This window comes from Liolophura sinensis, chromosome 2, assembly GCF_032854445.1.
Source record: "Liolophura sinensis isolate JHLJ2023 chromosome 2, CUHK_Ljap_v2, whole genome shotgun sequence".
Classification (NCBI taxonomy): domain Eukaryota; kingdom Metazoa; phylum Mollusca; class Polyplacophora; order Chitonida; family Chitonidae; genus Liolophura; species Liolophura sinensis.
Genome location: NC_088296.1, coordinates 23985066 through 24057154, shown reverse-complemented (window position 1 = coordinate 24057154; position 72089 = coordinate 23985066). Strand labels below are relative to the sequence as shown.

The following is a 72089-nucleotide window of genomic DNA, read 5'->3' as shown; positions in this document are numbered from 1 at the left end:
AATGTCTTTGTCTTTCACAGTATCAGTGATTGATTGAATCATCACAAAGTCATTGTAAGTTTGTTTGTGTGAAAGGTTACAATGTATATGTGAAAAATTACAATGCATTTTTGAAAGGCTACAGTGTATGTGTAAAAGGCTACAAACAGCCACAGAGTATGTGTGAAAGGTTACAATGTATGTGTGAAAGGTTACAATGTATGTGTGAAAGGTTACAATGTACATGTCAAAGATTACAATGCATCTTTGAAAGGCTATAGTGTATGTGCAAAAGGTTGCAAACAGCTACAGAGTATGTGTGAAAGGTTACAATGTATGTGTGAAAGGTTACACTGTATGTGTGAAAGGTTACAATGTACATGTGAAAGGTTACAATGCATGTTTGAAAGGCTATAGTGTATGTGTAAAAGGCTACAAACAGCCAGTGTATGTGTGAAAGGTTACAATGTATGTGTGAAAGGGTACAATGTATGTGTGAAATGTTACTATATATGTGTAAAAGGCTACAAACAGACACAGTGCATGTGCAAAAGGCTACATTGTATTGTGAAAGGCTACAGTGCATGTGTGAAAGGCTACAGTGCATGTGTGAAAGGCAACAGTGCATGTGTGAAAGGCTACAGTGCATGTGTGAAAGGCTACAGTGCATGTGTGAAAGGCTACAGTACATGTGTGAAAGGCTACAGTACATGTGTGAAAGGCTACAGTGCATGTGTGAAAGGCTACAGTAAATGTTTGAAAGGCAACAATGGACACTTTTCTTTCTTTTATTGCAGCAGTAATACTGAATACAAAATCAATGAAGCTGTAGAAATATACTGCATTATTGCTGATCTAAGTATTTACAGGTCCCTGGGATGAGACAGAAGCCATATGAGAAAAGCCAACACAACAAATCTCCATGCACCATTGTCTAAGGAATCACTAATAGTGGTCTGTGAAAACAAGGACATTAAAATGTCTGAAACTGACATCAGGGAAAAAAATTCTAATCTTTTCTTATGAACTTTTGATCGTCAGTTTCTTGCTACATGTACTGATGTTATTGATCCAGAAGATACAAGTGGTTCACACCACTTCCCCAAAACTATAATGGACATTTTATTTCATGTCCTTTTTTTGACTTTCAGGTCACCAAAAATAAATGACGATAAAGATCGTGCTACTTCAGCACATCTGAAAATTTTTGGAACTTTCAGAATTCAGCTAAGCGGTTAGCCTTCTGAGGAATTACACAAGGTTGAAGCATTACCATTTCTATATTCAGTGTGTTCTCACAGATTTCACATTGACTGTTTGAGAAAGTAATTTGAAGGTTGTGGCATCGTCAGTTTTGTATTCAGAGGGCATTCACATATTCTACATTAATCGCTTGTGAAAGCAGGGCTTGAAATAAACTGCGACCGATCATTCAGGTTACAGGGAGGTTACACGATGACAATTTTCTGAGGACAATTTTTCGTTTGCTTAAGACAAACTGATGAAACTGAAGAAAAATAAAATACTAAATATCCTGAATCAGAAAATCTGCTGAAGGGCTGGATTCGCAATTTTCTTCAAAATCAAGTGTCATAAATCCAAATACTGATGACTGAAAACTGATGAGAACTGAGAAGTTGATGAGAACTGAGAAGTTGATGAGAACTGAGAAGTTGATGAGAACTGAGAAGTTGGTGAGAACTGAGAAGTTGATGAGAACTGAGAAGTTGATGCATTAAGCAACTGTCATGAAGCACTTCAACTGGATTCATGATGCAAAGAAAGGAAGATTAAAAACCACAGTAAAAAATGCTGGTACCGTACCTGCATCTTTCAAGGACGTTCGTCTCGCAATAATTAACTTCCCGCTTTTTTAGTCTTTTTCACAGTAAATGTCTCTTATAACATCCCAAACTACATTATTTTGAAAACTAGAACGTGGTGCATGGAGCCACTGACGTGATGCACTTCTAACGCACAGTCAGTCGACTAGTTTAATGTTGGCTTATTTACTGGCACACTGTGCATCCACTTGGAGTGGATGAAAGTTGTGCACCCACTGTGCCACCGTAATTTCTATTAAATTCTTTAAAACAATAATTTAAATGACAGCTATGTTTAGATATCACTGGAGTTTATTATAATGATGTAATGCCAAGTTTTAATTAAACAACACATATTTTTACATCATCATGACTCCTTAATTGTCTGGCAGGAAATATAACTTCATATTTTATGGTTTCCTGGTACCGGTATAAAACATACAATGAAATACATTATACTTACATCACAAGAAATTAACATTTAAATAAAATTTAAAAAAAAAAAAAGCCAGATAATTTTGATTTAAGAAGAAAATGTAATTACTTGGTGTTTAAATGCAATATCACTGCATAATACATACCAGAAGATAACAGGGTTTCAGGCCGTTTCAATACTGTAACCTACCCTGTAACCTAATGGGTTACAGGTGAACATAATGATTGTAACCTACAAATATCACTGCATAATACATACCCCCAGATAACAGGGTTTCAGGCTGTTCCAATACTGTAACCTACCCTGTAACCTAATGGGTTACAGGTGAACATAATGATTGTAACCTACAAATATCACTGCATAATACATACCCCCAGATAACAGGGTTTCAGGCTGTTCCAATACTGTAACCTACCCTGTAACCTAATGGGTTACAGGTGAACATAATGATTGTAACCTACAAATATCACTGCATAATACATACCCCCAGATAATAGGGTTTCAGGCCGTTCCAATACTGTAACTTACCCTGTAACCTAATGGGTTACAGGTGAACATAATGATTGTAACCTACAAATATCACTGCATAATACATACCCCCAGATAACAGGGTTTCAGGCTGTTCCAATACTGTAACCTACCCTGTAACCTAATGGGTTACAGGTGAACATAATGATTGTAACCTACAAATATCACTGCACAATACATACCCCCAGATAACAGGGTTTCAGGCTGTTCCAATACTGTAACCTACCCTGTAACCTAATGGGTTACAGGTGAACATAATGATTGTAATCTACAAATAGGTTACTGGTGTGAGGTCTTATTTCAAGCTCGTGGCTCAGTTGGTTAGCGCACTAACGCAGCGTAATGACCCAGGAGTCTCTCACCATTACGGTCGCTGGGAGTTCAAGACCAGCTCATGCTGCTTTCCTCTTTGGCTGTGTGTGGGAAGGTCTGGCAGCAACCTGCGGATGGTCGTGGGTTTCCCCTAGGCTCTGCCTGGTTTCCACCCATCTTAATGCTGGCTGCCGTCGTATAAGTGAAATATTCTTGAGTACGGCATAAAACACCAATCAAATAAATAAATAAATAAATATTTCAAGCTCCGAGCAAGTACTCAAGATTATGGCATCGCCAGCTTGTATTCAGTGGGCAGTCACAAGATTTGACATTAACTGTTTGAGAAAGTATTTATGATTGTGGCATCGCCAATTTTCGATCTGGTGACTTCACAAACTGTCCACAAACAATGACAGCAACAGACTCTACAAATTCTCCTCCAAGGCTGGGTTTGAACATGCACCGTCTGTGTCATGGCCACTAAATGGCAAGTACACTCATCACCACTTGGACAGGTCTCAATTCCCACAAATTAATAAGTATAGCTTCTATCATCTGCATGGCCAGGACTTGATGGCCCCACAATAGGGCCTCAAATAGGGTCCGCAAAGTTATATGGCTCTTCCAAGCAAGTGAGTGTATTAGGTACTGTGCTAAGTATCTTTATGTCTATCAGATTTGACATTTCACCCAAGACTAGACTGGAGAAGGAACAGATGACTTAAGGCCATGTGTTATCTCACTGTGATGAAGTTTTTGCTTTGTGGCAAAGAAGTTATCTCCCTTTATCATTATGAGATTTCTTCCAGAACAATGGCATCTGCCAGGGAGAATTATGTCACCACAGACAAAAGGTCAAGCGGTCCTACCTTTATATGTTTGAAGCTGTCAATGTGCAAGCTAACAGTTGTCTGCCTTAGTTTTTATGGCCATTTTCATCACAAGACAGCACTGAGTCTGGAAAGACATCAACAAGGAATTAAAATTGTTTTCATCACAGATTTATGACAGTGCTATCTCTGATGTCACTGACAATCAGGTCGATGAGAAAGCTGATGTTAAAAGCCATCATCCCGGATCCAATGGGAAGCCCAAATACCATTCTTGTAGAACAAAAACCACGCAGCCTAAAATTGTCTCTGACGCGGACATAATGGCAGCTATGTACAACTTCTGTATTAAGAATATCAAACGTATTCGTCCTCTTAAATGTTCTATGCCACCTGCCGTTAGATGTAGGTATGATTTACAGTAAAATTCTAAACTGTCTTCAAATGGGACAAACACACAGACATAATCGCCTTCCCCCAGAATCAATTTATTTATTTATTTATTTATTTGATTGGTGTTTTATGCCGTACTCAAGAATATTTCACTCATACGACGGCGACCAGCATTCTGGTGGGAAAAAACCGGGCAGAGCCCGGGGGGAAACCCACGACCATCTGCAGGTGGCTGTCACACCTTCCCACTTACAGCCGGAGAGGAACCCAGCATGAGCTGGACTTGAACTCACAGCGACCACATTGGTGAGAGGCTCCTTGGTCATTACGCTGCCCTAGCATGCTAACCCACTGAGCCCCCCAGAATCAACCCCGCAAAAATAGAACTGTATTTAACGCATAAAATACTAACACTGATGACAATAAATCAGCTAATGTGGATGTCACTAGCTCATCTTCGGCTTAAATTTATTTCCATGTTTTCTAAACTGAGCATTTTTACAAAAATGCAGCTGTTGATGTAAACAAGGGCGCAAAGTCACCAACACATCCCCTCCGAAGTCTATATATGACCTGAATGAGGAATTGCCACTGTATCTACAGATGACTTGAACAGGGGTAGTTGACTCGCAGGCAGAACCTGCAGAACATGCTGGCCGTGACTGAGGTTTCATCACCAAATAATGCTCTTTTCTGTCCTATACTGCCTAGCCTATTGTATGAAAATGCCTTTGACATTAGGCTATCATGGCTATGTTGAAGATGTGTCAAAATCAACACTTCACTAGGTTGAAAAAATAAAAACAAACAGAATACTTAATGCTGGTTTAAAATACATGTACTTTGAATAGTAGGCTTCATTAGCACAATTCTAGGGCTAACCTCTGAAGTCTAGCTCCACCAACTCACTATGTTCTAACCTGGTGGAAGGTTGAATTCTACGCCCCCCCAACTCCCCCTCCACCCCGACACACACACTCACACAAAATAAGCGAGTGAGTGTAAATGAGAGTAAAATGATGATGAAGGAGTCCTTTAGAGTGTAATGTGTCTACTTGTTGCAGGACGGATTTCCACGGCTCTTTTATCTAGTGTTGCTTCACTCAGACGGCTTACCACAGGCAAGTAAGCTAGCCTGCCTGAGCCATTATACTGATACTGGTCAACCAGTCGTTGCACTATCGCCTTAATACTGAACGCCAAGCGAGGCCGCACAAAATGTCTACTGTTGCTACTTCACCACACTGTTATTTTGATCAGAATTCTAGGGGAAATCATGATGAGCAGAGAAGCCCGCTACAGTAAGTTCTGCTATATATTTTTAACACTTGTTCCAGGGGTAGAATTCGCATTTTCCTAGAGTAGATGCACTGTCAAAGTGAATTCAACCATGACGGTGGAGGAAAATGTTGAGTTTTGATGTTTATCTTCAGGTTTCTTTCTAACAAGGTAAGCCACATGACCAAACAACATGTGAGTTTTATTAAGAATACATGTAAGAACACTCAGAGCATAAGTTTAATACAGCACTTCAGTGCGATCTCACCTTCCATCCGGTAGGGCTACACTTTGTGTTAGGCTTTTTAATGGGGGTATCCCTGGAAATAAATATTAGCCACGTTTTGTTTCATCCTTTACAGTTAAAACATAGCTGGCATGTGATTTTGTGTAACACAGAACACCTAACAATTTATCGTCTATGTGATACTAAATACACAATCCTTGTCAGTTGTAAAGACTTGAGTGACCCTATTGTTAGTCAATGAGCTGCTTCTCAAATGCTCATTGAGAAACGCTGCTTCTTCAATGAACTGACGTCACTTTACCACGTGACATCACCCGAAAGTTTAAAATTCACCTATCCTTAATTCACGAAAGCCTAGATGAGTCTATGTACATATGCGACATATGCACGTCATGCTAACCTGGCCACTGCAACAACAACAACACAAAATATTGATCGTCCTTTGTCATGATACACTCCGAATAATAGCGACTGACATATCAAAGTAATTCTTTTACGACGCTAACAATACTTTGGCGTATTTGCTCTTATAAATTTTCATGTTACGACAGAAATGAAATGTGACATCCATGACTCAAAACATACCTTTGTGCGTCAAAACACAAGCACATGTCAAAATCGCACCTCACCGCTTCTCACATGGTTACGACGATAACAGCCGATTCACTGCTTTCCGGATAATTAGGCGCTAGTTGTCAGAGAACTAAGTAGTGCCATGAAAATTCATGTTTTCAAATATACTTCACAACTGAAAAAAGATTTTCCGCTATTTCTAAGGTGGGGACATTTATGTATACTCCAAAGATAAAAAAACATATATATACTCTCTGTTTTCGGAGTTGTGGTGTTTTTTTTCTTTTGAAGGAGAAATGCATTGACTCGTACTCTGCACGCATGCTAGATAAGGTCATGTCAGAAATGATAGCACTTTTTCTCACTCAACACTTCAAATTCATTTCTTAATTATTCACATTTTATTCAGTTGAGCAATGAATTAACGACAGGAACGTCTGAGACGCGTGATTTTAAATTTAGACAAAAAAAAAAGATAACGAAAAACATTTTTCTTTGCTCTTCGTTCTCTTTGTTATTTTCATTACGGTGTATGGGCCTATAATTTTGTACCGTGATGGTTTGCTGATTATGGTGGTTAACCTATATCAAGGGCGTAGGAAGCAATTTCAGAGTGGAGGGGCCCTGCAAAAAAGGCGAGGTCCAGGGGCCGCCGAGGGTCCAGAGGCCGCCAAGGACCCGAAAGCTCTGAAGGAGCTACATAGCCTTAGAGACGATTTGCTGTATCTTAGATGTGCCAGTTGAGGTGTTATTGACTATTTAAGCCTGCCTGAAAAAATTGAATAGACGTTTAGCTCAATTGTTGACGCATTTGCCTGGAGAATCACGGGTCAACAAAAAAAATTGTAACAATTTACCTAGAATTCAACATTAAATTTATGCATGTCGGTGAAAGGTTGGTGTACATTGACTAATACAAGCATATAACTCGTTGGGAGGAGAATCGGTGGAAAGAAACATCAGTTTTACTGGGCCTTGGTGGTAAACTTGCCGGTCTATGCGCGTTGGCTTGATTTCGATTAAAATCAATGTCATTCACATGTATACACACACTTTTTGATCAGATCTTTGGCTCAGAAAAAAGGCGTGTGTCTGATTGAGGGAAACTGTCAGTAACATGCCAAAACTGTCAGTAATACGCCAAAGTCGGTAGTTACTTATCTTTCCTTCACTGATGAATCTTGCAACCCGTCCTGACTGAAATGATCTTTAATGACGATAAACCATAATGAAATAAATAACCCAACACCGATGGAAAACACGACTGCCTGAGTTCACAACTGTTTTTTTGGTCAGATTTAAGGTATTTCCAATTGGAATTTGATTTTTATCTTTAAACGATAAAAAAGACAAAACTACATGAAGAAATACGAAATATACGAAATAAAAAAAAGACAAATTTCATCCCCGAAGAGTTCTAGCATCCGTAACTCACATTACTCCACGGTGATAAACTATATATATATATATAGCCCGGGGGGAAACCCACGACCATCCGCAGGTTGCTGGTAGACCTTCCCAGGTATAACCGGAGAGGAAGCCAGCTTGATATATAGCTAGAGGCCTTAGTCTCAGAATGACCTGTTTTGGGTGGACATTTGCTATTTAGTACGCGATGGGCACAAGCCGGTTATAAACATGCATTGGAGGGGGGGGGGGTAATAAATTTGTGCGTAAAGACCAAGTATTGAGATAAGGTCGGCTATGGATTTTCGTTATATTGCCAGACGTACAGAATGAACACAGCATAATTTAACTGAAAGCTGATCGAAATGTCACGAAAAATGATGTTCTTGCACTGTAATGTCCACATCAAATCAAATTGGCTGTTTTTGCCATTTTGAAGAGCCAATGAAATATCACAGCTCTCTGGACTCTGGAACTTCATGTTGTTTTTTCACACGTGCGACCAGTGAACCGATCTCCAAAAGTGCACCTATTGGGCGCCTTGTTTCTCATCAAACTGCAGATCTAAAAGACAGTCGTCTGTAAAACGGGTGGTTTAAGATGGTTGTAAATCCAGTATTAAGGATGTAAGGTCGTTAAATAAGTCACCGTTTTGCTCCGTTCTATTTTAATTCGGACAGACAAATAAACGGCGGATTGTATATGTTCTTGTTTATCGCGTTTTTTGGTTATCCCCACAGCGGGGTGGGCGGGGGATAAAATGTGATATAATCGACAATATAGCTTTACGCGATCATTTGTTTAATTTTCTGCAGGGAATTTGCATTCTATTTCCTTGAAATATTCTTGGTATTGTCAGATGTGCCATACTCTAATGTCTGGTTTTTAAACATTAAAAAAACATGTAGGCTAAAATATATGTAAGTGTTACATGTAGTGCGTAGGCACATTGTATTGAGTGAATGAATTAAGATTATGGGTTATCTCCACGTCGAGATGTGTAACTCGGCCACATAGCGGAGAAAACTTACCTGAAAACCTAGAAACAGTATGGTTTTCTATACGGAAATGACTACATCTATAATCAAACGTTTTATAAACTCATCCAACAAAAAACAAATATGACTTTAACGAAAAGTATTTAAACTATAGGTATACTACGTATATAAGACTAATGTATATTAGGACAATATGGCCCATTAAATTAACAACAACATCGACAAAGCGTTGAAATATGCAGTCAACTATAAGTTTGAAACCTTCGTTGAACAGCCACGACATTGTGGTAGTGGTAAACGTATAGTCACACGAAAACAGTGAAATACGGTCAATTATAAGAATGCTGACGTATTCAATAAACGACAGCAAACCTTTTAATTTGATTGTCTTAATGCTGGCTACCCAACACATTATTTACAAAAACAAAAATTCCATCCCATACTGGACTCGAACACTTATTTGCCTCTTCACAATTTCCCGCTCTTTATTCGCAATGTATGAGTCACTCATATTACTACGCAGTGAAAAGGCATTGATCAAACCCGCCATTCGTGCAGCTTCCCTGATTGTTGAACGACAGGACTTCGGGGAAAAACTAAGGCACATGTCCACCGTTGAAGGTTTGATTACATCCAAAAAATTTAAACTCGTTCTGGTGAACTTGTTTGGAGGGATCATTTGGTTTTAAAAGCAAGTTTGTGTGATTTTCTTTGGGATATTCTTGGCCGAAAACATTTTTTTTTTATAGCTGTTACTAAATATAGACGCAGGAGAGCATTATATCGAGACAACCGTTGTTGTTGTGATGTAAAGTTTCGTATGTACTGTTCGGGTGTAGAAAAATGCTCTAGTGCATTTTTAACCGACGAAATTTACCACGAATGCAGCGTGGCTCTATAAGCTCAAGATTTACTTTAAATTCCATCGTTTCAATTTTTCTGTGTAGGCCGCTTTTTGGATTTTGTCATTGACTCATGCGTGTAATATGGATCACGTGACCTCAAGCAGTATGAAGTCCTGCCTATCAGGGGTATTGCGATATGAATGTAAACTAATCTAGAGGTGACACCTGAATTTTGTGTTTTTAACGTCAGAAAGAACATTGCATCCACATTCAGTTTTGTTTTTAGTTATGATGATGAGGTTATATACTATGTACCTGGACCAGTTCTATCTTCCTCAGTTTATCAGGACTCACATTTTCTCCAAGTGAATAAAAGATATATCTTTGAGGTGATTTTATAGTATTAATTAACATTTACCATTTGTAATGATATAAAGAGTGAGAGAGATAAATGACACGTCCGCACCAACTGAGCTAATTTTATTTATTTATTCATTTATTTGATTGGTGTTTTATGCTGAACTCAAGAATGTTTCACTTATATGATGGTGGCCAGCATTAAGGTGGGAGGAAACCGAGCAGGACCTGTGGGAAACTCATGACCATCCACAGGTTGCTGGCAGATCTTCCCACATATGGCCGAAGAGGAAGCCAGCATGAGGTATACTTAAACTCCCAGGGACCACATTGGTGAGAGGCTCCTGGGTCACTGAATTAATTGTTCGTAGACATAGGAGCAAAAGTGAGAATGCCCTCTGCTCAAATTAAACTACCTTGTACATTGTGCACAAGCCCTCGTCACTCAGTCGATTAATCTCTTCAGCAATGAGATCTGAGATTTTGTTTCCAGCTTGTACCCCTTGCCACATCCCTTGGTCCTGTCTGTTGTCAGGTACTTGGTGAGGTGCAGTGGTTGCCTCAATGCTCTGTCTAGCCACAGTGCTGATGTTTTGACATTGAGTCATATCCATTCATTTATTTATTTTTATTCATCAGTTCTATGCTCTGTCTGGTTTCCTCCATACTCTTTTTCTTTTTTTTTTTCCTCTGGGCTCTTCCTGGTTTTGTTTGCTTATAAACAACCATGTAGTCGTACTTTAACTTAAGCATGAATTTAGTGCTGACCTTGCTTCCATGCTGCACAGTTAGCTAAGTAAGCCCTTAACTACCATGATAAATAATATATGTAAATCTTCAGTCTTTTTCGACCTCTAAAGCACTTTATGCATGGAGAATTTGACACATGGAATTTGTGCATACAATTACTATGAACATGATTTCAAAATGATTTGTTTGTGTCATTAAAGACGCTATCTTCATAAAACTGCACGAACTATTTCTCCCCACCTCCAAAGATCTTTCAGAGCATTTCTAAATATTTGTTGCAAAGGCAGTTGAAATTGGTGAATAATTATGTCATGTTGTAGAGATATGAATGGCCTTGAGCTAAGGGTTACTTTAACAGCAACCTACTGGCCAGTGGGTTTGATTTGTATATCTTATGCTAATTGAGGACCATCTTGTCATTGAACTTCATTATTGTGTTAAACACTGATATAACTCATTATTTGTTCTCCACTTACTTGCAGAGAGAGCCTGTGCGTATATGTATGTGATAATTTCTGAGAATGGATTTGGGACCCAATGCAAGCTCCAACATGTTATCCAACATGTCAGGATTAAAACTCACCTTCCCCGACAGTTTCGACGATGAGGTGTCAAAAGAAAGTAACGACTTGACAGTTGATGCTGGGTAAGGTAAAATACACGACAAATTTTAAAGTGCTACTTCAACCCTAAGAGAAACGAGGCTGAAATAGTAAAACGATATGAAGGATACCCTTGGGAACAGAGCTAACACCACGCTTCAAGAATATTTACGATAAATAAAACTATTTCACCACAATAAGTGAAGAGTCCTCTAAAACAAAGTCTTTGGTGGTTTCCGTAAAATTTTCCTGGTGTGACGTGGTAGTATTCCTAATGTGGCAGTGAGGCAGATGAAGCATCGAGTAAGACATTCATGCTGGAATAATGTCGTGAGCATTTGAAAATAAGAGGTCATTTGTCACTATATGTGAGCGATGGGTGGCGCCAGGTGTTCTTGCATGACGTCACACCAGGCAAAATGGAAAGCGACAGGAAACTTTTGTTTCCACATTATCCTCGGAAACTAACAACAGCGGTTTTGAAACAATGCAATTTTTTTACAATTTATGAAAGGAATTCACTTTATTTCGACTGCTATCATTTTACCCTGCTTTTAAGACATACAGGTCTTGACGCTGAATTAGCTCTGTAAGCTATTCAGTTTCTGACATATCCTTGTTTTAGTTCGTTTGGATTGAAAAGCCAGCTATTTTAAAGGTCAACTTCAGTACTCTTCATTTTCTAAGAAATTGTTGGTAACAGTTTTATAATATTGTGGGTTTTTTACTGTAATTTGCTAATATTTAAGAATTTGCATGAACAGTAAGAATACTGTATGTGGTAAGGTCTGTCAGCAAACTGCGGATGGTCATGGGTTTCCAGTGAGCTGTGCCAGGTTTCCTACCACCATAATGCTGTTCACCGTTGTATAAGTGAAAAAAATTCTTGAATACAACGTAAAACACCAGTCAGATAAATAAATAAATAAACAATTAGAATAAAACCGTAACTGAGGTAAACTGAGTATTGGCTAGATTTCACCAATACACTGTGACTGTTAACCAGCCATCACAGTGTTGTCATTGCTGTGGGTTTGCCCTCCATTTCTGTAACACATTTATTATCTAATTTTCAGGTTTGTTGGAGACAATAACTTTATATCTGGGCACACCCAGAAGGGATCAGAAGAATATGTCGACATCTCACAAGGTAATTCAATCGCATTGTTTAGTTTCTGTGTGATTTTCGTCAGTAACGGCCCCTGTGATTTCCATTATCAAAGGGGATCAAAATGTCTTCATGTGTCTTTAAAAAAAAAAAGGCAATTGTTTTGTATTATCAATTTCCATAGGTTCAGAAAGACTACTTCTGAAGAATAGTTTCCATTTTGTTTTTGTGTAGCTTGTTCATCCATGCAGTGTATGTCTTCTATGCACCGTGTGAATCTTTTGACATTCACTTTCACTTTCAGTTCCGCTGTTAGACAACGAAGCCCAGCCGCAGGCTCAGGAAATGACAGATATGCCTGGAGTGATCGTGAGTTTACAGTTGTTATTTCTTTTATTGGTTGAGTGGAGGGTCCAGCGTTGGCGCTGCCCCCTCAGCAATGATGTCACTTACAAAAATTCTTTACTGCAGTGACTGAAGGATGTAGTGTTAGTGCAACTGTTGGCAAGAGTTGTCTCCCCTATCTGCTTAGTTGTGTGAGTTCCATCATGGTTCTCAAGCTACCCAACATCCTAATACAAGGGTTTAAGACACTTAGATATAGCCATGGCTTGTAAAGATATTTCTCATCTCTGAACAACCCTAGTAATTAGCAACAACATTCTGCAGAATTTATTTATTTGATTGGAACATTCTGCAAAAGCCATCATACTTGCTAACCCTGTATGATTTCAGGTCGGAATCATTTTGCTGTCAGGGATTGAATGAAAGTGTTGTGTGCTGCTGCTGTGTAGACATCAATATATCATCAGTGAAACAGGGTATAGATCATACTGAACCGTGTGGCAGAAGTAAACTCAGACTAAAGCTTGTACAAGACAACAACTTATCAAACTTGAATCACAATTAGTAGTTTGTGGCAAAAATAAACTGCTCTTGTAACTTCTGTCGCTGGTGAATTTCCCAATTAAGAGGGTTGCTGAATTTGTTGTGAGTTTTCTTTCCTGTTTTAAACTGTTGCCAGATCGGTGGCTGGCCACTCAGTTACATGTGGAGTTGTATCATGACTGTTATATAAAGTTTTACAAATTTTAGCCATGTATCTTTATAATTTTTAAGCAAAAGCGAAAGGGTGGATGGCCCAAGGGTAAGAAGAGGAAGAAGTCCACCCCTAAGGACATGAACGCCCCAAAACAGCCGCTGACGGGCTACGTGAGGTTCCTGACGGAGCGTAGAGAGAAAATCCGACAAGAAAACCCCAACCTGACGTTCTCAGAACTGACAAAACTGCTGGGAGCAGAATGGTCAAAACTACCTCAGCATGAAAAACAGGTGCATTTGTGTAATGTGTAATGAGAATGGCTTTATTTACTGAGGTTTGTTCAGTCAGATAAATACAACTTTTCACTTCCTCATAGCTGTATTTGTATATGGCATGTGTGGTATTGACTTCTGGCTATGGTTACCTTGGAGATTTCTTTGAATTTTAGGTTTATTTATTTATTTATTTGATTGGTGTTGTATGCCATACTCAGTAATATTTCACTTATGAGACGATGGCCATCATGATGGCGCGAGGAAAACAGGCAGAGCGCGAGTCGGGAATCCCCCGACCATTGCTGACCTTGAATGTTATGATGTGAAAGTGTATGAACTTTGAAATATATGGACCTGTTTTTCCCCGATCTTGGCAGAGGTTTTTGGATGAAGCCGAGAAAGACAAAGAGAGGTATGCACGAGAAGTGGAGGCCTACCAGAAAACTGACGCTTTCAAACTGTTCAAACTTCAACAGGAAAAACGACGCAAAAGTAAGTGTCCTGTGTCTTTCTGTCATGGGATCGCCATTTGTGGAAACAACGTATTTTACCTTAAGTTACTGGAACTGGTTTTCCAGTTTGAACTGGTTGGCCAAAACATACATAGTATTATTTGTATATGACGTAAATTACCGGAGATCATAAACTACAACATGTGATCACTTTTAAACGAAATTGAGGTCTCGTTGGCTGTTCAGATGGCCTCACCGCAACCAACAGACCTTTGACCATTGATGAAGTGTGTTCAAATCCAGCTCTCGCTATTTTGACTACAGCTTGTTTGTTTGTTGTCCGATTGTTTATCATATACCTGGGAAAGCGCAGTGGTTTACTCATTTTTCCTCCACTCCTTAAACCTGACAGCTGTCATATAATTGAGAAATTCTTTAGCAGGCCATCAAACAGGAATTAAATAAATTCAACGAAAGGAGTCTTGAGCAGTGTTGTTTTTTTGCGCTGTGAATCGTTACCCTTTGATGTGAAATGCTTACATTCAGTTTTTCTGGTCTAATTTTTCAGCCGTTATGGAAGACACAGAAAATAACCCCACAGGTCTGAACGGTACAGGAATGGAGGTGAGATACTTCATGGTATTACAGTTTAGAGCCAGCAGATTTGGTATAAATGATAATGACAAACACCTTCCTCTCGCTCTGTTTGTGTGTGTCACACTTTAGGCAGTTTTCCCATATATACTGGACAGAGGTTGATAGTTTACTGTAGGTTAGCTTTACTGTAGGCTCTTTAACTGATAAACCTAAAATGTGTTACATAAGTGAACAAATCTTTAGTACAGTTTTAAACACCAGTTAAATAAATGAATTAAGTTGTGTGTTGTTGTTGTTGTAGCTGATGTGTGACCGCGATGATGAAGAACAAGGGACATTTGACATCCCTATTTTTACAGAGGATTTCCTCGACCACAATAAAGGTAGAGCTTGTTTGTCACATTCCAGAACACTAATTCATAATAGTACATAGATCAGGAGTTGAGGTTTTATGGCTAATGCAGTTCTCTTTGGTGTGTGAATGAAAATGAGGACTTCTGCCTTTAGTTGACCTTGTCACACAAAATTGACCAATCTAAGATTACCAAAATCCAAGGAGAGTCACAGGTGTTTCCAAAGAATGAAATGACCCAACAAATGTGCACAAATAACAGTTGGATAGGTGTGAGATATTATGGTAATCAGCCCAGATAATGATCCAACATATACCCAAATAATGGGCCATTATATGGGCCAAAATAATGACCAAACAGATGTGCACTGATAGAAATTCAACAATATGCCCAAATATTGATTGCACAGGTGTATGCAAATAACCATGCATTGCTTGTGCCCAAATAATGAGTCACTGGATGTACCCAAAAAAACTTTTCATCAGGTGTGCCCAAATAATGATTCACCAGGTGGGCACAAAGCCTGTTCTGTCGTAATTTGATATAGCCATTTTAGGCCACATTTATGAGCCCTGTAGATTAACATTTTAACCACTTCATCGGGTCAAATCTCGGGTCAAATGTGTCAAATTTCACATTCCATTACCGATATCTAAGCATTGTGGTGGGGTTTTAAATTTTGACTTCAAGTGAGAATAGACTTTGTGGAATTGTCCCAGTAGTGTACAGATCAGTTGTACTCGACTTATCATGCAAAACACATCAGTGTAGACATTAACTGATGTGTTCAAATAACCAGCAAAAGCTCCTAAAGAGATGCCCTAGGTACGAGGGTTTTACACAACCAGGGAGTCTAACAGATGTCCAAATAATACCCTAAAGGACAATAAATTTCGTCCATGACTAACAGACTAGCCCATTTTTCCTGATTCTGAGAGCTTTATTGACTTTAGAGTGATGTTTTGAGCCTTGCTTGGAATGTGGGATGATATTCTATGGGAAAATTGTAAGTTTCAGCACTGAAAATCATATTTTGTGACATTTATTTGCCTTTGAAAATGCACTTTTCTGAGCAAATTTTAGGTCATTTAAGGTAATCTAAAAGGCAAGTCCAGAATTCGTGCCTCAGTTTTGAGCCTTTCTCCTTTGTAGTGCGTGAAGGGGAACTGCGACAGTTGCGTAAACAAACGACAGAACTCGAGGAGCAGAATGCCATCCTGAGTAAACACATAGAGAACATGAAACATGCGATACAGAAGCTAGAGGTGGAGGCGTTACAACAGCGCACCACCAACACAGCGCTCCAACAACACCTGGATGCCCTCAGAAGCGCCCTCACCAATAACTTCTCGTCCGTACCATTACCAGGTAAGCTGTCATCAGAATTGTCATTACACCTGTCCTCAGGAGGGGCTAGTGGCCAAGTTTTCAACATGCATTTCTGTCAGGATGAACACGGTTGGGGTTCAATCTCAGCTTTGGACATGGATTTTGTGGATTTCTTCGCTCTCACTGTTCATGGGATTATGGTGACAACTACTAAGCAGTCTACAACACTTGTTTACCGTTTATAAATCTTGACTTCCTCTGGTCAGTTTGGCATAATGGACACCAGGTATTACAAAAAAAAAAAACCCAGGAGAAAATGGTTTTATGTCTGTTATTTGTTTCTGTTCACATTATTTTGGGGAGATCTTCTCTATATGTATCCACAGTCAGTAGAGCGTCCGCTTCGGGAGTGATAGCCAGGGTCAATACTGGCTCAATACTGAGTCACACCTAAGACCTTAAACGAGAAAGTTGTAACTTTCTCGCTTGGCGTTCAGGATGAAGGGGATAGTTCAACGACTGGTTGACTTGCCTTCAGGAAGACACCTCATTGAAGCAGCACTAGATAAAAGAGCGGTGGAAATCCGTCCTGCAACAAAGAGGCACATCACATGCACTCTAAGGATTCCTTCCTCGTCATATGACTGAAAAATTGTTAAGTATGACACTAAACATCAATCACTCACTCGCTCACTCACTCTCTCTATATGTATCTGACAGGTTTTGGCATAAACAAGTTAGTAGAGGGCTTTTAATATGAAATGTGGACACAGTAGCTGTGTAGTGCATGTGACCAGCTGCAAGACAACCAAACTCATGGGAATGGTCTGTATCCAGGTTAAAATTTGGCAAATTTGGTTAGATTTTACGTTCACCTTTCAGGGCATACCTGTGCTCCAGTGGCTGATATTTGGCCCCATTTTTAGTAGGCCGTTTCCCAATTTACATCAACAAATGTCCTAATTGGGGACTGATTGCCCAAACATGCACACCTCTCTTGTATCGTTTGAACAGTTAGGGTAAGGTGTAATATGATAAGTGAAGGTTTGTCTGTTTCATTTTTGTTAATGTAAATATGCATTCACATGTTGCAAGTTTTTCACAGGTATGTGATCTTTGTTTAAGACGTATGAGTTACCTGTAAAGTACACAGTATTGTAAAATCACAGCTCACTGGTCCAATTCTATCCCAAAATATGCAATTTTGCTTTAACATTTTCTCAAGGCGAAATGACTAAAACTCCTTCTCGTCTGTGACAAAGCAATAGAAAACTACGAAGAGTTGTGTTCTCTTCTTTATTACGTGACATTTTGTCCTGTGTGTATGTGTGTGCTCAAAAAATGCCTAGGTAGAACACAAGCATAGCAACGTTACAGAAGAAAACAACATGTTGTACTGCGATTTTGACCTTTGTGTAGCTTTTCCTCAAGTGCCCCAGTATGAGCCCATGCAGGTCATGTCCCAAAATCTGTGGATTATGCCCTGCCTTTGTGATCTTTTAAATAACGGCACTATAAGAGCCTTGATCACAGTTCCCTATTATTGAACAATGTTTTTTCCTGCTCCTCACCCCCAGGTTCTGGAGAAGTGCCTACCCTGGAGACAATAGACAACTACATGGCTAAGCTACACACCACCATCCTGGATTCGCCCCAAGAGAATGACGCCCTCATCGCCACAGTCAGGGAGATTGTGGGAAGGCTTAATATACCCACGTGAGTTCCCATATGTGCAAATACCTAGTTATAATGTCATATGGGAAATTCGCAGAGTCGTTATTTTAAGTGATTTAGTTTTAAGCACTTCAGGTTTAAAAATGATGTCATTTTTTTTTTTCAGGGATAAATTATGACAAACAACTTCTGAGAAGGACCTGGATGAGGAAAGAAAACTGGGGAAGAAGCTTGTGGTGTTGGTGAAACCGTTGAAATGAGTTAATGTTACATTTGTTCTTGGAGTGAATTATTGAGGAGAACTGTGGAAAGGACTTGGAGGTCTGTCCTCCACACAGACTTTCACTTTCACTTTTCATGTATAAACATGCTGGCCAAGGAGTGCATGTATGTGTTGTTTTTGTTCACGTCATAATACACAGATGTATATACAGTCTGTATACAGATTACACACCATAACGCAGCAGAGAAGAAATTCTCCATTCCTGGATACTTAAGAGGAACCACCAGACTCTCTTTAAAACATTTTTGAATTTTGATACATGTAATTCTTCGTTGGATTGTTTGGAGTATAAGTCCCATTACATTATAGAGTGTGTGCTAACACTGTGTGATGGTTTCAACCTTTTGCAGAGAATACTTGGGTACTACATGTACCCCCCCCCCCCCCCCCCCCAATTTTTCACGTATATTCACCGTACATGAGAGTTTAAGACGAGACTCAACCCAGCCTGACTGTTACATTAGATCGTGAGAGCTGGTATGTATGAAGTAACAACGCAACTCAGCTTGAGTTGTATATGCTTATTGTATGCTGGCCAATCCCGAAGTTGTAAGGCCATCAGTGACTGTGACCAACTGTGTACAACCAGATGAATTGAGTCGCATTTTAAGAATATGTATGCTGAGCTCTAGAGGGCTCATTGCTTTTTTTCAGACGGGGCGTTTAGCACCAGTGCTGGGGTACATTGAATGTCACACCACTTTTTTTCTTTGACCTGTGGATTTCAACATTTTCATTTCTTCCCCTCAGTCAACTGAAGCCAATGAGTATTGTCACAGTGGTGTAAGTCAGTTTAATATAAGGTGAAATTGTTTTGTGAATGGTTTGTGAGTGTTATTTTCAGACATTTGAAATGTATACCACTGTTTTATGAATGATATTTCCATGTAAGCACTAGTTAATCAATCAATTGCTGCAAGGTTACCTGTACTGTTAAGGGACATGTAAATGATGTTGGCAGCGTTTTCAATTTTTTTTTACCCAGTGTTGATTTTGGTTGTTGTGATTATTTTTTGTATGCATTTCATTTATATGTAGCTTTTACATGTACGGGAAAACCAATTGAAACTGGTGCAAAACTGTTTGTTTTTGTTCTCAATACTTACACTGTTTGTACTACAAGCAGTCAGAACTAATGGTGAAGTTGTACCACCTGGCTGTTTATTTTGTATTTAGATACCAAAAACTGTAAATTGAAATTAGACCCCTTTTTGTCAGAGTGGTAAAAAGTGCCTCACTTGGGAGACGTGCTAGCGTTTTGATTCATCTGGTGTTATTCAAGGCTAAGTCTCCTTCATACTCCTCACAGCACATGCACCTCTGTCTGTGCTCACATGACATCTGTGCCACAAGTGGACAAATTTAATCTTTGGAACTACAAAGTGCTAGTGCTACACAAGTGGACTTCTTCAGAATTTGCTTAACCACTATTATATAGACATCCTCTGCACAGACTTGTGATCAGCATTTTCCAACAAAGTTGCTTTAGGTGTCTGTTGGTTTCAGGTTGCACCTTGTTCAGGTAAACACGGTGTCGTTCATAATGTCCCCAGCATAACATGCATGTTGTACAGGTATCTGTGTGCATATCTTGTGTGGAAGCTAAATGCATAATTAGCGTTTCATCCTGTTTGATTTAAAACAAATACTTTTGTGCAGACTTACATGATTAATCCATATTAACACACAGACTTTTATTGAAAGGGGTTAAAACTATTACACATTCGGCATGTGTACCATTTCCTGACTGCTTTTCAAAAAAGGCACCTCTCACATAATGCATATTGTCTGTATCAAATTTATTTAAAGAGACTATACTAAAGATTTTTAACATGAAATGAGTGAACACAAATCAAATCCAATTTTCTGTTATTTTGTCATAGCCCTAATTATTACCTGTGACGAAATATTATCTTCATCTGCATGTGTTACATTTATAAAACCCCGAGTAAAGTTCCTGATATTTTATGGAACAGGTTTTGTATCATTTTACCACTATAAATTGTATAGATACAAGTTTTTTATTTAATGAAAGGAAATAATTCGAGCTATTTTTGGTAAATACAGAAAATTTGATTTAATAATAAAAAGGGATTTTTTTTTTCCAACAACCATGAGTGCTAGCTCTGGATTTCTGACTTCAGTTAGCCTTGAGGCTGATTTCACTAAGTCATATTTTTGATGTTAATAAACCAAAATCCAATATGTATGTTTTGTAGTTTACTGCAAAATAGATTCAACTTTTGGAGTACCTGTTTCAAGATTGAAAATCCAGCATCATAACACTGTTTAGTTGTTCCCAAGTTAAACTCCCAGGTATAAGTATAAACATTTAAATCAAATTAGGATCGTCCACCTACCCATGCACCGCTCACACTCCCTCCATCCTCTCCATCCCCTCCTCCTGACGATTTCAATGTCTTTCATCTTTTCACACAGATAACTGTCACCTACAGTTAAGCATTTTTTCACCTGACACATTTTGCTGAATTCTGAGTCATTTAGATGAACTGCAGTATTACAGGTAAATTTTCCCAACTTCCTCAACTGGGCTTGAGAGTGACGGATTTACCCATATACTGTCTTGTACAGTTTACTAACACTACTGATTGTTTTATTAAAGAACTTAACTTTCTAATGCTTACAATCATTGGTATTTTGTGTTCCTTGAGTTCTGTTGATAATGATTGATTTTATCAGTTATAGTGGTCGGTAAGTCATTTTAGTGAAGCAGCACTAGACAAAAGAGTGGTGGAAGTCCGTCCTGCAACAAGAGGCACATTACACGCACCCTAAAGGACTCCTTCGCCGTCATATGACTGAAAAATTGTTAAGTACACCGTTAAAACCCAAGCACTCGCTCACTCACTCACTGCTGCTGGTATTCTTTTATACACATTTCAAACATACATTTGTTGAGGCGTATGTTGCGTTCACCTGAACTCCTATTTAATCATGGCCTGATTCATTGGAAATGCGACCATTTTGTATCATGCAGATGAAGAGTGTTGTCAGACAACGCTAAAATTTTACTGTAAAAACCCCATAATTTGACCAGTATTTTAGGAACAAAGTATTGTGCTTCACACTAATGGTGCTCTAGTTTACACACCCACGTAGAAGAAAACCTTACGGAGATGGTAGAGCTCACCACGACTCTAGAACTGAAACTGCTTCGGTAAATCGGTGACAATTTTCACCATCTCAGAAATGCCCCCAAACTGGTATTTGTTGCCGCCTGGCTTTGCCCTCAGCACTGACATATTAGAACAATAAAACTTGACTGGTTGGCCGGAGTCAGTATATTGTGACTGGGTAGAGTGTTGTGTATGGTGCCTTTGGCATGATACTTCAGGGGCGGCATGGACTCGCCCTGAAACAAGAAGGCACAGTAATATGTACACACACCTAATGACTCCTCATGGTTATGTGATTGTCCAAATTTATTTATTGGAGTTTTAGGCCATACTCAAGAAAATTTCACTTGTACGACAACAACCATTTGTTTATTTGATTGGTGTTTTACGCCGTACTCAAGAATATTTCACTTATACGACGACAGCCAGCATTATGGTGCGTGGAAACCGGGCAGAGCCTGGGGGAAACCTACGACCATCTGCATGTTGCTAGAAGACCTTCCCACATAAGGCCAGAGAGGAAGACAGTATGAGCTGGACTTGAACTCGCAGTGACTACATTGGTGAGAGACTCCTGGGTCATTACGCTGCATTAGCGCGCAAACCAACTGAGCCACGGAGCCCCCCCTCAACATTTAATTTTACGGGTGGAAAACCGAAATCTTAATTCTAAACCATTGTCTTGCTCCATGTACCTGACAAATCTCCTCACTTAAAGCCACGGTGTAATGAGGAATGTCTGGATTCGGTCCTCTGACCTCACTGGTTCAATCAGCTGAGACAAGAGCACCATGCACTACTGCTGAAGGGGCCAGTGAGGGGCTCCCGCCAGTTTATGCAACACAAATTTTATTTTGTGTTTTCCAGGTGAACACTAAAAAAACCAAATATGGAATAAAAATGAAACTGATTAATTCACTTTTTACTGCTTTTGAATTTCCTGGTTTTTTTTTTTTTTAGTTTTTCAAGGCTTTTTGATCACATAATAATGTCATCAGGAAAGTTTTACATTCTTTTGACAGTGAAACGTGATGTACCTGGCCCATCCAGCAATAATCTGGTTGTCATGGTAACCAGATAGCTACCAATTTTAATTGTCATACTTGGGACAATTTTAATTGGTAGCCTAAAGAAACAAAAAATTCACAAAGTATGTTTTAATACGTCGGATGAGTAAAGGCATTTGCCTTCCTCGCTCCATTTATTTCATACAGTGTATTGTCCATTGTGGTAATTTAATCCCTATCTACCGTAAGACAACATGATGCATTTTTTTTTTTTTTTTTTTAACTCTTGGAAAGTTCTCCTGCATTCCAATAAGGTATTTTGTATTTTCTGTAAGTTTGTCAATCCAAACCCTTAAATAATTGATCTCTTAAAAGGAAACCAATCAGGCTTCTGTTGTGGATTAAGGAAATTTGTCTCTTTCTTGCCAAGTGTGCAGTGGGTAGGTGCGTGCTTGGGGTTTAACATCATACTAAACAATGTTTCAGTCATATGACGACGAAGGAGTCCCTAGAGTACATGTAATGTGCCTCCTCTTTTCTTACTAAGATATTCCAGGAGCACTTCTACATGCGTATATGCAAGAATGATCTATAAACTCACATTTTTCACAAATTTGGTACAAAAGGCCCATTAGATGTTAAAAAAAATACCCTGAAATTATAACTGTTCAGGAAATCTTGTTACATCCCCTTGGATCATTCTAAACTCTTCCATTTCTGCTTTACACGTTTCAAAACAACTTTACATGAACAATGTACGATTCACAACCTTTCACCGAAGCAGTTCATTTATATGCAAAGCAAACATTCTGAACAAATGGCGTGCGGGGGGTGGGGGTGGGGGGTGTAAGACCCCCCTACAGCAGGACCTTTGCGTTATTTTATTGACCTCGAATATTCCATTCCCAGCTCATCACGATGATGTCATACGAGAGACAGCCTGACGTCACAGCAGAAACTGACATGCTACAATCGACGACAGCCTGACGTCACAGCAGAAACTGACGTGCTACAATCGACGACAGCCTGACGTCACAGCAGAAACTGACGTGCTACAATCGACGACAGCCTGACGTCACAGCAGAAACTGACGTGCTACAATCGACGACAGCCTGACGTCACAGCAGAAACTGACGTGCTACAATCGACGACAGCCTGACGTCACAGCAGAAACTGACGTGCTACAATCGACGACAGCCTGACGTCACAGCAGAAACTGACGTGCTACAATCGACGACAGCATGACGTCACAGCAGAAACTGACGTGCTACAATCGACGACAGCCTGACGTCACAGCAGAAACTGACGTGCTACAATCGACGACAGCCTGACGTCACAGCAGAAACTGACGTGCTACAATCGACAACAGCCTGACGTCACAGCAGAAACTGACGTGCTACAATCGACGGCTCAAGGTCTCGCTTCATAATACTGTCACCTTGTAGGATTTCAAAATATACCGATGTTAATATCCCATTAAAACCATTCTGTAAAATTATCAATTCTATAAAACTGTTGTCAATTCTGACAAAGAGCCTGTGATATACTCATACATGTACATTTTTTTTGTCTTCTTACAAACTTTCATATTAATATTTTATACTTTATAAGCACTGGTACTGTAATTCTTCAACATTTTAGCGTGTTGGCAAGGTGTTTACTCAGACATATTCTGCAGGCAATATTGGTTGTAGATGAATGAAATTACACTTTTTTTGAAGCCCTGAAATTGCTAATCCAATCAACCTGGGTGGGGGGGGGGGGGGGTTTGTCCCCAAAATCAAATAAAAAAATGTGCGTAAATTGCACTGGAAGTTACTCTTTCCATACGAGCAGGTTGAAAAATTAGGGTAAGTCCCCACACAAAATTATACTATACATACACAAATATATTCGAGATATCTGAAATTGGGTAATGCAGCGAGTTTAAAGTACAAAACAGTACTTCTCCTGTACATACTGGAATTCTTCAGGCTTGCTTGTTCTCAGATAAAAGGCTAAGGAAAACAAAGGGAAGCATAAATTCTAACATTTATATATACAGTTGATGTCAATCTTGTTAAGTATTTGATTAAAATGGACAAAAAACAATTGAATAAAACAACAACAACCAGTGTTAAGATAAAAAAAACCCGGGCACTTCATTGTATTGAAATTCTTAAAAGCTTTTGGATTCTGATAAGAGTTATCTTTTCTTGGTTAGACACTCCATTGCTTCACTTAATAGTTGCGAGATTAATTTGCATGACACAAAGTCTACTTTTTTTCTGATTTTCATTGCATGAGCACTGCGTGAACACACCAAAAAAAAAAAATACGTTTAGCTATAATAAAAGGCAGACAAAATTTTACCAAGAACTGACATGTTTGTGTTCGAGAAGGTTGAAGGTTTACATCACTTTCATCTCCTTACTTAATTTACTTCATAATTATGGTGCATGACCAACCTAGAAACCACCAAGACTTAAGTCCCTTTTAGCATGGATTGAAAGAGAAAGTTATATTTTGGGGTTAGCCTTAAAGTGTAGAAATACACATATCGTGAAAATCCCAGTGCCGTTTGATTTTGAAAAGCCTTGTAATAAGTCACAAAAACTTATGTATGTTCAAGGCAAAAGTACTCTACCCGATCAAAACATCACTGTGATCGGATTTTTGTGAAGAATAAATTGATCTTGTGACAACAACAACAACTGATTGACCAAGCCAAACTGGACAAACAATCTGAAAAGTTCCTGTCTTATGAACGCGGACTTTCATCAGGTGTTTGGAATCTGTAGCCATTTTTTGCTTAGATTGCAATATATAGACAACCTTACACATGTTGTATAATCAGCACAAAATACTAATTACGGATTTTCTTGAGATAATAGGGCCCAGGATAGATACAAATTCTCAGGAGTTCCGCGTGGGGGTGCTCAAGCATGTATCAGAAGTTGGAGTTAGTAAACGCTCCATTCGCCCAACCCTCATGTGCGAAAGCTGTGTACCACCAAGGTCATAACCCCAACTTCCTGTATATGCACGAGCGCCCCCCCCCCCCCCCCCCCTGGAACTCCAGAGCACTATCGATGACAGGCCCGGTCTACAGACTACAATGAAAGTACTAGCGTACAAAAATAACAGATGTATATGCGTAATATCAAAGGTATACATATAATATAAATAAAGTTAAAACAACTTATTTTGTATTTACTGAGACGCATAATAATGCTGTTTTTTGTCTCCAAAGTTAACAATACGGCTACAATAAGTTAATTATAAGTATTTCAGTTAAAAGCATTTCGTAAGTTATATTCTCAAAAAAAAACACCGCATGAAATTGATATGTACTACAGAAATTATAATGTACATTTGTGTGAAAAAAAGCAAGCAAAACAATGTGCAACTTTCACCAGATCTGCGCATCAAGAGACAATCCATGAAACGGTCACACTTGTAAACAGTTATCCACTGATTTGACAACTACTGATTTGAATTTAAGTTTTGTCAACAAATTTTAAGAGATTTCAAATGTCAATGTTGGTCACCAATCTCACTGAGATCAAAAGCAATCCATGTTTAAAAGCTTATTTGTAGGCCTTGTGCTTTGTGCATTTTAATGAGAATGACATTTATTCGATGGCAAAGGTTAAACTTTCCAGATCCAAATTCATGAAAAAACATGGGGCTGAAGAGAAGGGAAGAAAACAGCAGAGGAATTAAATGCTGTCTCGCTGTATTAAGAAAAAGACACAAAACCTCTCTTGCTCCTAAGGGCGTGAAGATTTCCCAAGCGAAGTCTCTCAACAGTCTGGATCAAGCTTTTTGTTTAATTTTCACGTTTCCCGATTAGATTCAAGGCATTGTACGTGGAAACATCAGGGCTGAGTAGGCGTGTACTTAGCGACAAAATCCACATCATTGGTTGTTTTGCCATTCTGAACGTTTTTATTCCCGCTTTTGAACGACGAAGAAATTTCCTCGAACGACTTGTTCATGGTTTCAGGAAGGGTCTTGTACAAGAATGCCACAAACAGGAAGAGAAGACCCGTAAATGGCAGGAAAGAATAGTCCCCGAGCCCAAGCTACAACAAGAAACAAATAAATAAAGACAGTTGAACATTTGTTGTGTATGTGTATGTGTATGTATAAACAAATCAGATTAGAAAAAGGATATCAAACTTAACGTATACAGGATATCTGTATTAGTTATCTACAGGATAACTTAACATTTTTACAGGATAACTAATGGAAATTGTCTCCATTTTGATACCTTGGTTTTGGTAGCAGGATAGACAGAAACATAGTCAGACAATCTGGACTTCTTGCCATATTTAAAAGCTTGCTTGTAGCAGACACATGGATGTAAAACTTCGGCTCATACCATGAAGGAATTTACCTTTACATGAATTCTAATACATAACAGATGTTAAGGTCATCAGTTTTGTAATTTATGGTGCCCTAATTAACACAATGCATGGCGTCAATGGTGGAACATCCCCCTCATATTGTGCTTTACTTTATTTATTTGGTTGGTGTTTTACGCCCTAGTAAAAAAATATTTTATTTTTACAACTGCAGCCAACACTATGGTGGAAGGACATCAGACAGAGCCCGCGGGGAACTCATCCCCAGGTTGCTGGCAGACCTTCTCACATATGGCTGGAAGGAAGCCAGCATGACATATAGTACTTTACAAGTATATGTATACAAAACCTGAGCTGAGTAAATGTGGTACGTTTTAGGATATATATACCACCCTTAATGTCCACCTATACCACCCTTAATGTCTACCACTCTTAATGTCTACCTATACCACCATTAATGTCTACCTATACCATCCTTAATGTCTACCCAGACCATCCTTAATGTCTACCTATACCACCCTTAATGTCTACCTATACCTATACCACCCTTAATGTCTACCTATACCACCCTTAATGTCTACCTATACCACCATTAATGTCTACCTATACCTATACCACCCTTAATGTCTACCTATACCACCATTAATGTCTACATATACCACCCTTTATGTCTACCTATACCTATACCACCCTTAATGTCTACCTATACCACCCTAATGTCTACATATACCACCCTTAATGTCTACCTATACCACCCTTAATGTCTACCTCAACACTGATTCCAGTATACGAGAGAGTGGGTCATGAATTTTACCCCTGGCGCTACTAAATATGTACACAGAGTACCAATGATGGAACAACTGTGACAATATTTATTTATTTATTTGATTATAGTTTTACACCGTGCTCAGGAATATTTTACTTATACAACGGTGACTACATCATGGCGGGAGGTTGCTGGTAGAGCAGGCTGCTGGGAGACTTTCCCACATACAACTGGAGAGGAAGCCAGCATAAGCTGGGTTTGAACTCACATCGATCGCATTGGTGAGAGGTTCCTAGGTCACTGCGCCCTGATACAACAATGTATCATGATTGTTGTGCTTAGCATGTAGGTAAAACATGAGCTCCATGATGTAGGCATTAGGTTTTAACATACCAGCCCTAATATTTACCTTGACACTGCTATCACCATTACTAGATGCAAATGCCCATACCCTTGGTATGACACAGGCTATACATGTACTTTGTACAGGTGAGCAAAAAAAAATTATCTTTTTTTCTTATGGCATTATAATCTACTTGTGATGTACAAAATGAAATGAAGAGATAGAGCGTTTATGAAGTTTAATGGGAGTTGCTGGAGGTACAGGAGCCACTTTCACAAAGCTTTGTACATCGATTTTTTAATAAATTTTCTTGTAAATGACATCGCCTTATGGCACTATAACCTAGACATCTTTCATGAAAAAAAAGTTACGAGAAATATGACCTATGAAGTCTTGTGAAAGCAGTCCAAGAATTGGACCCCAGACACACTATAAACCCATTGAAATCATTCCATCTTTTCACTAATTTTCATACAAAACTTTGCCTGTAATCAACATAAATCTGTTCAGTTTCGTGTCATCGAACACAAAGGATACAGACACTGACCTGCATGTACTGGTATAGAAATCCCACTGCAAAGTTGGCAACCCAGTTGACAAGAACAGAAACACTGATGGCTGCAGTGCGTGGGCCTTGCGAAAACAGTTCTGCGACAATCAGCCATGGTATGGAACCTGAAAGAAAAAATTTTGCCTATTTAACGAGATACACTACTTTTCACAACTCGTACAACTTTGTAAACTCCTAAGATTTAGCAAAGAACTCATGAACTTTCCCACACCAGTATGTGGTATACAGATATGTAAATCACACTGGTTGGGAGACAAGTGGTCTTCAAGGGACCAGTACATAACTTCACTTACCCTAACTCTTCGACCTTTTCAACTGTCCTTTCAGCCAACATTTTGAAACATTATGAGAGAAGTATGAAGCATAGACAAATACTCTGCATAGTTTGATGTTTGCATCTTAAATGACACAAACAAATCATTTTTAGCATCATTTTCCTAACAATTGTATGCATAACTTCCACTGAAAAAAAAAAAGCTTTAGTTGTTGAAAAGAATGGAGATTTACGGCACATGAAGACCCCACAGACAATACTACAGTGGGATTTGGAACAGGAATTTGAGCTCTAGTGGACAGGACTTTTGGGTAATTATTGTTAGTTTCTTTCACAAATAAAACTTATTCCTTGTTTTTAAAACAAGTTATTGAAAACATTTTTTTTTTCAACAACACTATACTTAATAAATCACTGTAAAAAGGATCAAACTTGAGGAGGAAAAGTGTGACATCTAACCAGATTTTTATGGTACTTATCCACAAAGTTCCACATATCAATTCCATTTCGCCATTAATCTTGTTCTAAAATTTACCCTGCAATTTATATCATAGTGGCCATAATTATGATGAAAATGTCCGTCAGCAGTAAAGGCCAAAGGGAGATAACTCACCTGGACCAAGCGCGAATGATGCTACATACAGGAGTGACATGACGATACTGGCGATGTTGAACCAGGCGACCTTGTGCTGAAAAACAAACAGGAATATTCTGTGTGAGTGCTTGCCAATAGTGACCTGAAACTGTCTTCAAATTCCTTAACAGGCTCATGCTGTATTTGACCTTGAATGTCATCCCAGATTATGTCTCTGATCTCACCAGACGCAGAGAGATGTATTTTATTTAGGGAGGTATTTTGAGGTTTTCTTGTAAGTTAGGATAATATCCAGTTGGAAAATATGCAAAAATCTCAGCACCAAAATTAATGTATCATAAACTTGGTTTGCCCCTGAAAATGCAAATATCATTCACAACTAATTCACACATTTCGCTGATTCTCTGGGTTCTATTTGCCTCGTCACATGACTGAAAAATTGTTAAGTACGACTTTAAACCCCAAACACTCACTCACTGACTCTATCTGCCTATAAAAATCTTACAGACTCAATTTCAGGCCAACTACAGGAGTATTTCACCTATAGTCTGGTGTGTAAGAATCAACCCTTGATTGAGAAGCACCTAAAGATACTTTTTAAACCAACAAGTAAATTTTCCTGATAATAAATTTATCAAACTTCTCACAAAATTAATCAGTTGTCGAATATAGCAGATGAATCAATCAGAATCAAGCAGAATGTGCCACTTGAAAATTACCGAAATTTAAGCACATATAGCAAATCCCACGCTACTGCTTTTATTGTATAGTTACTTACTCTCAAAGCCAAAGTGATGGTGATGAGAAGGCTGAAGATGAACATGCTGGCTAAACCCGAGAGGTGGAGAGTACGCCTTCCCACGCGGTCCATCAGCGGGATGGTGATGAACGTCATGACAACCATGACCGCCCCCACACCGCTGGTGGCGTATGAAGCCGTGCTAGATGATAGTCCCGCACTCTCGAACAAACCCACAGAGTAATAAAACACCTGGAATGAAAAATGTAAGTCTCATATTGTAAACTTCTTTAAATACTTCTTTCTTAACTGTGAAAGAACTTATAGTTGGTAGCCAGGCTATGAAAGAGAATGCCAGTAGGAGACATAAGAATGCAAAACGTCAGTACTGCCAAGTAATAAAGTTGTAATATGTACCTAGAGCATCAGCAATGGAACACCCCCCCTCCCCCTCCCCCCAATGACATTTTACTACGTATGTATGTACACTGTATGTAAAATCTCAGCTCAATACATACAGTACCTAACATCTACCTGAGCACCGATTCTAGTTCATAATACACACAGTCATGAATTTTGTTATTTACGGTACTGTAGTTAATAATCAAACAGCACATCAGCATTGGAACACCCTCTCGTTTTTGCTCTACATGTAAAAAAAAAAAACCTTAGCTTAATACATGCAGTAGTTTGTAATAGACTCTCCTAACATTTCACATCCTGTTTCTGACACTCACGGTACAGCATAAGCTATGTGTATCCATAAGATTAATGGATGCTATTTTGGTAGCTTATTTACCTGTCCAACTATAGCATAATGAAATGTACTATTTACATGCAACATTGAGAAATCAAGTACATGTACTTGTACCTTGGTATCACCCAAAGCTGATGAATCCTTAAAGAAGTTTCAAAGACTTGAAATTCAACCTTTCAACAGATTTCAATGAATTTCGAAAGTTTGAAGGAGAAATGAGCACTCTTTTCCTATACAACTAGGAGGGGGTGTGTTCTTTATATATTTGATTGGTGTTTTATGCTGTACTCAAGAATATTTCAAAGAAATGGGTAACTCTGCGAAAAACCCACAACTACCCGCAGGTTGCTGCAAGACCTTCCCACCAGAGAGGAACCAGTATGACTTGAACTTCAACTCCCAGCAACTGTGTAAGTGACAACTCCTGAGTCAATGTGCACCAGCCCCACAGCCACAGAGACTCCATAGGAGTGGGTTAAGATGCTTGTCTATTAATTGCTCGGACACAAAAGGTAAAGATTCAATCCCATCTGCTGACAAGGAGTTTTCCAGATTCATTTCACGCCACCGTTCTTGTGGTCGTTATGACAATAAGGGGTATAAAACACTCTTTTGGCCACTGGGGAAATCACCCAATATGGCACACGGGTTAAAAAAAACAAGACAACACATAACATAAGCTGAGTTCTTTGGGATTAGGGGTGTAAACCTGCCTAAATTGCCACAGCTAAACTTTCTGAAGTGCTTGATAATTAAATAAATCAATTTTTTTTCTGGGATTCAAGGATGCACAATGTTAAAGCAACCAGAAAAGGTGAACAAGGGCTTGGGTGAAGAAAGCAGAAACAGCTGTGTTCTAGGTTATAGATACCTCATGTCTGATTGATCGAAATTGATAACAACTGTCCGTTTCCTCAAAGGGTGTGATTTTGCTTACTTCAAACTGCGATACCTCAGTTATGCAACATCACAAAGACAAAAAGTTACGTTCTTTAATCTTCGTGTGGGTTGCCTTATCGATGCAGTTTTGGCAAAACTACAGTCATAATTTGAGAAGTTATTCCAGAGTTGGTTAGTGTTTTACGCCGTACTCAGGAATATTTCACTTATCCAATTGAGGCCAGCATTATGGTGGGAGGGAACAATGCTGGGAAATAGTCCAGAGTTAATTCTGGTTTTCAATCTGTGTGTTAATTGATTGAAAGGCAAACATCTGCAACTATCACACAGCCATGACAAAATTAAGCTCCCCGCCACCCCTCCCCGCCCGCACCAAACACACACACCTCCCCCCACTTTCTGTCCCCTTCTCACCGCTACCCCCCTCCCCCCATCCCCCCACTTTCTGTCCCCTTCTCACCGCTACCCCCCCTTCCCCCCACTTTCTTTCCCCTTCTCACCGCTACGATCCCGGAAAACTGCTGAGACAAATGCATCACGATGCTGATGAGCAGCGGCCATCTCAGATTACTCGCCTTGAACAAACCTACAATGGACACCTAGAGAAAAAAAAACATAGAAAGAAAGAAAAACATGATAATTTCAAGGCAAACCTATTTTTGTCTACCTGCAGAACACTACTATGTGTGTATTCCTGTGTCAGTGTGCTTTGGTTACTGTAAATTTTGAATCTTTTCAACCGCTACAGCACTTTTTGGAGTGGAAGTTATACATACAATTATTAAGAAAACGACGCTAACAATTATTTCTTTGTGACTCTGAAGATGCAAGGTTCATAACACTATGGGAATTATTTCTCTGACCCCTACAGTCCTCTCAGAATGTTTAAAAATATTGGTTGCAGACGTGGTTGAAAACGTTGAAGAATTAGGGTACTTAGTTATTGGGGTTTAACAGTGCTTTAAAGCAACAATTTTGTAAAAGGAAACTGACAACAGACATTACACACCACCCAGTCACAATATACAGACATCAGACATTACACACCACCCAGTCACAATATACAGACATCAGACATTACGCACCACCCAGTTACAATATACAGACATCAGACATTACACACCACACAGTCACAATATACAGACATCAGGAATTACACACCACCCAAACACAATATACAGACATCAGGAAATACACACCACCCAGTCACAGTATACAGATATCAGGCATTACATACCACCCAGTCACAATACAGACATCAGACATTACATACCACCCAGTATATGGAGGGACCTGGCCTAATAATACTTGAACTACCTCCTCTAGCAAAGCTTGGGCCTCCGAGGCCGAGGTGCATGCCAGCACTTACACAATGGAGCCTCTCCCCAATACAGTCACTGAGAGATCAGGTCCAGCTCATGCTGGCTTTCTGGCTGAACGTGGGAAGATCTGCCAGCAACCTGTGGATAGCTGTGGGTTTTTCCCCCGGGCTCTGCCTGGTTTCCTCCCACAATAATGCTGGCCAATGTCTTATAAGTGAAATATTCTTGAGTATGGCGTAAAACACCAATCAAATAAATAAATAAATATAGCAAAGTCCAACTTATAAACAATTCTGTCAAAGTTGGCATAGAAATATAGAACACATGCAGAGTAGTGAACAGTTCCAAACCTTGGCTTCCTGATGCTGAGCCTTGTCCTCATTCTTGATTTCATCCAAGTCAGCTGTCACATCCGCTTCACCACGTAGAGCTCGCAAGGCTATCAAAATGAAAGTGAAAGTAAGCTATTGAAAAAAAAAGCTGTCAAGGCTATCATTAATATGAAAGCGAAAGGAACTAGGGTTTTAAGCTTTCAGTTTTGTCTGTTAGGACTATTATTATTATTCACGTCAATAAACGTATCGTGTTTTTCTGGTCAGGCAGAAATTCACGAAACTCAAGTATGTATCAGTGAAGGGTTTGAAAGTGTGCCCCATAACTTCTGGAGTGATTCAGTCACATGACTTGGCAGCCATGTTGTATTTTAATGAACAGCCTATAAGAAGATACCAGTACTTCTCCAAAACAGCTGAATCTATGGACATCAAAAGATTACATATCACACATGTACCTCTAGTTTATCATCTACGATCACCTGCAGGTTGCTACCTGGTTACATCGAGGCCAACAATAATGACACATTAAGTTTGACGGAGCCATCACAGAGTCACAGTGGAGCAGTCAGCGATGGACTGTGCCAAGGGGAGACAACTCACCCTTTGTTGCTGCCTCCTCTCGTCGTTTGGTGATGAGTAAATAGCGGGGACTGTCTGGGCAGAATGGCATGGTCAAGACCTGTACGGCGCACGGAATGATGGCGAGCCCTGGAGGGGGAGAACAAAAAGGCAAGGGGAACAGAGTAAAAGCATACTCTTCACAGAACTCCAAATTATCACTGGCTTGCACAGTTGGTCAAGCCAGTAGGGTGACGTATCAGAATTTAACTCAGTTACCAGAGAGCATACGTACAATGACAATCTACAAGCAACAATATGGTACATATGGATCTATGCTTTAAGTTATGCGACTCTTAAGACGCACGCTCTAACAATCAGGCCACCGAAGTGGTCAGTCTAAAATTATGGCTTCAAGATGCTATCATCTAGATGAAAAGATATGAAATGAAATATAAGACAGAAAAACAAGCAGCTTTCTGCTCAAGTAAATAAAATGGTTGATTTCATGTCAAATAAGAGTTTTACTGTTTTTCAGTCGTTTAACTGAGCCTTCCTGTTGATGTCCAAAAGTTGTCTCCCCTCACCTAATAAGATATGCCATCCACTTTCACTCCCAAGTACTTCTGGGAAACCGACAATCTGCGAGCCGAGGATTCCCACTGTAACACCAAGCTGATTGAGCGTGCCCAGTGCACCTCTGATGTTAGCCTGGGCTATTTCTGACAGGTAAATGGGGGTAAGTCCTGTGTACAAGCCTGCAAATAGAAGACAAGTCAGCTGGAATAAAATCACTGTTCTGCACTCATGGAGGGTCCTTTCTGGCTAAGTGATCTAATGTGTCATCCTTCCTACAGAGGACTAAGGTAAGATGCTTGAATCCGATTCCTACTGGTTCATGTATGGCCATTATTGAAGATTCATGCAATGTGAAGTTCAAGTTTTCAACCTTCATCATAGAGTACAAGATTAAGGCTTTCAAGGGTAAGGCCACACCAATTAAAACTCCTGTTTTATGGACAGAATAAAAATCATTTTTTTATGTCATAGGAGGGTATAAAAAATAAAAATAAAACTTGAAATTCATCTAATTTGCAGAAAATATGGACTGTCCCAGCAATTCTTTCTGTTCAAGATATATTTACATGATCCGAAAGCCTTAAAAAACAGCAAATTCATAAAAACCTAAGGATCAGAGAAAATAAAAAGTGAATTGTCAGTTTTATTTTTATTGCATTATGGGGATTTCTAGTGTAGGCTTGCCCGTAAAAAACTAAAACTGTGTCGCCTAAAAAAAACATACTGACGAAAAATATGCATGACTGGTCATTGTGATTACAAGATGGCAAATATGCAAACCGAATTTGAAAACTGTGTTGTTTTTTTTTTTTCATTGGTTCGAAAACTGTACATTTCCACAATCACCATTTTATAGCTATGTTTCATGAAGACTTTAATCGCTTTAGAGCGAATGTCTATGGTATTCATTTACTTATTTGATTGGTGTTTTACGCCGTTCCTGAGAATATTTCACTTATACGATGGTGGCCAGCATTATGGTGGGTGGATACCAGGCAGAGCCCGGGGGAAACCCACTACCATTCACAGGTTGCTGGCAGACCTTCTCCGAATGTATGTTATTTAAATAACTCTAATCCAATACATGAATGAATGAAAGCCCAGCTTCACAAAGCAGCCTACAACAATTTTTTTATTGTACATTTGTTGTAAGATATTTTGTTCGTCGCAATTACCGTACCATTGTCGTTTATGTGGGATTATCTTTGCGAAACTGTGCTCTGTTCTTCAGCTCCAACCAAAAGTGACAGTAACATGTGACAGTAATAAGTGTCAGCATGTCTTCATACTAGTACAGCAAGCCCATATAAACTACATGTACTCACGTTCTCAACCTCTCTCACACTTATGTGGGAAATATCGTTAGAAACTTGCCAAATGTTGATTGTTTACCCTGATCACCAATGTTTCCTGACAATGCATAATACTGATGGCCACTATATATGTAAGTGAGAAATTGTCGTCTATGGTGTTACACAACAACCAAATATATGAAAACATATTTTCCTACTGCTGGATTTATTTATGATTAGTATTTGCTGTATCTTTCAATGATTCACTTCAATATTTGTGCAAGCCCATGAGATTCTCACCACACGTCCATGAACGGCCACCACAGGTTCACGAAATGTCCACAACAAGCCCACAAAATGCCCACCACAGGCCCACGAAATGCCCACCACAGGTCCACCAAAGGCAAACTACAGGTCTAACTCAGGCAAACCACAGATCCAACACAGGCAAACCACAGGTCCACCACAAACAAACCACAGGTCCATCAAAGGCAAACCATAGGTCCACCACAGGCAAACCACAGGTCCACCACAGGCAAACCACAAGCCCACCAAAGGCAAACCATAGGTCCACCACAGGCAAACCACAGGCCCACCTCAGAAAAACCACAGGTCTACCACAGGCAAACAACAGGTCTAACTGGCAAATCACAGGTCCATCACAGCCAAACTATACATCCACCAAAGGCAAACCAATGTCCCCCACAGGCAAACCACAGATCCACCACAAGCAAACCACAGGTCCACCACAGGTCCACCAAAGGTAAACCATTGGTCCACCACACGCCGCGCACAGGCCCACCACAAGTCCACCACAAACTAACCAGAGACATTCTCTCAGCAGGCTACAGACAAGCAACATGGATACCCTTAGAAAACATCTCCTCCAGCTTGGGACCTTATTACTCTCACTGTAGATGTCAGACTTACCGCAGTTGATGCCAATGAGTAGTCGTCCAATAATAATCATCTCGTAGGAGTCGGCATAGCGACTCGTCAACATCAGAATCCCCGCGCCTAGACCAATCACACAATTTAACAGGAAGCCATTTTTTCTGGAAATTTGAAATGTCGAGAGAGGAAAAAAAAAGATATGCTTGTTATTAATTTATTTTCAATAAGCCAATGTCATTAATGGCAGATCAAATCTGTTGGACGTCCCTGAAAGTAAATTAGAACAAACTTTGCCATTCATGAATTTAACACGAGGATATTTTTATTTATCTTAAATCAGAATCGTTTCTTTTGGTTTACTTTTCAACCATTTCAACCAGTTTCAAAATTTCAGAACTACACAAAAGCAGTTACTGGACATAAGTATACTTAATCAACAGTAAAGCTCTAGCAGTAAAGTGTAAGTCTTTCAAATTAACGTTTTCACGAGACTAAAGAGAAGCTTATTCAATCGGCAAATCTTCATTAATTTGGAAAGTCCATAATCCTCATTCAATCTGCACCCAGTTAAATCTGATTGAAACCGATTCAATGTTGTGTGTCTACAATGTAAGATTTTGATTTCCAAAGACTGATAGCAGTTTCTCGCCACAAAATCTGAAAAAATTTCAAACTAATTTACAGTGGTTTATTAACCAAATTAATGTACTAGAAATTGCGCACCACCAAAAGTCCACTGCCCATTAGTAAATGGACTTCACACAAAAACTGGAAGCCTATTGCCCATTAGTAAAAGGACTTCACACAAAAATTGGAAGCCTATTGCCCATTAGTTAATGGACTTCTCAGAACATTAGTTAGAGGCCTTTTGACATTTTAAAGGTGAATAAAAGTCTCAAATTATTACTTTTGCTGTTGAAACTTAAATTTGTCCAGATACAGATATCTCCCCCCCTTTCAAACAAACTTCAAAACAACTTTCTAACATAGATAGAACTCTTAAAATCCACGAAATTGGCTGATTTGGTCACTGACGAATTTTTATGTCGAACACAATATGTCAGCAATCTTCTGTTGAATTTTCTTTTCAAAAATGATTCAATATTTTCACATTTTAGCCCAATGTGGCAAAACTGACAGAGGACTACAGATATTCCAAATTAATTTTCTCACACCAAAGGAATTAGAACTGACACATTAGTAGCGACACACAATTAGAAGAGTTGGGACATGTTCAATCACGCAAGAATATTGCAGGAATTCTCAGATAGAACGATAGAAATCACACACAAGCTTTAAGGTTAAATCCCTATAATTCATAACGACCTTAAATACCTGTCCGAAAGAAAATATGACAAGTCTGATTGTGGCACCAAACTCAAGTCGGAGAAACCAGTAAACTTATAACAGTCATTACCATTTTTTTCTGATATGTCTTTTTTTTTAAATTATGAATGGCTTGGAGAATAAATTACAGATTACTGTCTAGGACAAATAATGATAAGCACCAAATATATCTGCCATATCTGGTGGGAGCCCCCTGAAATTTGAAACAACTCTCTGAAAATATTTCTGCCATATTTAACAGAGAGCATATTAACACTACTCTGCTAAAATCCACATATTTTGGCCACATTTAATCAATCTTTCTTTAAACACTGTTACAAAATATTCAAAGAGCGAAATACATTGACCTAGCATTAAAAAAGCTTTCTGCCTTTATCAAGGTAAAATAACACATGATTTATTTATTTATTTGATTAGGGTTTAAGGCCTGACTAAAGGATATTAATAAATAGTAAATCGTATTATTGTAAACTTTTCTTTCTGAAAGATAAATATCCACAAAAAATCGTAAATATGGCCAAAATATGTGGATCACAACTTCAACCTCAATTAATTTTTTTTTTCTACCATTCCTTCAGATTTTCTGTGACAAATTTTCACGTCTCCCACAAATACTTCAGCCGTACTTGAAAAAGGAGATATGTGTGAACAGTTGCCAGTCACCAAATAATTCTGCCATATTTGGTATCTTGCCTGAAATTAAATATCTAAATAACGGCACAGTGAATGATGTGAAAAAAAAAAAAATACATCACCAAACACTTCAGCCATGCTTGGTGAGGCCCCTGAAAGTGAAAACGCATCCCCAAATATCTCTGCCATATTTGGGAAGCTTGACCTTTGCCATTTTTGTCTCCCTGAGCTGTGATTGGTTAAAAGAAATACAAATCACTACGGGTTGAAAATGAACCAAACGCTTCTGCCGCATTCGATCCACAAGTCTGATGCCACCGAAAACGTGATCCCGTCTTCGATAAAATCCTAATTCTGAAATCTGAACATGAAAAACGGGGAAATTAATTTGCTTTTAATTTGTTAGTTGGGAATTTGTCTTAACAATGACAACAAAAAAAACAGTACAAATCCATAGGTGATGAATAGATGACCGCCTGATTTAATTACCCACGATGCATCAGGAAGGCTTCTTGAAGGTATCACACCCATTGATCAAAATGGGGTGGCCATTCCTCTGACCCCTTAATTCAGAGAATGGGTTCTTCCATCACTGGGTTGCTTCACTTTCACCAGCTGTAGATAAAAACCATGGCGATATCATGGCAACAGAAAATGACAACCGCAAAAGTAAACTTTAGCTTTTGCATCTCACAAAGTTCATGTAACACACAATTACCAATATTCAAGAATTAGGTTAACAGAGAGAAAATATTACATAGTCAAAGTGATGCTTTTGTTAAGAAATTAAAGAGAAGAAAAAGAAAATGCAGTGAATGTATAGAAAGCTGTTCACCCCCTAGAATTAAATGAACTAATCCACTCAGACATGCATTAGTCAAACTGGTTGATACTTCTTAATCTTTCCACATTTACGTTGACATAATATATGTATTCATTTACAGCTGAACAAATGTAGAATTTATGTAAACATTTTACACAAGGTTAATACGTTTCAATTCACTTTCCATTCGTTCATTAGCATGTGATGTATCACACCCAAGAACTGAACTTATACGCTGACAAAAGCACATAAAGAGAGAAAAATATGCCACGTTCTCTTTTCTTTTCCACGATTCCACATCTATACATACATAAAACTACTGTAATGTGCTAGGAGATTGGATATGGCTGGCGTATTGCTACAGTGGCCTTATTAAGCGATAATCCGTCCTGCAAACTGTTGCACTCAATCAGCATTTGCTGTATCTTAGCAAAGACTTCAATTCACTTTTATGACGGCAGGAGTACATAAATTCAGAAAAGTATGCCACATTCACTTTTATCACGATTCCATATCTGCACATACATAATAAATGCACTGCAATGCCCATGAGGACTGGATATGGCCGCCATACTGCTGAAGTGACACGGAGTGACATTCATTCATCCTGATTGGTGGACTTAATCACAGAAACAGCCAATCAAAATCTCACTTGGCTTCTTCCAGAGGCATTTAGGAATTGGGATGGTGTAGATTGACAGAGGCATTACCTATGGATAACAACTCCTGGATTTGTGTTGGTGACGTCTCGATGTAGGTTCTTACATCGTTATCATCGTTACACGGTTTGATAACGATGTAAGAACCTAAAAAAAAAAACGTCACCATCACAATTAAATCCAGGAGTTGTTATCCATAAGTAATGCCTCTGTCAATCTATAAAATCTCACTTGACTATTACTAATTTATTATGATGATTTCTGGTGGGAAATTGAACAGAAATATGGCTGAATGTGGTAGTGAAAGTGTTGTATGGATCCGCCTGATCCAGAAAATCAACATGGTTTTGAAGTCACAGAAACAATATCAAATGGAATTCAAACATCAAATTTAACATAAAACACAAAAATATTCATGGTTTGAAATTTCAGGTGCATGGATATTCATATAGTCAGGGGTCAAATGTTTAGTGACCCCCTTGTTTTAAAGAGCTCAAAATAGAAATGCTTATAATCCGTTCTACGTAACATCGCTTCAAGTAGCCTGTCAAACTGCAGGGAGTGCACACGTGGACAAACTACAGGAAGTGCACACATGGACAAACTACAGGAAGTGCACACATGGACAAACTACAGGGAGTGCACACATGGACAAACTACAGGAAGTGCACACGTGGACAAACTACAGGGAGTGCACACGTGGACAAACTACAGGGAGTGCACACATGGACAAACTACAGGGAGTGCACACATGGACAAACTGCAGGGAGTGCACACATGGACAAACTGCAGGGAGTGCACACATGGACAAACTACAGGGAGTGTACACGTGGACAAACTACAGGGAGTGCACACGTGGACAAACTACAGGAAGTGCACACGTGGACAAACTACAGGAAGTGCACACATGGACAAACTACAGGAAGTGCACACATGGACAAACTACAGGGAGTGCACACATTGACAAACTGCAGGGAGTGCACACATGGACAAACTACAGGGAGTGCACACATGGACAAACTACAGGGAGTGCACACATGGACAAACTACAGGGAGTGCACACATGGACAAACTGCTGGGAGTGCACACATGGATAAACTACAGGGAGTGCACACATGGACAAACTACAGGGAGTGCACACATGGACAAACTGCAGGGAGTGCACACATGGACAAACTACAGGGAGTGCACACATGGACAAACTGCAGGGAGTGCACACATGGACAAACTACAGGGAGTGCACACATGGACAAACTACAGGGAGTACACACATGGACAAACTACAGGGAGTGCACACATGGACAAACTACAGGGAGTGCACACATGGACAAACTGCTGGGAGTGCACACATGGATAAACTACAGGGAGTGCACACATGGACAAACTACAGGGAGTGCACACATGGACAAACTGCTGGGAGTGCACACATGGACAAACTACAGGGAGTGCACACATGGACAAACTGCAGGGAGTGCACACATGGACAAACTGCTGGGAGTGCACACATGGATAAACTACAGGGAGTGCACACATGGATAAACTTCAGGGAGTGCACACATGGACAAACTACAGGGAGTGCACACATGGAAAACTGTAACATAAAGCCATGGGGTACTTCTCTCTCTGTACGCATATTGCTGCTGATGATGACAGTGATGCAGTTCAGGAGTGGAGGTTAAACGACCTTGTCAAGTACGGGACAACATCAACATTCTGACTTTCTAACCACAGCCAAGCCAGCTGCAACCACATTTGAGAAGGTTCATAAAAGGCCAGTAGAAACTACAGAGGGAATTGTGTGGTTTGGTGCCATATAGCACAATGGTTATTACAGTCTTCTCTATTTCCTTTCCCCTGTTCATCGTTCAGTTTATCAGAAGAAACTACAAATGGTCGGTTCCCTTCATCGCTCTTCCCTCTTCAGAATTTTGCGGTTATCGAGTGGAGCTGTACATAAAGCCATTCTCCATCTTTGTTCATCGAGAAGAGTTTACAGTGATCAGTATGTAGCCGGTATCAGTCTTCGTTCTTCTGCAGCACAGTAAGTTTTGCGGTCACTGGTACATAGTGGTTCTTTGTCTTCGTTCACGGGTTTACTTCTCAATCCTTTTCCACAGGTGTGTCAAACGTTATGAATTATCAGTCTTGGTTTTTCATTCATCAGTCTTGTATCATGGTGAGAAAACAGATGAGATGTCTGACATAACGTGTATCGGCTCCGTTATCAGGGGAATAAGAACACATTTTCAGTCATCAGTCAATGCTCCTCATCCCTCACGGAATAACCAGTCATCAGTCACTGCTCCTCATCCCTCACGGAATAACCAGTCATCAGTCACTGCTCCTCATCCCTCACGGAATAACCAGTCATCAGTCACTGCTCCTCATCCCTCACGGAATAACCAGTCATCAGTCAATGCTCCTCATCCCTCACGGAATAACCAGTCATCAGTAACTGCTCCTCATCCCTCACGGAATAACCAGTCATCAGTCAATGCTCCTCATCCCTCACGGAATAACCAGTCATCAGTCAATGCTCCTCATCCCTCACGGAATAACCAGTCATCAGTCAATGCTCCTCATCCCGCAAGGAATAACCAGTCATCAGTCACTGCTCCTCATCCCTCACGGAATAACCAGTCATCAGTCAATGCGATCAGGAACAAGCGCAGTTATCAGTCTTTGTTTATGATTCATCGGTTTACATTTTGTGGTCATAAAGACATTCATTCATTGCTCAAAACATTCACGATTTAGGTTCTACTGAGTGATCGACAAACAGGAATGCCAAAAAGGCAGGGTTTGTTACACACAATTCCCTCTGTATCACAGCCTTAGCCAGGTGGGGATGGGGGAGCCAGGTGGTGAGTGAGTGAGTGCTTGGGGTTTAATGGCGTACTTAACAATTTTTCAGTCCTATGACGATGAAGGAATCCTTAGAGTGCATGTAATGTGCCTCCTTTTTGCAGGACGGATTTCCACTGCTCTTTTATCTAGTGCTGATCACTGAAGAAGGCAAGTAGGCCTCCCCGCCCCGAGCCATTATACTGATACGGGTCAACCAGTCGTTGCTCTATCCCCTTCATGCTGAACGCCCACTGAGAAGTTACAATTTCCTCTTTTATGGTCTTAAAAAGACTCGGGGATGGGGGAAGAGTGTCTCTTATTCTAGCAAAATTAACGCTGGACACAGTGTGAAAAACGGGAGGAAAATTGGAAATGAGACACTTTGATTTCAGTTTTAAATATATCTACGCTCTGTACTAGTGCCATTTATAGCCATAGCAAGGCCCTGTTAATTATATTGTAAGCCATTTTAGATGACAAAAATATCATATAACAGGGAACAAAGTTAATCTAGTCCACCTTTTTTTGTTAATATGCTTTATGCTGACATTCACACAATTTTCAAATTCATTCACAGAGTTCGTGAGAAAAACCAAATAATTGGTCACAATATGATAGCAATAATTTAGCATAGTGGGAAAACTAAAAATCACCTGAGTCTTAGTTAAGGTGGAAATAGTTGAGGTCTAAAGAAATGTGATACAACAACACACACCAAAACATTCAATGCTGAAAAAAAAAAATTCATATTTGTTGACGAAAAAATTACATGAAAATTTACCTGCCAAAAAAATCCGCCCACCATCCTCCGAGCAGACCACCAATCATACCTCCGATGGCGAAGATGGACACAATGATTGACCAATAGAGAGTCAGTCCATCCTCGTCAAACATTTCTTGCCCGCGAGAAATCGCAGACTCATTCAGGAATTGTTTGATCACCTGTAGGACAAAGTTGAAAGGTCAAAGGTCAGTCACTAACTATCATGTTGCTTTATTTAATTCCACGATAACCTCTCTTATGTAAACTATTTAAGTCGGAAAATAATTTTGCTATTTTCTGTAACTCCAGCTCCAAAATACTGCGAGTTTAATACAGGCCAGGCACTGCCATACGCCTCTCTTTGGAATAATGGAAGTGGTAAGGGTTGTATAGATGTTGGAAAGACAAATTCTCTTACCAATGTCTTTCTGCACAGAAGAGATCTGAAAGATTCTACAAACCATTCCAACTACTGTGCTTGTGTTGTGGGAATGTTCCTACCTGTAGCCATATTCACAGCATTGTCTTACTTGCTTACAATAATGTGCTGTCACATCTGCTTTATTTCACTGGTTTAAATGCGTTCTCATCTGTTTATGTGTGTTATCTCACCTGTTTTGCAGTTATCTCACCTGTTTCAAAGTGTAATGTCACCTGTTCATGTGTTATCTCACCTGTCTTGGAATGGTAGCTCAGCTGTTTGTGTGATCTCACCTGTTTGTGTGCATGTTGTCCTATGGTTTGTGTTATCTCACTGTTATTTCAGCTGTTTACATGTGATCTCACCTGTTTCTGCATGTTATCTCACCTGTGTACATGCATGCATTACCTCACCCGTTTGTGTTCTCACCCATTTTGGAGTGTAATCTCAACTGTCATCTCACATATTTGTTATCTCACCTGTTTGTTATCTCACTTGATTATGCATCTCACCTGATTATGTGCTCTCACCTGCTTGTCTTATCTCAGTTTACCTCACCCATTTGTGTTATCTCACTGGTTTGTATCATCTCACCTGTTTGTGTTATCTCACCTGTTTGTGTTATCTCACCTGATTGTGTGCTACTTCACCTGTTTCTTACCTCATCTGATTGTTATCTCACCTGTTTATGTGAGTTATTTCCCCTGTTTGTATGTATTATCTCACCTGTTTATGTGGAAGTTATCTCCCTTTTTTGGAGTATAATCACCTGTTTTGTGTAGTTATCTCGCCTGTTTGAGAGCATTATCTCACCTGTTTAGGAGCATTAATCACACCAGTGTTGTAGCCAAACTGTAGTGATCCCATCACAGCTGAAAACGTAGCCATTATCAGTCTCAGGGTGATTCTCTAGAAAAACAAATCGGCAAAACAAGATGTGATGCAATGGACTACATTGACATACCATAAGGTATTGCTGTAGATTGACAGGTGACAAAACATATCTGAAGCAAGCCACTAGCTCACAACACTGCCACCTGTATTCTACAGTAAGCTTATATCACTCCAAAACAGTTCCCCTTACCTGAGCCTGCTCTAGATATGTAGATTTGATTGTCCGTTTATAAATCCATGTCCTCATTCAGTCCATGTAATCTATGGCTTATCAATTCTATACAGTTATATTATTGCATAAGTCTTCCTTATGTTTACATCAATTATCTTTGAGTAAAAACTAGACTTAGAATAAAAGACAATTTGGATCATGTTTGCTATACATGGAAGAGAATCTTTTCCAACAAAATCAGCTGAAATTTCTTCTACTACCGAGCTCAAACCATTAGTAAAACAATTAGTTTTTTGGTCAATGGTTAGAAACTTTGAAAATCCTGATTTCCCTTAAAAACAGCTAAAACCATTATCCCTGCGATTTTACTGATTAGAACTTGCCATTTGTTCATTTGGGTAGGTCCTTCCCCTAGGGCCACACTAGGGCCACTTTCACAAAGCTTTTTAAGTCATATTTCTCATAATTTTTTCGTAAATCTAGGCCAAAAGGCAACGTCATCTATGAGAAAAGGTGCGAAAAACCGATTTACAAAGTTCTGTGAAAGACGGCTCAGGATTAAATTCACTGAGTAGATTAGTAATGTAATTCAGAACTCATTGAAAAGTGTGTTGTGTGCTGTGTTACCTGGTTATATAAAGCATTTATATATGCAATATATGCCACAACAAGAAAAGTAATCTTTGTACATGATATTACAGGTAATATGCATTAAACCATACTGTTAATTAAGCCGTCAAGGTAATATTTAAAGATCATGCCATGTAACAGCCATATATGGTCACATTGCAACTTAAGATCGTACGAAACTTGAAAGCACACACCAGGTCAGTTGTACATGTACCCACAAATTCACCTGCATGATCTAAAATACCGGTGCATGTACATCAGGGGGTGCATGTACATCAGGAATGCATGTACATCAGAGGTGCATGTACATCAGGGGTGCATGTACATCAGGGGTGCATGTACATCAGAGGTGCATGTACATCAGAGGTGCAATGTACATCAGAGGTGCATGTACATCAGGGGTGGATGTACATCAAGGGTGCATGTACATCAGAGGTGCATGTACATCAGAGGTGCATGTACATCAGGGGTGCATGTACATCAGAGGTGCATGTACATCAGGGGTGCATGTACATCAGAGGTGCATGTACATCAGAAGTGCATGTACAATACATAAAGCTGACTTTTTGCTGGAAATGAATGATCACTATTCTCAATTTTGTACAGTTGTTGTTTTCTTTTTTTAATAATTACATATGTAAGTAAACCTTGCAGTTATTTTTCTTTTCAAACACACTTTTGTTTTTGGCACACCTATGATAAACCAACATTCTGTAAGACAGTATTGCGAAAGCAAAGACAGAAATGGCCGTATTTTGGTTCAAATTGGACAAATCACATGTAGGGGTCCAAAACTCGAACTTGATCTGTAACTTTGATATGATTAACAATTTTCAAAACATGTCCAGAAAACTCTCCAAATTCTTTTCATTTTTGGAACACCTGGGTCTGCTCTTTGTAGCCAATATACATGTAATTGTAGCAGAAAGGTTTAGTTCATTTTCGTTTTCACATATAGCCTACAGCCCATCACAGAATAACCCCCCCCCCCACCCCGCCACCCCTCCGTAACTGATCAATAACCATAAAGCTAAGGTAGCTAGTCACACGCTTTCCTTCACCGTAATGGTTTTATTACATGCAAATAAGCAACAACTAAAATGTGAACAAAATGTAGCATCTTTATGAACATGTAATTGAAACAAAACACCTATCAATAAGTTATTAAAGTTGTTGAATGAACCAGTTCTTAGTTGTTAATTGTTGCTACAAATTGTAACTACTTACACAAAATTAATAGACAAAAAAGAAACATGTAAAAGATTGTTTTGAAATATTGTTATTATTGGTAAGCAAAAAAAAAAAAAAAATCCAGAAATATTAGGTTGCTAGGAAAAGAAACATTCAGTAACAAAAGGCCTTTATTATCATTAATTTTGCTAATTAACACATGCCAATCTGCCCTATTACACTCACACATACAGTAATAAAAATTAATGATTAATCTAAACATCTAGCTACATTATCATTACCGTAAATATCCAGCTAATACATGTATATATCTACTGTTGCATTAGCTGAACACATGTAGATATTAGTCAAATGCAACTCATAGAAGCATGTTATTTTTAGCCTCTCCCCCGCCCCCCCCCCTCCCCAAATGAAAATATATCCTTGTAAGAAAGTTGAGAATTTTACTGCAGACAATAAATATTGTACTCATGGATTGAAACATGACAAATCAAACAGATTTTAAATGATAATTGAACTTATTTAAATAAATAAAAGTAGCTTTAATGACTATGTCCAATAGAGTCTAACGAAAGCATTCAGAAAGTGAGGCATAATACAAAAAAATAATTATTAATTGATCACGTATTGATGACAAGTTTAACAGGTAACAGATAATGAACAGTTTAACAAAGAACTCCACTACGTACGAAACATACAGCACACAGTTGGGTGAACAAGAGTTGCTTCCCCTGACACAGTTAACCTCATCTACTGTTGGTACATTGCATCTCGCATAATGCATGTTGCATTTATTCACACATGATTCATCTATCTAACCATCACCTGCGGTTGTAACACACTACCAATAATTAAGATCTCTGTCTACTTATATGAAAATATCAACTCAAATTCTTTAAAAAAATTTTTAAAAAGCATTGATCACTGGGTATATTATCAAAAAGCCTGCACAAAATGCAGCAGACTTGGTCATAAAAAGAAAGCATTTTACACTATTTCTTTGATGTTAATTCAAAGTATCTTCCATGAGCAATTTAAATGAAAGCAAAAGTCAAAACCAAACTATAAGAAATACTACACAAAATTTACTATACTTCTTCCAGTTAGCAAGTTTTGGTGCCGAAGAAAACGTATTTATAGTTAACCATGAAGAATATATAAGCTACCACAACTCAATACCCAAATCCATGAAGACCCAGAGACACAAAAGACACAGACAAAACCTTAGTCACTCCACTTAACGATCCTCCCAAAAGGCCACAAAAACATTTCAAAAATCACGAAAAATAATCAACCACAAAGTGGTAAAACTTTTCAAAACCCTAGTACAGCTTGAGGCCAAGACTGTCTATTGTTCAGATACAGTTGTGAAATCATTGTCAAGAAGATCACGCGCCCTAAACTTACAGAGATTTTACTTTCTGAGGATGGAGCCACTGTCAGGAAGTTCACGCACCCTAAACTTACAGAGATTTTACATTCTGAGGATGAAGCCATAGTCAGGAAGTTCACGCGCCCTAAACATACAGAGATTTTAAATTCTGAGGATGAAAGTGCTTTCAGCAAACACAACTACATGTATGAGAGGTTGTGCAAGAGGTTGTGCATGCTACAAGCACCACTGGTTGGAATTAACACAAATGCAATCATCAACAACAACAGCAGCAATGTGTACAATAGTGATTCCTGACCCGTGTAATTTTTTTTTTAATTTTTTTGCCCGAATGCTTATTGTATACATCTCTATTGTGAATTGCTGGTAAGCTACGATTTTATAAAAGGTGACAGCTGGGCCAGTTTGCATTGTTTAGACAATCTGATAGTTCGGTTGACAATATCAGTAAATACTGTGATGAATGAAGACATTATGTCTTCTTTCTTCATTAAAAATGTGTCTGACAGCTTGCCATCACCAAATTCACCTGAAGATGTACAGTTGAATTCAAATAGATACCAGTGATATATCCTGATAATATCAACACCCATGGGTTTATTAAGCCTGGGGCAGCTTTTTGGGGCAGCTTTTTGGGGCACCTAGTTGTTTTCATTAGTTTTGTGACATGTTTTTATGTCAGTACATTTTAATAATAAAATTGAAACCAATTTGGGAGGACCTTTAAACAACTAAAACAAAACTCTATTACCCAGAAACCATTAACCTGGACCAAAACAACACAAACTGTAACACATCACATCTGTTACCATGGTTACCCACAATGCATTACAACACTCCATATATTATCATAACACAAACTGTTACACATCACATCTGTTACCATGGTTACCAACAACACATTACACAATCCCAAATATTACCAAAACAACTTGCAGCCAAGTATGAGTAAAGCAACATATGTGTTACGGTATGGCAAACTGAAATATTGACAACACCAGATATGCATGTGTACTGAACAAAATTAATTATATTACCTCAGATGGGTGACTCTGGAGTGATTTGAAACTAGATATTTGGCTACAGTCCCTGTAGTTTCAGTTACCCCTAATGCCTCATCCAGACAAAAGGAGACATAATTACATTGGTTGGATTGGCCAATTTCAGGGCTTTACAAAAGTATAACTTTACATGTATCAGTCTACACAGAATAATGACTTCTGAATATGCTTGAATAAACACCATGCAAACATGCAAAAAGGTTGAAAAATTATATTAAGGATGTATTTTATTTTGCCTTTTGGTTTCATTCATGGACTTAAAACCTATCAAAGAGCAGCATTTTGAGTTGCAATTATAAACTTTTTGGTGCATAGTCACCGCCTCAAGTTTGGGATCTGAGCCTTGCGTTGTAATCCAGATATTGCACGGCCCGATACAGGCTTCTAAATTTTATTTCAGGTATTAATTTGCACATCTTCAGAAAACAAAGGCAGATGATAATTCAAGGCTCTCCCACCTCTTACATCAGGTTTCAACATTCCACCCTTATCAGCTGTTGGTCAATTTTGCGAAACAATTTCAACGGTCACCCCTATGCGGAATTGGAGTGGAGTTGTCCGAGTGGACAAGAAACTTATCAGGCCTGAGGCAGTTGGAGCTCCCAAATTTAGGTACTTTACCATACAGTGCTATGGGGGGCCAAACATTAACATGTAAGTAAGTGGGAAATTAATTGTGGAATGTGGTTTTTCAACCACCCTAAACAAAAAGTGGAACCCCTCAAAAAAAAAAACAAAAAAAACACACACACACACACAATATTGGACAGGCCTCATTATAATACCAATACCTTGCATCAGGATGCCCCCACATTTATAATAGATAGCACATACATGTACCTCCTCAGTTTAGTGGACAGCAAAACAAAGCACCATAAAGGGAAAACACGCCAAGCATCCATTACCATGCCAACCAGAAAACTTACCCGAGATGGAAGCCTGACTAGTTTGGTCGTCAAGCCATCTTCGTCTGTGAGTGTTCCGCCATTTTTCACGCCTGTAAGAGGCGTGGTTTCCTCCTGAAGGGGGAAGTTGTTGGGAGGGAGAATTTTAATTATAAAATCTGGAGATATGAACTTTTTGTGATCTAGGATTATTCAGAAAGCAAATTAAAAACAAATCTGTTGGCAATGAAGTCCCTGGTCACACTTAAAGGTCATACAAGACGCCTTAAAAACTTACAGTTCTAACCTTTTTTTTACTCATGGACATGTATACTTAGCCAGCTTGAAACTGCATGTAGTCAATGAAAACTGAAGACACTGAAAAAAAGAACCGCCCCAGCACCCCCCATCCCCCACCGCCCTCCTCTCCCCTTTCTCCAACCCCAATCTACCCTCATCTTGCTATAATTAAGCCACAGGATATCCAAATGTATGACCCATTTTTTTTTTTTTTTTCACTTAACAGCTCAGCATCTTGCTGAAAAGCTTGATATTGTGATCTGGAATACGTCTGTGTACACCCAGTGATAAGTTGATGTGCCTTGATGTCTGCAAATTTCCAGGCCTTTTCCAGTCCCAAATTAACGACTTCCAGGCTACTGGTTACAACAGCTTCGAGCAATGAATAATGATCTTATTAAAGAAAGCTGCATGTGCATCAAGAAAATTCAATGATGATGGAAAGCCAATGCCTCCATGAGAAAGTCAGCAAGTGCATACAGTCTAAGATCAAGCTGGTTCTTTACTGGCTTGTTCAGCCCACAGTACATGTGTCAAGCTGGTTCTTTACTAGCTTGTTCAGCCCACAGTACATGTGTCAAGCTGGTTCTTCACCGGCTTGTTCAGCCCACAGTACATGTGTGTCAAGCTGGTCCTTTACTGGGTTGCTCAGCCCACAGTGCATGTGTCAAGCTGGCTCTTTACTGGCTTGTTCAGCCCACAGTACATGTGTCAAGCTGGTTCTTTACTGGCTTGCTCAGCCCTCAGTACATGTGTCAAGCTGGTTCTTTACTGGCTTGCTCAGCCCTCAGTACATGTGTCGAGCTGGTTCTTTACTGGTTTGTTCAGCCCACAGTACATGTGTCGAGCTGGTTCTTTACTGGCTTGTTCTGCTCACAGTACATGTGTCAAGCTGGCTCTTTACTGGCTTGTTCAGCCCACAGTACATGTGTCAAGCTGGTTCTTTACTGGCTTGCTCAGCCCACAGTACATGTGTCAAGCTGGTTCTTTACTGGCTTGCTCAGCCCACAGTACATGTGTCAAGCTGGCTCTTTACTGGCTTGTTCAGCCCACAGTACATGTGTCAAGCTGGTTCTTTACTGGCTTGTTCAGCCCACAGTACATGTGTCAAGCTGGTTTTTTAATGGCTTGTTCAGCCCACAGTACATGTGTCAAGCTGGCTCTCAACTTTCAAGGCTTTTTCAGGTCCAACCACAAAAAACCCTGATTTTCCTGGTATTTCAAGGCCAGGAAAATTTACCTTTACCTATAATTATCAACACTTCAACATTTATCACATCCGCATAAATTATAACACTGATGCCTAACTCAAAATTAATCTAGCGAGCTTATCAATGTCAGCATTCTAGACGGAGTGTACACAGACCTACCATCTTCACCTACCGTTCCCTGAACACAAAGACAGCTAGGTTACACTTAGGGCAATACTGGAATATTGACTAGCGGTCAACTATAGCCAGATGTTACACTCAACCCATCCCCTGCTTGCCAACTTATATGAATCCCTTTATTGCACTCATTACATAGGCCCATATCAGGGACAGCCCAATTAAGCCTAAAAGCTCAACTTTTTACATGGATCTTGTAATGATACAGGTAATTATCCTGACATTTTCCACATCTTTATGTTTTAACTGCTACATGTCCATTTCAAAACAACCAAACTTAAACTCTGTTTTGTAATAAAACAGCAAAGTTCTGACCCTACAGTATATGCAACTGGTATCTACTGGTTTTGCATCTTACTTCATGTCTATATTTAGTCTACATTTTGTTATCTGAGCAATAATACAAGAAACTACATATGTGAATGGCTATCAAATATTTTTACCAGGATGTCTTCAAAATAATTCTTAAATTATTAATTACCGATACCTTACTTCATAATATCTGAAGCGAGTATTTGATTTATTTATTTGATTCGTGTTTTATGCCGTACACAAGAATATTTCACTTATACAACGGCAGCCAGCATAATGGAGGGAGGAAACCAGGCACAGCCCGGGGAGAACCCACGACCATCCACAGGTGGCTGAGAGACCTTCCAACGTATGGCCAGAGAGGAAGCCAGCATGAGCTGGACTTGAACTCACAGAGACCACATTGGTGAGAGGTTCCTGGGTTATTACACTGGGCTAGCGTGCTAACCAACTGAGCCGCTGAGGCCCCCTTGAAGTGAGCAAGACTTGAATTCCTCCACTCAGGCCTTGCAAGCCTCATAATTATAGGTCGATACACGTACGTTTGTCTCATATTTTTTCACAGTTTAGTCCTGTTAAATAAGAAGAGCTTTGACTCTGGTTGTTAGAATGTCAGCTGGTCTAATACTGTAGACATGAATTAAGAGCCTCATCAGCTTAATCACAAAATGGCATTAATGATTTCAAGTAAACCTATGGTACATGTATGAAAACAATTTACTGCCTGTGGTTTAACAGTCCCTCAAACATCGCCCCTCCCCACCCCCCACCCACTCAATCAACTGCCTCCCCATTTATACTAGACCTGACAACAGCCAAAGAACCCAGTAACATGGTGTACTCAACAAAAACATACAGTATGTCTACTGTGTACATGTCTATCGACATGTTACAACAACAACAACCCATGATACCATGTACAAGTAGGCCTACAATAAGTCAAAACAGCATACAGACTTATTAGAGTTATTTTCAAAACAAATTTGGTTTAGAGAGTATGCAGTAACAACAGAGAATATAGTGGTATACAACCTGGCGGTGACAACACTCTCTGACACATGCCTCCATTGTTGAGGTCACTGCACTAACCAGCCACAACACAATGTGGACTTCTACCGTAAACATGGCAAAAAAAAGGAGGGAAGTGTTCAACATAATCAAAAATTATAAAAATAGTCTGAAAAAACTTTGAATGGCTAATATATAACTTGATCTTTAACAAGTGGCAAGTAGAATAAGAAGAAAATGTTTCAGTTATGAGATTTTAAAAAGAAAATTACAAAATTAAGGATGGACCAGACCTGTTTTTATGGTCTAATTTTGTGAATAACAGAAAATAGGAATTTAAGATAAAACTGACATCTAGCTTAAAAATACTCACCTTCAGGTGCAACTTCTGACAGTTTTTACATAAACAATACATGTCTGCTAAGAGGTAAAACCATGCTTTAAAAATGTATGTTTTTAATACCAATTCTTTACACTGAAAAATTTTGCAGTATTTATAAAACAATAAAATTACATATTTGTCTTAGGATCACAATTTTGAGGCACCAGTAGTCAAAATTTTAATTTGTAAGGTGCCCAAATGAGGTCCAAAATCTTATATTAAAATTTAGACTTACAACTGCAGGTACAATATAATTGTCAGAAATGGCTTCAGGTGAATGATTTCTCAGTATTTTCTGTCCAAGATGTTTCTGTATAGGGGAGTTGGGTCATCTACATGTTTAACTGTTGACATTTACAATTAAACTCTTGTATCATTTTACAGATTTCCCAACTTCCTGTCTGCGAAAATGTCTTCAGGGCATTTGTACCGAAGCAAGTATATTGTACCTTCCATGTGTAAGCGCACACACAACATACATTTTCTTAATTGCATGGAAGTCAAGTAACCTTCCCACAAAATAACCTGCGTTGTGACCTTGATCAGATTCAAGGTCAGGATCATTTGTCTGATACTAACAGACTTACTATCCTGTAGCATATTGACCCATTACATTGGAAATCAATGTTCAGCATGTTGAGCTAAGTAGGAACAGGTGGCAGTGACAACCTTTAGAGGAAGTTTTAACAACAATACAGGCTGTCATCACTACTGTACTTTCTTAATATCTAGCCCATTGTTAAAATTTTACAGCAACACCAGCATAAAGTTATTCCCCTTCTTTTGTGAATTTATGCCTGCAATACGGAAGTGCTGAGTTCCAACTCTTTTGTCTCTGAAGGTAAAAACAGTCCTCCTTTATTGTGCGATCTAAAAATGTTAGGCAACCCCTGTAGACATTACTTTACCCACCACATATTGTCTCACTCTGTTCCAGAGGCACAGATGGCACATCGTTACTTTAGAAACTTCTCAAGTTCACAAACGCTCAGCTTCTCAGTTTACTCCATTGTTTGTCTATCGCCTATGTGAAATAACTTTTTGTGCAACTTTTTTCAGACTCCCATGGTATAGTAAACTGCAAACATTTCTGACAGGTCACATGATACAGTATGTCTTTTTTGACCTTTAGCAATAAAAGAGTTTGACGTCAGAACTCCCATATTCATTTACCTCTGTATTCATGTATACATGTGTATTAACCTATTTACTTTGTCCGATCATAATATTTTTTGGTGATTTTCATGGTTGTTTTCAGTCTTTCCGATCACTCAAATACCACATTAACCTGAACAACTGCTGGGACAGACCCCATTTACACGCAAATTATCTGATTTTCAGATTTAAGTTTTAATTTTTATACTATCCTCTAACACTGAGAGAAGATTTACTCTGCTCGAAAAACAAAAAATTTATCTGGTGTAGCCTTAACCCGTTAACCAGTTAAAAAGTGGATGGATTCAAGCTTTCAATCCCTTTTATATAAGAACATTTGTTTGTCTGACTCAGCAGACTTTTAACAAAATTTGATGACTACTGATTATCGATGAGGTCACATATGTTGATGCTCACAGCATTAGCTGCAGTTTCAGGTCAGGAGATATCACTCACAGGAGGCTGTGGTTTCCTCACAGCTCTGTCTGGTTTCCTGCACCATTAAAACTACACCATTTTTATGTCACCGATCTAATACCAACTACAGTACGAACAACAATCAAAACAACTACTAAAATTTGTTTATCTGTTTATCTCATTGATTGGTTTTTTTTACGCCGTACTCAAGAATATTTCACTTATACGACAGCGGCACTACTAAAATTCAAATAATAGTAAATAACAAAAATTTACACATACCCGTGTTGTTTTAGTTCCCGGAAGACCTCCTTCGCTATTTTCTGCTATCGGTCGGCCATTTCCATTTACCTTCTTCTCATCCATTTTGATTGGTCAGTTGCTTGAACCTTGGAACCAATCGTAGTAATTCCTTCGTGCCTTAATGTGGTACTAGAGCCTCTTAGTCGATATTTTGAGACTTTATTCAGTTATTTAAGTTCTGAAATAAAAATGAAAGGAACTGAACCATTGGTGATAATCATCACTATATTTCATAATTAGAAGTCACATGCAAATTGCAGGAATTCTACTTCATGGATTTCTGTTGTAAAAAATTACACGTGTACATGTTTATACCCCTAATGTAACTCTTCAACCTTGTCGCATGGTTGAACGGTTTATTCAGGCATATTCTGAGGGTATTATTCTGTGTATGCTGACAAAATTGACCAGTGAAATTGGCTAATCCAACCGATGTAGTTTTTGTTTCCGAAAGCAACTCAAAAATCTACATAAATTGCAATGAAAGTTGGTCTTTAACATGGGAAAAGTTTGAGGAAATAGGGTAGTACTGACTAACTTTTCACATGACCACTCTTTGGTACATGTTTATGTGTACTATTTTTGCCTAATCTTAGTCTTTTAAAAAAAAATCAAACACTTTTTATTTTGTTTTTAGGAACACTGGAACAACTATACCACAACGAGAGTGAAAAAGAGAAAATAAGATAAAAAAAAAAAAAAAAAAATTCTATCGCTCAAATAAAAATGGTAAATAATACAAAGCCATCAAAAGAAATCGCAATGTTTGAAATTGATCAGTAAATAAATGAATGTGTAAATAATCATAAAAGAACACAAACAATTAAGGCCAAATTATTAACACTGCAAAAACCAATTTGTGATAAACCCAGCAAATACACTTTTAAAAATGCTAAAAATGGTTTGTTTCTTTAGAACAAGAAAACAGTTAAATGTCTAAACATGTTTTGTATTCCCACAGTGCCTACAGCACTTTCTGTCAATCTTCAACCTTTTGAACCACTAAAGCACTTTTTCCAATAAAATTTATGAATACATTTATTATGAAAATGACGCTAAAAACGTGTTGTTTGTGTCATTAAACGTGCACGCTTCAGAGAACTGTGCAGATTATTCCCCCCACCCCCAAGTTCTCTCAGAACGTTTCAAAAAATATTAGTTGCAGACACAGTTGGAAATGCTGAGGAATTAGGGTGCGTGTATGTCCGTCTCTAGTTTTGAAGAGCTCAAAATAACAACATGACGTCAAACTGAGTTCCGTACGTGGGAGGGTTTCCAGCAACCTGCGGATGGTCATAGGTTTCCTCCAGCCTCTGCCCGGTTTCCTCCCACCATAATGCTGGTCGCCATTGTATAAGTGAAATATGATAATGTCTTAAAAGGGAGCTCTTATTATGTAACAGGAATAGTACTGGGTACTGGACCATTTATCATGTGACAAGAGGACAGTGACAGCTGTCTTTTGGTTTGTAGTTTAATGAGCATATTCAAAGGTCTTTTTATTAGTTTGTGGAATAATTTATTTCACTTAAACAGTATTTATTTATTTCATTGATGTTTTACGCTGTACTCAAAAGTATTTCACTTAAAAGACGGTGAGAGGAAACCAGGCAGGGCCCAGTGGAAACCCACGACCATCCACAGATTGCTAGCAGACCTTCCCACTTACGGCCGGAGAGGCAGGCAGCCAGCATGAGCTGGACTTGAACTCACAGCGACTGCATTGTTGAGAGACTTCTGGGTCATTATGCTGCGTTAGCACACTAACCAACTGAGCCATGGAGGCCCCAGTTAGACCACAGGAAGGACAGCTTGATGTAATTGAACTGAACTGAACTGAACTGAGCAGGCCTATAGTAACACAGCGGACATTGCGCTAGGTTATCCACAACCCACCACATCTGGGTATAAAGGAATCTCTGTAGGCCTAAATACATTCGTCAAAACACGGACTCAAATTCTTTTGTTAACGGTAACCATAAACACACATGCATAAGCCCGTGTCTTCCCTGCTGTCAACACACAATACATCGGCCGCTTACACCGGTGTAATTTGAAGACGGTCCGTAAGCCGGGCCTGTGGCCCCAGTTTCTTTATTAACTGAATGCGTCGCGGGGGAAGTTACGTAAACATGACGGTTTGTTTTCGGTTTTACATCCGCTTGTAATGGTTACCAGAAAATTCAGACGATTTGTCCAAAATTTGGTTCAAGTTTACACCTATGGTCTAGCGATAAGACTCTGTTATATGTGACGGACATAATAAATTAGCTTGGGCCGTCACTGTCTTTAGATTTCGACGCCCACGTGTGGTAGCCCACAAGCCTCACTTCCCGCTCAAAAAAAAGCAATGACAGCCGGCTAAAATAAGACATACATCAAACCCACAGCTTTAAATCGTACACTGATACAAAAATCGGCTTAAAATCTGTACCAGTTACTCACGAAAAACGACGATAGAGCAGCGGTCCTGAATGACAGATCCAAAGTGAACGACGACGGCTTCGCTTATCCTGCTGCGTCTCGTTCCGCTTTGCTTTCTATCGATGAAGGAGAGGAAGGTCACGTGATATAATTGGCACATTTCACGTGCTTTGCCGATGTCATGATACATATATGGGCCTATACTGGGTAATGTAACCTTGGTCAGATATCTCAATTGGATATCTGATCAACCTGCTGTTTTCTGTATTTATAAAATAAACTTGATTTTGCTATCTGTTTATCTCTATACAGGCATGTATGACACATTGAGTTTTTCGACATAATTCGAGCATGTACTCAAAATATTGATCTGTCAATTTCAATAGAAAATCTGTTATATGAGTGATGCTGGAATGCATGTATTCTGTTATTATAATACAATATTCTGTCGTATCCAACAGAACGCTTTGTTAGTCTTACAGAATATCTGTGTTGAATTAATAGAATATGTGCGCTATATTTAACATATTAATTTGCTGCACTAGCAGAATACGTTCCACCATCACAACAGATTTTCTGTTAAATTTAACAGACTGTTTTTTTTTGTTGAGAGTGGACTTCTCTGTAAAGCTCCTTATCAGACGGGATTTTTATTTTTTTTTTGATTGACTGATTGACTGATTGATTGATTGATCGATTTATTTATTTATTTATTTATTTATTTATTTCATACAGCCATTATTTAAGTAATTAATGGACTACATCCACAAAAGACAGTGGAAGTATATCAGATCAGTATATGCATGCACATGTATATATTTTTTCTGTAAAAAAAATTAAATAAATAGAACATTTTTCCAATGTGCGGGTAAAACCCGGCTGCCTACACGTGGACCTAAAAAAGCCCTGGCACACAAAAAACGTAGCTTGAATCCATTTAGACTGACAAGCAACTTGTAGACCTGCGTGTGGAAGACTCTCTTGCTACCAGCATAGTGTTTAGGGTACCGTACACGCTTTAATAATTGCACCCTTTCTTATAGTCCTATAAAACAGTCTGTACTTCAGAAATGTACATCTCTTAGTTCTAAGTCATTCAGTACATAAAAGTGAATTATTATGGCTTAACGTATACTCAGTTCAAGTAAGTAGATTCGATGAATAAATGACTGCATTAATTGTGAGACTGTACCGCTGGGTATATATTGGCCTACCTAATTAACTGGCCCTTGAGTGAGTGAGTGGATGCTCAGGGTGTAACGGTGAACTGAACAATTTTCATCATCACGACAAAGGAATACTCGGAATGCATGTAATGTACCTCCTTGTTACAGGACGGATTTCTAGTGCTGCTTCACTGAGACGCCTTACCGAAAGTAAGCCGTAAGGAAAGTAAGCCATTAAACTTATACGGGTCAACCAGCCAATGCATTATCCCCATTCATACTTAACCTCAAGCGAGTAAAAACTCCCTCTTTTTAGATCTTAGGTGTGACCCGGCCCAGGATTGACCCTGGATCTACCGCCTCCCGAGGAGGACGCTCTACCAACTGTGCTATCGGGCCCGGTAATTGACCTTTGACTCACACGTGACCCCATGCAGTCATATGTTTATATATCAGTAAGTGTTTGGACAGTATTGTTGAATCGAATATTGCATAGTCATGCTTGAATACGATATACAAGTATTTGTAAATACGGCCATTGCGCATGTCCAATATAAGCAAAAGCCTGCATGTGCCTGGGACAACAAATGTTATATATATATATAACGGCTTAGTTACCAGTTTTCCTCATTCGTACGTGTACATGTATATATATAGATCTACAGACCTATATATACATGAGGTTTTTAACGACGTGACCCTTTTAAAATAAACAAACAGATCTGGCTGACAATTTTGGGATTTCATAGGTCGAACATGATGAATATTTTCAGCCTGTATAGGGTGCATGAGGAATTAAACACACCTTGATTTTGGTTAATTTAGACCTATTTAGTCCTGTTATATATATATATATATATATATATATATATATATTTATATATATATATATATATTATATATATATATATATATATATAAATGTCCTATCTACAGTTGAATAGGTGTGGTATTTTTGCATTCATGTAATCGTCCTTTCCTAACATGTCTTGAGACGCGATACATCAAAAGCACTCACGATCTTCTATCATGTTTGGAACGTGTCAGTGTTAGCTAGGTCTGTATACACGAACAACACCACTACACAACACAACAACTTCATCGTGTTACATTCTGGTCTCTGTGCGGTTAATTGCGAGATGGTGACACATTTGGTGTGCGTGGCAATGTGTAAACATTTATTTATTTATTTATTTGACAGGTGTTTTACGCCGTACTCAAGAATATTTCACTTATACGCCGGGGGGCCAGCATTATGGTATAGCCTGGGGAAACCCACGACCATCCGCAGGTGGCTAGCAGACCTTCCCACTAACGGCCGGAGAGGAAGCCAACATGAGCTGGATTTTAACTCACAGCGACCGCACTGTTGAGAGACTCCAGGGCGTTTACGTTGCGCTAGCGCGCTAACCAACTGAGTCACGGAGGCCCAATGCTGTGAACATGATTTGTCTTCATTTTCCATGTATGTAGGCCTATACCATCACCAATTATTATGTCTCAGCTCTATATAGCTTTATTTATATAGCCACTTGCTCAACGACAAATGTTTCTTAACTAACTTAAAAAAAAAAAAGACTGCGTACAGATTTACACATCAAAACAATATATAGGCGTTCCCTGAATGGCTCGCTGCGACTGACTGATGCCAGACCACTGAGGTCCTGGGTTCGAATCAAGCTCTTGCTGTTTCGGGTGCGACTTTTTGTCACGATGATTACCAGCTATATATTTGGCAAATGGGAAAAGCACAGTCGGTATGGTCAGAGTCATGTAAGTGAAACAAATATATAAAAACGATGATAAGTAAGATACACTAGCGCATGCACGTGTGTCATCGTGCACGTCAGCTCGTATCCCATTCATTATAATAATTATATATATATATATATATATATATATATATATATATATATATATATATATATATATATATATATATATATATATATATATATATATATATATATATATATAAAACAATGTAACGTGGTGGAATATAAAATTACGGATAATTATAAAATGTAGTCTTGTCACTCAGTATCGTGTGTGTTACTCGTGACAATACTGGTATACAAACACAACCAGAATTCAGATGTTAATCTTATGATGTGATCAAGCACGTGTAATCACTGTAATACCATCCGTACATTCGTCGCAATCATGATGGTCAATCGCCGCCGATTTACTCTCAAAAAATAATCAGTTAAATTTAACAGATAGTGTGTGGTTTAACTGAGTGATGCTAGAATATATTCTGTTATTGCAGCAGCTCATTCCATTCAATATAACAACGTACTACAAAAAATTAACATAAATATCCTATATTACGTTGAATATGACAGAATATTGTGTTGTAAGAACAGAATATACATTCTAGCGTCACTCAGACAACAGACTTTCTGTTAAAATTAACAGATTAACTTTCTGAGTGCACCCCGGCTGAAACCCGAGAAATTGTTTGCAGTATCACCAAAACTGACCCATCGGCACATGTAGGATTCAGATATTATCCGCGGTGTAGTCACGTGATTGCATGATGCCAATAGTTTCACACAGTTCGTGAAGATCGTTTGCCATTCTTTTACGTACCTCGTATGCAAAGCCCTAAGCCTATGTGGATTAAGATTAGTCAAAATTCATGTTCAGCTCATCGTCTTGTATGCGATCGCTGACAATATCTTCGTATTCTTCAAGATGCGCTAAGACCACCCATAAGACTTATCACACGACCAATTCCAGAATGAAGATTGATTTTTCACTGGTAGGATATCTTAACTAGAGTCGCAAATCTGTATGTCTCTCAAGCTTTATAGGCGACGGAAGCGGTCATACAAGCGTCGTTGAACGATGACTGTCACCAGTTCGGCATAAATAAGTGAGAGCATGAGATGACCAGGCGGTATACGCTGAGGTAAGCTGACATGGTGGTCAGCGTGTGACGTCACGTGGTATTTTGTTGACAGTCATCGGATATCTTTACTAGACGGGAGATAGCATGCGCTAACGTGTCCTATATTATATCCCTATTAAGTACATCTAACAAAACAAGACATATATTGTGGCCTGGAATTTCGGATCAACGCACAACGTTGTAAGCTTATATCTGCATCGTTATTTATTTATATATTTATTTTCATTGATATTTTGCGCCGTCCTCAAGAATATTTCACTTACACGACGGCGGCCAGCATTGTGGTGGGAGGAAATCGCGGGTTGCTGGCAGACCTTCCCACGTACATCTGCATCGTAAGCAACCTATATACTTTAGCTACTGTTAAATTACAATTTCATCGGTAACATTTTATACTTATTAATTATCTTTATTTATATACAATAACAGAATTTCCAACTTTTCAAGATTTTTGGCAAACAAATTAAAATTCAAGTTGCGATGCCATCATAGGCACATATACCGTTCATTTAAGTGCAAAAATTATACGACAAGGAATAAAATCTGAAAATATTGGGAACACAGTCTTGCCTTGTATAAATATAGCCGGACTTGTATATAGGGTTACGTATCCATAGCATACAGTCTGAGGGCTGTATATATGTACACAAACACAGTTAACAGATATAGTCATGAGACTTTAACTCGGCAAGCCTACACGCCCAATATCATATATCAAACATGGAACTATACGATCAACGAAAAGGACCATATTAGCAACACTACATTATTTATTTCCATCTGGTGATAAAAAGCCGTATTTCTTTGATAGTTTTGTGTTAAATGTCATTTTGGGAATTGGCCTTATTGACCTAAGACGCCCTTATTGGTTGACGGCTGGTATACAAATGTCTGTTATAGATTTGATATATACCTGGTACATATGTTTCGAAGTGTATACCGAACTATTTCTCAAGTCAAAGCTGTCTGTGCATATATATCTCTCTTCACTTATAAGCCATGATCGCTGTGCGACATTTTAAGTAAAATAAATGTTACATATTTAGGGTCTAAATTGTTGAATATTCGGGTCTAAATTGTTATGTATTCGAGGCCAAAATTGTTACATACTCGGCCTCTAAATTGTAACACATTCGGCATGTAAATTGTTACATATTGGATTTATTTATTTATTTGTTTGGTGTTTTACGCCGCACTCAAGAATATTTCACTTATACGACGGCGGCCAGCATTATGGTGGGAGGAAACCGGGGGAAAACCACGACCATCCGCAGGTTGCTGGCAGACTTTCCCAGGTACGGCCGGAGAGGAAGCCAGCATGAGCTGGACTTGAGCTCACAGCGACCGCATTGGTAAGAGGCTCCTGGGTCAATTATTACGTATTCGGTCTAAATTGTTACTTTTTCGGCCTCTAAATTGTAACACGTTAGGCACCTAAATTGTTACATGGTCGGCGTTTACTGGCAAACCGAATATTCCGGCCGTCTCAGCCCGAAACTAGTGCATTATACATACACCCTTACGTTCTGGATATGTCTGTGGAATGATTAAATATTTTGGAATGACTTCACATAGTTACGTGAATACTTTTGTAGGATAATGGGACGTTAAAACATCACTGATGCCTTTTTTCTTTATATCTTTAGGGGTTTTTGTGATCTGTAAGATATTCTTCTGTCGAGAAAGCTATATAGCGTCTACTAATACAAAAAGCTAGATAAATTTTGAAAGTATTTTTGAAATCAGAAGTGTTTTAACTTTTAGAATATATAATACATATGATTACTCAATAAATTATTTGGGCCTGCACAAGGCAAAATGCAGAGTTTGCTTAAGACGAGTTCTAGTACCCTTACAAGCAGGTTTATGATACATGGTGTTACGCAAGCCCCATCACTGCATGAAAACAATGGCCTGCATTGTGTGCGGATGAATGCGCCGTAGTCAGGAACTGGTTTAATAATATCTCAGTATTTATAAATGTATGCAAATCAGCTTCAAAAGCTTCTCTGCTTTGTTTACACGCCGACAGACAGAGCGTATTTCAAAAGGTTAACATCTGACAGAAGCAGAACCGTTCTATACTCGCAATATCAGCGGCGTATACACAACCTAAGAGAATAAAGTGAACAGGCGAATATATGTTTACAATAGTCATAATGCGTTAGGAAATCTGATGACTGCCCCTGTCACACAGGCTACCATATGTTTATTACGTGCGTGCTTAGGCCAATAAAGGTATAAGTCCATACTTTACATATTCACCTGGCTTTTGGATTCAAGCAAAAGTGTTTGTGATTATCTATTTATAACAGCCTTTTGACGAGGTATATTTATTTTGACGAGGTATTCCAGTGTACAATTACACGGTGTGTTGGATAACCAGCATACACGATTCCTTATCAGAAAAAATAATTAACGTTGCAAGTTCACGTCTCGTGCAAGTACCAATAACCAACAGTTCTGAACTGCATATGGTTGGCTTCCCGACCCCATGGCTGTCGTGAACAAAGAAGGGACAGGGACCGAGTTAAAATTACAAAAATATACTGCAGCTTCACGTAAATATTATTTCACAGTCACTATTTAGACATGATTAAAGGATGCAAGTTCATATATTACACAATAGATGTAGCAATGAACATAGCAAGTAATTTACATGTGAATATACAAAAGGTTTCATCAATACATGCTGTAAATTAGATACAGTGTAGCTCTACAAGGTGGATCCATAGGCCTACATACGTTATCTGATCCCTATACTGTAGGTATGTTGTTTCTAAATCATGAATTACGCGCATGTGCTTCAACTGTTCTGTCGCCATGGAAAAACACGGAAAGGAACTTTTGAGCTGGTAAGGCCTTATGGTGATATGACTGTATAAGGTGTCATGCCCCGTGTCTACTGTAGGTCTCAGGGTAATGTGACATGGCGTTATGCCCCGTGTCTACTGTAGGTGTCAGGATAATGTGATATTGTGTCATGCCCCGTGTCTACTGTAGGTGTCAGGGTAATTTGACATGGTGTCATGTCCCGTGTCTACTGTAGGTTTCAGGGTAATGTGACATGGCGTTATGCCCCGTGTCTACTGTAGGTTTCAGGTTTATGTGACATGGTGTTATGCCCCGTGTCTACTATAGGTGTCAGGGTAGTGCAACATTGTGTAATGCCCTGTGTCTATTGCACGTGTCAGCATAATGTGACATGGTACTGTCGGTTTTACCCATGAATGCCTCTGGTGTTCCATGTTGTAATAATGTGACGACGACCATGATTTGGTGTCAGGGTAATGTGACATGGTACTGTCAGTTTCACCCTTGAATGCGTCTGGTGTTCCATGTTGTAATAATGTGACGACGAGCATGATTTGGTGTCAGGATAATGTGACATGGTGCTGTCAGTTTTACCCTTAAATGCGTCTGGTGTTCCATGTTGTAATAATGTGACGACGACCATGATTTGGTGTCAGGATAATGTGACATGGTGCTGTCAGTTTTACCCTTAAATGCGTCTGGTGTTTCATGTTGTAATAATGTGACGACGACCATGATTTGGTGTCAGTATAATGTGACATGGTGCTGTCAGTTTTACCCTTAAATGCGTCTGGTGTTCCATGTTGTAATAATGTGACGACGAGCATGATTTGGTGTCAGGATAATGTGACATGGTGCTGTCAGTTTTACCCTTAAATGCGTCTGGTGTTCCATGTTGTAATAATGTGACGACGACCATGATTTGGTGTCAGTATAATGTGACATGGTACTGTCGACTTTGCACAGATTCTTGTCCCACATGTTGTAATGTGTAATGATATTTTGGTCATGTGATGCTTGGTGCCCTAATCATCTGTCGCTATTTAAACCGTGTGACAGCATTGTGTATTATGTCCGCGGTGTCTTCAGCAGAGATTTAACATTATTCATCGGGCCGCTACGGTAGCCTACAGCTTAAAGCGTCAAGGTTCAAACCTAGGTAGGGTCATACCAAAGACTTTAAAAAATGGTATTTGTTCAGGTTAAATCACAAAAACAGCGCCTTCGGCACGAAACTTCATTGGTGGCAGCACTTTGCCAACGTGGACTCGTCCTGCCACAAGAAGACACAATATATGTTCACACACCTCTTGACACACACCATCGAAAATAAAGAGGATACTTCAATGCATCGTTGTATACTTTCATATATAAAACGTTAAATCAAACTTTATTTCTCAGTTTTTGTTGTTGTTGTTGTTTTTTTTTGTTTTTTTTTTTGTTTTTTTTGTGCAAATTAACACGCCGGGATTATAATACGTGGTCACAGATGCTTTTACAGTGAATTTATTTATTATAAGCACCGGCTTATTGCATTTGTCGATATTTTAAACAACATTTGCAATGTTGACTGTATTTCTGTCCAACAAGCCACGTGTTGCTCATGACGATAGCTATCACAATCCAGTTCACCACAAATTAATAGGTTTCCCCCACATGAATGAATGACTAGTTTCCTAGTCATATGAAAAAATAATGCATAGATATAATCACATATAAAATGCCCACCCCCGAAAAGCCAATTATCAAGTACCTGGCGAAGAGCGGAGGTGCCTTCACCCATAAACCCGACTGCAGACGCATTAGCGATGAGCTTTTCAGGACAGAGGTAAACACCATGCAACTAAATAAAGTAAATAAACATGTCCATGGTAACCAGGCCAGTTTACCTGTCCAAAAACCAGAACTGTGACATTGCATTTTGACGTTAGGTTACGTTACGTGGTCGTGCCACAATAGTGTCACACTTGTACACGCTGTTGGCCTCTTAGCTGTTTAACTTGCACTTTGGCCAAAACATGGTTCTTTTTTTTGTCCTGGCTGACACAGGTGAGGTGAATAAAAGTAAGAATGCGAAGGACACACCTAAAGACTCTAGGGAACTAAGAGGGAAGCCTGGAATGTTTGCTTACGCTTCCCACAATGTACTGTGTGTTCCATATTATTCTATTTATCGAGAGTGCCAAGCGAGACGACTACAAAGGTAACACTTTTGTAGTCTTTTGTACGATCCGATCCGTGTGTGATCCCGGGATCTCCCGACTTCGAGGCGTACGCGTTAACTATTAGGCCACCGAAGCTGTCGAGAAGGCTGATGTTTACTTTCCAAATTCTCTGCTAGATGGCTCAGAATGCCTCTCCGTGCGTTGGTTCGTCGTTCCAATTTTTGACATTTAACATGATGGATATCCTATTTTAACTGCAACTAAGCAACTTTGATGCGGTTGTTCTCTCTGTCGGTCGGCCAGCCCAGTTTGTGAATTCCTATAATTTAACCGAGTCATCCTATTTTCATACATTGGCCAATAATTCACACAACGAAGGCCATGAGTGCTGAATGACACAGAAAGCTACACAGGATGTCGCAGCTATTGTGGAGTTGCGCTTGAGAAGTACAAAGCGATCCTTGAGAGCAATGAAATGACACGGGATTTTCCTTTATGTTGCGACTTTGGTTTCGATAAACATGCACAGAAGTGGCCTGACTTCACGATGAGACTAAACGCAGCGCGAGATGTCGCAGCTACTGTCAGCTTGCGCTTCTTAAACGTGGTACGTGCATGAGTGCAAGATGGCGCGAAACGCTACGCCGGATGTCGCAGTCACTGTGGATTTGCGCTTGTTACTGAGATAGCAAAAAGGCGAAGTGTCACAGCTAATGCAAATTTGCAATTGTGCAACATGAAGCATTCAATTAACGAACCCTGACACGAAATCTCCATTATCTGACAGATGACTTAAGTCTGACATTTGATGCGTGAAAAAACATTCGGGAAACATGATTATTTCAGCAGACCTATATAGTTGACCGTTTCGTACCAAGTATACTGCCCTACTGCCCTTGTAAAATTTCTGTACTAAACACTTTGAAGAATGCACGACCTTGTCCACAATCTGGTTCAAGCCAAATCCAAATACTGAAGTGTATACAAGTGTTGAGTAGTATCAGGCCTATAGCATAGTCAAGGCAAATACAAAGGCCTAAGAAAAACACGCACATGTAATAAAACACGCTAGTATTAAATTCTAGGCCTACAGACACGTTATACAAAAACCTCACCAAATAAAAATTAGCTCAGCCGGTAAAAATTCTCGTATTTTTTAAAATTTTCTCGTATCTAAACTATATCCGGAAAGTTCAACTTGGTTGACGGCTGGTATACGAATGACTGTTTTGACGTCTAGATTGTAGCGAATGTAGCGAATAGAACTGTACTCGAATGTACAGCTGTACCCTGAGTGCAGTGTCCACTGATATACGAATAGTTACGCATATCAGCTGACACTCCTGAATTTCAACTTCTGAACTGTTGTCCGTGGCCGCCATCTTGTTTTTTTTTTTTTTATTCATTCTCTTCCATCTCTGAAGAAATGGGGAGTGAAAAGCTCCTTTGTGAACAGCGAATACCTGGCTGTCGTGTGGGATAACACGTGAATAGGACGGGGAAGGGGTTGTGGAGGGGCTGGGAGTGTCATGCTGGCAGCGTAGTGATGATTTTATAGAATCTGGTGAAGCTTAGACCTACTCGACTCATCACAAAATCAACACAACTTTTCTTTTATGAATTGTAGGCATACACATCAAAACACTTCTATCTGTACATGCTGATGGGTTTTAAAGTTTCTACTCTACATGGGACAAAACGTCTGCAAAAGTGTCGCCAAGATAGTAACTATACTTTTCCCCTTGCATTATGCTGACCACCATCGTATAAGTGAAATATTCTCGAGTACTGCGAAAAAAAAACAATCAAATAAGTGAATAAAGATTGCCAATGAGACGCCCCGAGCCTATAGCATGGGCCATAGATGCATTTGACTTCATCTCACACACTTAGGCACAACAGCCGGACCAGTAAAATCTATTCCATGAAAGTCATTGTTTGGACCCATCCCTAACTATTACTCTTTAAATCAAATTCGATCCAAATCGAAATGTTCTGGGTTCATAACACAGGTTAGCAATAGGTCAGTATTTCAATATATCACTACAGGTATAGATTAATTTGGGTATAGTACAGGAACAGTGACCTTTGTGGACCAAGGTATAGTTCATGCACAGGTACTTGATCCCAGTTACTGTGTCACACAGAGCAATAGTGCTATCCATGTCAATAGCACATCGCCCGACTTATCATACAGAAAAAATAATTTAAAAATTGTCTACATGTTAGTCACCAGCTGTTCTTTGTTTTGGTGTCTTGTAGAAGTTTTCCATCGAATCTGCATTGCAGTGATGCAGCACTGTGCATCTGTCAGCATGGAGGCTGTACAGAAGGACATATGCACCACTGGTCACGGTATAGTCGATAAAGGTGGAATGCATACCTAAATCGTAAATATATAACAAATATATATACCCGCTAAACAGCTATATTGTCCTAATTAACTAAGAGCAGTTATCATTCAGTACATACTTTATTTGTTTTCAACATGTCAAAACGACTGCGTAATGAGAAAACAATACGTAATGTTGCCTTAACAGGTATGAGCACATCTAGATATAGGTATGTAAGTAAATAAATAACCAACATCTACATCAGTTATACCAGGGTGTGATCAGCTTCAGCTAATTAAATTGTTATCCATTACAGTCTTTCCTTGTTTTCGATATGCCATATTGACTCCCTAATAGGAAAACAACACCTAATGTTGTCTTAGAACATGTGAACACATATAGGTATTGGTAAGTAAGTAAGTAAGTAAGTAAGTAAAAAAAAGCTACATCCGATCTACCTTAGTGTTGTCAAGTTCGGTTGATAAAGCTGTTAACCATTACGCTCTTCTTTTCTTGTCGATATACCCTATTCACTTGTCAAGAGGAAAACAATATGTGTTACCACGCGTGAAGACATATCCATATAGGCGTAATGAGAAAGCAATGCGCCTGTCAACCAGTTAGCGACTTACCTAAGTTACACACGGAAAGTGTCAGCACATAAGTATAACGTGTTCTGCTGTCAGCCTCGGGCGGAAAACCGAATTTTCAGCAGAATAGTTCCTTCCTGGACTGTACGTGCCTCTTGTGTGGCGCCAGGTAAAGGTGCGCAAGGTCACCTCTTAGATTATCACCTAACTGGTCAAAACCTGTTTTAAATGTCACGGCGGTTTGTGCTCCAGGCGCTCACCTGAGACATGAATTCCTTTTATCTGTCACGTCAGATTAAGCAAATAATCGGACAATACAGCCCATGTCTGTGACATTTGCTAATTTTCCTGGGGAAGGAGGGTCACTGAGTGTAGGTGGTACGTATGATAGCAGTTTGTAAATTACAATGCGAAAAAATGGCACTTAAAAACGTAATGAAGGTAAAAGTCAAAACGACAGTGAAGTCCTGAGCGATTTATTTCGGGTTTGCATGGTCACACCTTAACATGACCAATCATTTATACATGTATTTGCCCGCACACATAACTCTGGCAATGTCAGCCAGCACAGTGTGACAACTGGTGTCTGGTCACCCATAAACGCGACCAAGTCAGCCAGCACAGTGTGATAACTGGTGTCTGGTCACGCATAACCCTGACCATGACCATGACTGAAGCAGCGCGGACTGTAATCGGTATATGGTCATAAAACTATGACATTACAGTGACTATATCATCAACGACCATGTGGTAACTGTCATCTGGTCACGCATAGAGTCAGCAAAGGCAATGCGGTAACTGCCATCTGGCCACCCATAGAATCAGCGAAGACATTGTAGCAACTGCCATCTGGTCACGCATGGACTCAGCATAGGCAATGTGGTAACTACCATCTGGTAACTACCATCTGGTAACTACGATCTTCATAAAAACAGCGAAGGCAATGTTTTAATTTATGTCTGTCACATGACAGCAAACACAGGAAAGCGTAAGAATTAGAATGTGGTCACATAACGACTGAAACATGAAAATGTTTCCCAATCAGGGTTTCAACTTTTCGACGAAATTATGATGTTATGCACTGTTATAATCCGTTTTCCCGACTTTCCCGTGCCAAAAGCCTTCGTTATTCTGCCTTGAAACTTGTTACACATTGCTTCACTAAGAGAGGTACATACAGAGTTTGTGTTTTATGCTGTTGTCGCTGCTTTTATTACTCACCATGCTGCTTTCATCGTTTCATTATACATTGCCACCGCTTTTCTTGGCATTCATACTCCAGTATTGCGGGCATGTATACTTTAATTTTAAGACAAAAAATTACCTGAAGTAAATTAACAAGAGGCCGTACTCCACCGGTAATGTGTGACCATTTGCAAGCTGTCACAGCGTCGTCAGTGCTCTGGTCTTAATCTCTATTCTCCTTTATTAATAATATATTTATTCAAATCGGAATTATCCAATAATGATAACCTTCAAAATGGCGTGTACATATATCTATCTTTACGAATGTGCTTGTCTGTTTGACATAGATATGTTTGGCACTCTCTTTTCCCATTGTCACCCTAATAGTCTTCATGAGGGGCTATTCAGTTTTCTACGTCTTTATAATATTAAATGAGGTCACGACACCAATCTGATATATTGGCCTGCTCCCCGGCTTGTACGTAAATACACAGTCGCAGGGAAACAATTTAAACATTTATATTTAAGACTCTCAAAGTAATTCATTTGTCCTCGTTGAAACTCAAACAATTGTGTGATGGCCTACGTCTAAATATACATGTAAGCACTGTTGAAACAAGATG

The 72089-nt window shown here is 39.1% G+C and overlaps 2 protein-coding genes across 3 annotated transcripts; one reads left to right on the top strand and one right to left on the bottom strand.

The window, feature by feature from the left end:
• The first annotated feature begins 9351 nt into the window (after positions 1–9351).
• LOC135462745 (high mobility group protein 20A-like) lies at positions 9352–18851 on the top strand. Its single transcript, XM_064739980.1, has 11 exons — positions 9352–9428; positions 11242–11405; positions 12438–12511; positions 12774–12838; positions 13589–13801; positions 14164–14278; positions 14807–14862; positions 15137–15218; positions 16341–16556; positions 18095–18233; positions 18358–18851. Exons 2-11 carry the CDS (start codon positions 11281–11283, stop codon positions 18368–18370), a joined length of 1098 nt encoding a protein of 365 aa, XP_064596050.1. The 5' UTR covers positions 9352–9428; positions 11242–11280; the 3' UTR covers positions 18371–18851.
• Positions 18852–25690: 6839 nt separating this feature from the next.
• Positions 25691–58415, bottom strand: LOC135462761 (glucose transporter type 1-like). 2 transcript variants are annotated; one of them, XM_064740005.1, is made up of 14 exons: positions 58321–58415; positions 55855–56053; positions 50653–50745; positions 45199–45294; positions 43983–44143; positions 36929–37053; positions 34715–34885; positions 34170–34277; positions 33585–33673; positions 32413–32511; positions 30295–30507; positions 29535–29610; positions 28624–28751; positions 25691–26685 (listed from the first exon to the last, which is right to left on the bottom strand). In XM_064740005.1, exons 2-14 carry the CDS (start codon positions 55936–55938, stop codon positions 26479–26481), a joined length of 1650 nt encoding a protein of 549 aa, XP_064596075.1. In that variant the 5' UTR covers positions 55939–56053; positions 58321–58415; the 3' UTR covers positions 25691–26478. The 2 variants fall into 2 exon arrangements, with proteins under 2 accessions (XP_064596075.1, XP_064596076.1); XM_064740006.1 differs by lacking the exon at positions 50653–50745.
• Between the last annotated feature and the right edge of the window lie 13674 nt (positions 58416–72089).

Excerpts from the sequence above, each read along its gene's own strand:
- LOC135462745 (XM_064739980.1), top strand. The coding sequence starts at position 11,281 with ATGGATTTGGGACCCAATGCAAGCTCCAACATGTTATCCAACATGTCA. Across the intron at positions 12,839-13,588 it reads CAGATATGCCTGGAGTGATC|CAAAAGCGAAAGGGTGGATG; the intron begins GTGAGTTTACAG and ends ATAATTTTTAAG. Across the intron at positions 13,802-14,163 it reads TACCTCAGCATGAAAAACAG|AGGTTTTTGGATGAAGCCGA; the intron begins GTGCATTTGTGT and ends CGATCTTGGCAG.
- LOC135462761 (XM_064740005.1), bottom strand. The coding sequence starts at position 55,938 with ATGGATGAGAAGAAGGTAAATGGAAATGGCCGACCGATAGCAGAAAAT. Across the intron at positions 28,752-29,534 it reads ATCATTCGCGCTTGGTCCAG|GTTCCATACCATGGCTGATT; the intron begins GTGAGTTATCTC and ends TTTTTCTTTCAG. Across the intron at positions 26,686-28,623 it reads TTCTATACCAGTACATGCAG|CTTGGGCTCGGGGACTATTC; the intron begins GTCAGTGTCTGT and ends TTCTTGTTGTAG.